Source organism: Rhinoderma darwinii, unplaced genomic scaffold, assembly GCF_050947455.1.
Source record: "Rhinoderma darwinii isolate aRhiDar2 unplaced genomic scaffold, aRhiDar2.hap1 Scaffold_561, whole genome shotgun sequence".
In the NCBI taxonomy this organism is placed as follows: Eukaryota; Metazoa; Chordata; class Amphibia; order Anura; family Rhinodermatidae; genus Rhinoderma; species Rhinoderma darwinii.
In genome coordinates this window covers 218,586-286,226 of record NW_027464113.1, presented here as the reverse complement: position 1 = coordinate 286,226, position 67,641 = coordinate 218,586, and the positions used below count along the sequence as shown (strand labels likewise).

Genomic DNA, 67,641 nt, shown 5'->3' with positions numbered 1-67,641 from the left:
ATGGATGAGTGTAATATAGTGAGTGCAGGTAGGTATATAATGTATGAGTGTAATATAGTGAGTGCAGGTAGGTATATAATGGATGAGTGTAATATAGTGAGTGCAGGTATGTATATAATGTATGAGTGTAATATAATGAGTGCAGGTAGGTATATAATGTATGAGTGTAATATAGTGAGTGCAGGTAGGTATATAATGTATGAGTGTAATATAGTGAGTGCAGGTAGGTATATAATGGATGAGTGTAATATAATGAGTGCAGGTAGGTATATAATGAATGAGTGTAATATAATGAGTGCAGGTAGGTATATAATGGATGATTGTAATATAATGAGTGCAGGTAGGTATATAATGTATGAGTGTAATATAATGAGTGCAGGTAGGTATATAATGTATGAGTGTAATATAGTGAGTGCAGGTAGGTATATAATGTATGAGTGTAATATAGTGAGTGCAGGTAGGTATATAATGGATGAGTGTAATATAATGAGTGCAGGTAGGTATATAATGGATGAGTGTAATATAATGAGTGCAGGTAGGTATATAATGGATGATTGTAATATAATGAGTGCAGGTAGGTATATAATGTATGAGTGTAATATAGTGAGTGCAGGTAGGTATATAATGTATGAGTGTAATATAATGAGTGCAGGTAGGTATATAATGTATGAGTGTAATATAATGAGTGCAGGTAGGTATATAATGTATGAGTGTAATATAGTGAGTGCAGATAGGTAGGTATATAATGGATGAGTGTAATATAGTGAGTGCAGATAGGTAGGTATATAATGGATGAGTGTAATATAGTGAGTGCAGGTAGGTAGGTATATATTGGATGAGTGTAATATAGTGAGTGCAGGTAGGTATATAATGGATGAGTGTAATATAATGAGTGCAGGTAGGTATATAATGTATGAGTGTAATATAATGAGTGCAGGTAGGTATATAATGGATGAGTGTAATATAATGAGTGCAGGTATGTATATAATGAATGAGTGTAATATAGTGAGTGCAGGTATGTATATAATGTATGAGTGTAATATAATGAGTGCAGGTAGGTATATAATGGATGAGTGTAATATAATGAGTGCAGGTAGGTATGTAATGGATGCGTGTAATATAATGAGTGCAGGTAGGTATATAATGTATGAGTGTAATATAGTGAGTGCAGGTAGGTATATAATGGATGAGTGTAATATAGTGAGTGCAGGTATGTATATAATGGATGAGTGTAATATAATGAGTGCAGGTAGGTATATAATGGATGAGTGTAATATAATGAGTGCAGGTAGGTATATAATGTATGAGTGTAATATAATGAGTGCAGGTAGGTATATAATGGATGAGTGTAATATAATGAGTGCAGGTATGTATATAATGAATGAGTGTAATATAGTGAGTGCAGGTATGTATATAATGTATGAGTGTAATATAGTGAGTGCAGGTAGGTATATAATTGATGAGTGTAATATAGTGAGTGCAGGTAGGTATATAATGGATGAGTGTAATATAGTGAAATGCAGGTAGGTATATAATTGATGAGTGTAATATAATGAGTGCAGGTAGGTATATAATGGATGAGTGCAATATAATGAGTGCAGATAGGTAGGCATATAATGGATGAGTGTAATATAATGAGTGCAGGTAGGTATATAATGGATGATTGTAATATAATGAGTGCAGGTAGGTATATAATGTATGAGTGTAATATAGTGAGTGCAGGTAGGTATATAATGTATGAGTGTAATATAATGAGTGCAGGTAGGTATATAATGTATGAGTGTAATATAATGAGTGCAGGTAGGTATATAATGTATGAGTGTAATATAGTGAGTGCAGGTATGTATATATTGGATGAGTGTAATATAATGAGTGCAGATAGGTAGGTATATAATGGATGAGTGTAATATAATGAGTGCAGGTAAGTATATAATGTATGAGTGTAATATAGTGAGTGCAGGTAGGTGTATAATGGATGAGTGTAATATAATGAGTGCAGATAGGTAGGTATATAATGGATGAGTGTAATATAGTGAGTGCAGGTAGGTATATGATGTATGAGTGTAATATAGTGAGTGCAGGTAGGTGTATAATGGATGAGTGTAATATAATGAGTGCAGGTAGGTATATAATGGATGAGTGTAATATAATGAGTGCAGGTAGGTATATAATGTATGAGTGTAATATAATGAGTGCAGGTAGGTATATAATGGATTAGTGTAATATAGTGAGTGCAGGTAGGTCTATAATGGATGAGTGTAATATAATGAGTGCAGGTAGGTATATAATGTATGAGTGTAATATAGTGAGTGCAGGTAGGTATATAATGTATGAGTGTAATATAATGAGTGCAGGTAGGTATATAATGTATGAGTGTAATATAATGAGTGCAGGTAGGTATATAATGTATGAGTGTAATATAATGAGTGCAGGTAGGTATATAATGGATGAGTGTAATATAATGAGTGCAGGTAGGTATATAATGGATGAGTGTAATATAATGAGTGCAGGTAGGTATATAATGTATGAGTGTAATATAATGAGTGCAGGTAGGTATATAATGGATGAGTGTAATATAATGAGTGCAGGTAGGTATATAATGGATGAGTGTAATATAATGAGTGCAGGTAGGTATATAATGGATGAGTGTAATATAGTGAGTGCAGGTATGTATATAATGGATGAGTGTAATATAGTGAGTGCAGGTAGGTATATAATGTATGAGTGTAATATAATGAGTGCAGGTAAGTATATAATGGATGAGTGTAATATAATGAGTGCAGGTAGGTATATAATGGATGAGTGTAATATACATGAGTGCAGGTAGGTTAATAATGTATGAGTGTAATATAATGAGTGCAGGTAGGTATATAATGTATGAGTGTAATATAATGAGTGCAGGTAGGTATATAATGGATAAGTGTAATATAATGAGTGCAGGTAGGTATATAATGGATGAGTGTAATATAATGAGTGCAGGTAGGTATATAATGGATGAGTGTAATATAGTGAGTGCAGGTAGGTATATAATGTATTAGTGTAATATAATGAGTGCAGGTAGGTATATAATGTATGAGTGTAATATAATGAGTACAGGTAGGTATATAATGGGTGAGTGTAATATAATGAGTGCAGGTAGGTATATAATGTATGAGTGTAATATAGTGAGTGCAGGTAGGTATATAATGTATTAGTGTAATATAATGAGTGCAGGTAGGTATATAATGTATGAGTGTAATATAATGAGTGCAGGTATGTATATAATGGATGAGTGTAATATAATGAGTGCAGGTAGGTATATAATGGATGAGTGTAATATAATGAGTGCAGGTAGGTATATAATGGATGAGTGTAATATAAAGTGTGCAGGTAGGTATATAATGTATGAGTGTAATATAATGAGTGCAGGTAGGTATATAATGGATGAGTGTAATATAAAGTGTGCAGGTAGGTATATAATGTATGAGTGTAATATAATGAGTGCAGGTAGGTATATAATGGATGAGTGTAATATATTGAGTGCAGGTAGGTATATAATGTATGAGTGTAATATAGTGAGTGCAGGTAGGTATATAATGTATGAGTGTAATATAATGAGTGCAGGTAGGTATATAATGGATGAGTGTAATATAATGAGTGCAGGTAGGTATATAATGTATGAGTGTAATATAGTGAGTGCAGGTAGGTATATAATGGATGAGTGTAATATAGTGAGTGTAGGTAGGTATATAATGTATGAGTGTAATATAATGAGTGCAGGTAGGTATATAATGGATGAGTGTAATATAGTGAGTGCAGGTAGGTATATAATGTATGAGTGTAATATAGTGAGTGCAGGTAGGTATATAATGTATGAGTGTAATATAGTGAGTGCAGGTAGGTATATAATGGATGAGTGTAATATAGTTAGTGCAGGTAGGTATATAATGTATGAGTGTATATAGTGAGTGCAGGTAGGTATATAATGGATGAGTGCAATATAATGAGTGCAGGTAAGTATATAATGTATGAGTGTAATATAATGAGTGCAGGTAGGTGTATAATGTATGAGTGTAATATAATGAGTGCAGATAGGTGTATAATGGATGAGTGTAATATAATGAGTGCAGGTAGGTATATAATGTATGAGTGTAATATAGTGAGTGCAGGTAGGTATATAATGTATGAGTGTAATATAGTGAGTGCAGGTAGGTATATAATGGATGAGTGCAATATAATGAGTGCAGGTAAGTATATAATGTATGAGTGTAATATAATGAGTGCAGGTAGGTATGTAATGTATGAGTGCAATATAATGAGTGCAGGTAAGTATATAATGGATGAGTGTAATATAGTGAGTGCAGGTAGGTATATAATGGATGAGTGTAATATAGTGAGTGCAGGTAGGTATATAATGGATGAGTGTAATATAATGAGTGCAGGTAGGTATATAATGTATTAGTGTAATATAATGAGTGCAGGTAAGTATATAATGTATGAGTGTAATATAGTGAGTGCAGGTAGGTGTATAATGGATGAGTGTAATATAGTGAGTGCAGATAGGTGTATAATGGATGAGTGTAATATTATGAGTGCAGGTAGGTGTATAATGTATGAGTGTAATATAATGAGTGCAGGTAGGTATATAATGCATGAGTGCAATATAATGAGTGCAGGTAAGTATATAATGGATGAGTGTAATATAGTGAGTGCAGGTAGGTATATAATGGATGAGTGTAATATAATGAGTGCAGGTAGGTATATAATGTATGAGTGCAATATAATGAGTGCAGGTAAGTATATAATGGATGAGTGTAATATAATGAGTGCAGGTAGGTATATAATGTATGAGTGTAATATAATGAGTGCAGGTAGGTATATAATGTATGAGTGTAATATAATGAGTGCAGGTAGGTATATAATGGATGAGTGTAATATAATGAGTGCAGGTATGTATATAATGTATGAGTGTAATATAATGAGTGCAGGTAGGTATATAATGGATGAGTGTAATATAATGAGTGCAGGTAGGTATATAATGGATGAGTGTAATATAGTGAGTGCAGGTAGGTATATAATGTATGAGTGTAATATAATGAGTGCAGGTAGGTATATAATGTATGAGTGTAATATAGTGAGTGCAGGTAGGTATATAATGGATGAGTGTAATATAGTGAGTGCAGGTAGGTATATAATGGATGAGTGTAATATAATGAGTGCAGGTAGGTATATAATGTATGAGTGTAATATAATGAGTGCAGGTATGTATATAATGGATGAGTGTAATATAGTGAGTACAGGTAGGTATATAATGGATGAGTGTAATATAATGAGTGCAGGTAGGTATATAATGGATGAGTGTAATATAAAGAGTGCAGGTAGGTATATAATGTATGAGTGTAATATAGTGAGTACAGGTAGGTATATATGTATGAGTGTAATATAATGAGTGCAGGTAGGTATATAATGGATGAGTGTAATATAATGAGTGCAGGTAGGTATATAATGGATGAGTGTAATATAATGAGTGCAGGTATGTATATAATGTATGAGTGTAATATAATGAGTGCAGGTAGGTATATAATGTATGAGTGTAATATAATGAGGGCAGGTAGGTATATAATGTATGAGTGTAATATAAAGTGTGCAGGTAGGTATATAATGTATGAGTGTAATATAGTGAGTACAGGTAGGTATATAATGGATGAGTGTAATATAATGAGTGCAGGTAGGTATATAATGTATGAGTGTAATATAATGAGTGCAGGTAGGTATATAATGTATGAGTGTAATATAATGAGTGCAGGTAGGTATATAATGGATGAGTGTAATATAGTGAGTGCAGGTAGGTATATAATGTATGAGTGTAATATAATGAGTGCAGGTTGGTATATAATGTATGAGTGTAATATAGTGAGGGCAGGTAGGTATATAATGGATGAGTGTAATATAGTGAGTGCAGGTAGGTATATAATGTATGAGTGTAATATAATGAGTGCAGGTAGGTATATAATGGATGAGTGTAATATAATGAGTGCAGGTAGGTATATAATGGATGAGTGTAATATAATGAGTGCAGGTAGGTATATAATGTATGAGTGTAATATAATGAGTGCAGGTAAGTATATAATGTATGAGTGTAATATAGTGAGTGCAGGTAGGTATATAAGGATGAGTGTAATATAGTGAGTGCAGATAGGTGTATAATGTATGAGTGTAATATAATGAGTGCAGGTAGGTATATAATGTATGAGTGTAATATAATGAGTGCAGGTAGGTATATAATGGATGAGTGTAATATAATGAGTGCAGGTAGGTATATAATGGATGAGTGTAATATAGTGAGTGCAGGTAGGTATATAATGTATGAGTGCAATATAATGAGTGCAGGTAAGTATATAATGGATGAGTGCAATATAATGACTGCAGGTAGGTATATAATGGATGAGTGTAATATAATGAGTGCAGGTATGTATATAATGTATGAGTGTAATATAGTGAGTGCAGGTAGGTATATAATGTATGAGTGTAATATAGTGAGTGCAGGTAGGTATATAATGTATGAGTGCAATATAATGAGTGCAGGTAGGTATATAATGTATGAGTGTAGTATAGTGAGTGCAGGTAGGTATATAATGGATGAGTGTAATATAGTGAGTGCAGGTAGGTATATAATGTATGAGTGTAATATAGTGAGTGCAGGTAGGTATATAATGGATGAGTGTAATATAGTGAGTGCAGGTAGGTATATAATGGATGAGTGTAATATAGTGAGTGCAGGTAGGTATATAATGGATGAGTGTAATATAGTGAGTGCAGGTAGGTATATAATGGATGAGTGTAATATAGTGAGTGCAGGTAGGTATATAATGGATGAGTGTAATATAATGAGTGCAGGTAGGTATATAATGTATGAGTGTAATATAATGAGTGCAGGTAGGTATATAATGGATGAGTGTAATATAATGAGTGCAGGTAGGTATATAATGGATGAGTGTAATATAATGAGTGCAGGTAGGTATATTATGGATGAGTGTAATATAATGAGTGCAGGTAGGTATATAATGGATGAGTGTAATATAATGAGTGCAGGTAGGTATATAATGGATGAGTGTAATATAATGAGTGCAGGTAGGTATATAATGTATGAGTGTAATATAGTGAGTGCAGGTAGGTATATAATGGATGAGTGTAATATAATGAGTGCAGGTAGGTATATAATGGATGAGTGTAATATAATGAGTGCAGGTAGGTATATAATGGATGAGTGTAATATAATGAGTGCAGATAGGTGTATAATGGATGAGTGTAATATAATGAGTGCAGGTAGGTATATAATGGATGAGTGTAGTATAATGAGTGCAGGTAGGTATATAATGTATGAGTGTAATATAATGAGTGCAGGTAGGTATATAATGGATGAGTGTAATATAGTGAGTGCAGGTAGGTATATAATGTATGAGTGTATATAGTGAGTGCAGGTAGGTATATAATGGATGAGTGTAATATAGTGAGTGCAGGTATGTATATAATGGATGAGTGTAATATAATGAGTGCAGGTAGGTATATAATGGATGAGTGTAATATAATGAGTGCAGGTATGTATATAATGAATGAGTGTAATATAGTGAGTGCAGGTATGTATATAATGTATGAGTGTAATATAATGAGTGCAGGTAGGTATATAATGGATGAGTGTAATATAATGAGTGCAGGTAGGTATGTAATGGATGCGTGTAATATAATGAGTGCAGGTAGGTATATAATGTATGAGTGTAATATAGTGAGTGCAGGTAGGTATATAATGGATGAGTGTAATATAGTGAGTGCAGGTATGTATATAATGGATGAGTGTAATATAATGAGTGCAGGTAGGTATATAATGGATGAGTGTAATATAATGAGTGCAGGTAGGTATATAATGGATGAGTGTAATATAATGAGTGCAGGTATGTATATAATGAATGAGTGTAATATAGTGAGTGCAGGTATGTATATAATGTATGAGTGTAATATAGTGAGTGCAGGTAGGTATATAATTGATGAGTGTAATATAGTGAGTGCAGGTAGGTATATAATGGATGAGTGTAATATAGTGAAATGCAGGTAGGTATATAATTGATGAGTGTAATATAATGAGTGCAGGTAGGTATATAATGGATGAGTGCAATATAATGAGTGCAGATAGGTAGGTATATAATGGATGAGTGTAATATAATGAGTGCAGGTAGGTATATAATGTATGAGTGTAATATAATGAGTGCAGGTAGGTATATAATGTATGAGTGTAATATAGTGAGTGCAGGTATGTATATATTGGATGAGTGTAATATAATGAGTGCAGATAGGTATATATTGGATGAGTGTAATATAATGAGTGCAGGTAGGTATATAATGGATGAGTGTAATATAATGAGTGCAGGTAAGTATATAATGTATGAGTGTAATATAGTGAGTGCAGGTAGGTGTATAATGGATGAGTGTAATATAATGAGTGCAGATAGGTAGGTATATAATGGATGAGTGTAATATAGTGAGTGCAGGTAGGTATATGATGTATGAGTGTAATATAGTGAGTGCAGGTAGGTGTATAATGGATGAGTGTAATATAATGAGTGCAGATAGGTATACAATGTATGAGTGTAATATAATGAGTGCAGGTAGGTATATAATGGATGAGTGTAATATAATGAGTGCAGGTAAGTATATAATGGATGAGTGTAATATAATGAGTGCAGGTAGGTATATAATGTATGAGTGTAATATAATGAGTGCAGGTAAGTATATAATGGATGAGTGTAATATAATGAGTGCAGGTAGGTATATAATGGATGAGTGTAATATAATGAGTGCAGGTAGGTATATAATGGATTAGTGTAATATAGTGAGTGCAGGTAGGTATATAATGGATGAGTGTAATATAATGAGTGCAGGTAGGTATATAATGTATGAGTGTAATATAATGAGTGCAGGTAGGTATATAATGGATGAGTGTAATATCATGAGTGCAGGTAGGTATATAATGGATGAGTGTAATATAGTGAGTGCAGGTAGGTATATAATGCATGAGTGTAATATGAGTGCAGGTAGGTATATAATGTATGAGTGTAATATAATGAGTGCAGGTAGGTATATAATGTATGAGTGTAATATAATGAGTGCAGGTAGGTATATAATATATGAGTGTAATATAATGAGTGCAGGTAGGTATATAAGGGATGAGTGTAATATAGTGAGTTCAGATAGGTAGGTATATAATGGATGAGTGTAATATAGTGAGTGCAGGTAGGTATATAATGGATGAGTGTAATATAATGAGTGCAGGTAGGTATATAATGTATGAGTGTAATAAAATGAGTGCAGGTAGGTATATAATGTATGAGTGTAATATAATGAGTGCAGGTAGGTATATAATGGATGAGTGTAATATAATGAGTGCAGGTAGGTATATAATGGATGAGTGTAATATAGTAAGTGCAGGTAGGTATATAAGGGATGAGTGTAATATAGTGAGTGCAGGTAGGTATATAATGGATGAGTGTAATATAATGAGTGCAGGTAGGTATATAATGGATGAGTGTAATATAGTGAGTGCAGGTAGGTATATAATGTATGAGTGTAATATTGTGAGTGCAGGTAGGTATATAATGGATGAGTGTAATATAATGAGTGCAGGTAGGTATATAATGGATGAGTGTAATATAATGAGTGCAGGTAGGTATATAATGGATGAGTGTAATATAATGAGTGCAGGTAGGTATATAATGGATGAGTGTAATATAATGAGTGCAGGTAGGTATATAATGGATGAGTGTAATATAGTGAGTGCAGGTAGGTATATAATGTATGAGTGTAATATAATGAGTGCAGGTAGGTATATAATGGATGAGTGTAATATAATGAGTGCAGGTAGGTATATAATGGATGAGTGTAATATAATGAGTGCAGGTAGGTATATAATGGATGTGTAATATAATGAGTGCAGGTAGGTATATAATGGATGAGTGTAATATAGTGAGTGCAGGTAGGTATATAATGGATGAGTGTAATATAATGAGTGCAGGTAGGTATATAATGGATGAGTGTAATATAATGAGTGCAGGTAGGTATATAATGGATGAGTGTAATATAATGAGTGCAGGTAGGTATATAATGGATGAGTGTAATAAAATGAGTGCAGGTAGGTATATAATGGATGAGTGTAATATAGTGAGTACAGGTAGGTATATAATGTATGAGTGTAATATAATGAGTGCAGGTAGGTATATAATGTATGAGTGTAATATAGTGAGTGCAGGTAGGTATATAATGGGTGAGTGCAGGTAGGTATATAATGGATGAGTGTAATATAGTGAGTGCAGGTAAGTATATAATGTATGTGTGTAATATAGTGAGTGCAGGTAGGTATATAATGGATGAGTGTAATATAATGAGTGCAGGTAGGTATATAATGGATGAGTGTAATATAGTGAGTGCAGGTAGGTATATAATGTATGAGTGTAATATAGTGAGTGCAGGTAGGTATATAATGGATGAGTGTAATATAATGAGTGTAGGTAGGTATATAATGGATGAGTGTAATATAGTGAGTGCAGGTAGGTATATAATGTATGAGTGTAATATAATGAGTGCAGGTAGGTAGGTAGGTATATAATGTATGAGTGTAATATAGTGAGTGCAGGTAGGTATATAATGGATGAGTGTAATATAATGAGTGCAGGTAGGTATATAATGTATGAGTGTAATATAGTGAGTGCAGGTAGGTATATAATGGATGAGTGTAATATAATGAGTGCAGGTAGGTATATAATGGATGAGTGTAATATAATGAGTGCAGGTAGGTATATAATGTATGAGTGTAATATAATGAGTGCAGGTAGGTATATAATGGATAAGTGTAATATAGTGAGTGCAGGTAGGTAATAATGGATGAGTGTAATATAATGAGTGCAGTATGTATATAATGTATGAGTGTAATATAGTGAGTGCAGGTAGGTATATAATGTATGAGTGTAATATAGTGAGTGCAGGTAGGTATATAATGGATGAGTGTAATATAATGAGTGCAGGTATGTATATAATGTATGAGTGTAATATAGTGAGTGCAGGTAGGTATATAATGTATGAGTGTAATATAGTGAGTGCAGGTAGGTATATAATGTATGAGTGTAATATAGTGAGTGCAGGTAGGTATATAATGTATGAGTGTAATATAATGACTGCAGGTAGGTATATAATGGATGAGTGTAATATAGTGAGTGCAGGTATGTATATAATGTATGAGTGTAATATAGTGAGTGCAGGTAGGTATATAATGTATGAGTGCAATATAATGAGTGCAGGTAGGTATATAATGTATGAGTGTAGTATAGTGAGTGCAGGTAGGTATATAATGGATGAGTGTAATATAGTGAGTGCAGGTAGGTATATAATGGATGAGTGTAATATAGTGAGTGCAGGTAGGTATATAATGTATGAGTGTAATATAATGAGTGCAGGTAGGTATATAATGGATGAGTGTAATATAATGAGTGCAGGTATGTATATAATGTATGAGTGTAATATAGTGAGTGCAGGTAGGTATATAATGTATGAGTGTAATATAGTGAGTGCAGGTAGGTATATAATGTATGAGTGCAATATAATGAGTGCAGGTAGGTATATAATGTATGAGTGTAGTATAGTGAGTGCAGGTAGGTATATAATGGATGAGTGTAATATAGTGAGTGCAGGTAGGTATATAATGGATGAGTGTAATATAGTGAGTGCAGGTAGGTATATAATGGATGAGTGTAATATAGTGAGTGCAGGTAGGTATATAATGGATGAGTGTAATATAGTGAGTGCAGGTAGGTATATAATGGATGAGTGTAATATAGTGAGTGCAGGTAGGTATATAATGGATGAGTGTAATATAATGAGTGCAGGTAGGTATATAATGTATGAGTGTAATATAATGAGTGCAGGTAGGTATATAATGGATGAGTGTAATATAGTGAGTGCAGGTAGGTATATAATGGATGAGTGTAATATAGTGAGTGCAGGTATGTATATAATGGATGAGTGTAATATAATGAGTGCAGGTAGGTATATAATGGATGAGTGTAATATAATGAGTGCAGGTAGGTATATAATGGATGAGTGTAATATAATGAGTGCAGGTATGTATATAATGAATGAGTGTAATATAGTGAGTGCAGGTATGTATATAATGTATGAGTGTAATATAGTGAGTGCAGGTAGGTATATAATTGATGAGTGTAATATAGTGAGTGCAGGTAGGTATATAATGGATGAGTGTAATATAGTGAAATGCAGGTAGGTATATAATTGATGAGTGTAATATAATGAGTGCAGGTAGGTATATAATGGATGAGTGCAATATAATGAGTGCAGATAGGTAGGTATATAATGGATGAGTGTAATATAATGAGTGCAGGTAGGTATATAATGTATGAGTGTAATATAATGAGTGCAGGTAGGTATATAATGTATGAGTGTAATATAGTGAGTGCAGGTATGTATATATTGGATGAGTGTAATATAATGAGTGCAGATAGGTATATATTGGATGAGTGTAATATAATGAGTGCAGGTAGGTATATAATGGATGAGTGTAATATAATGAGTGCAGGTAAGTATATAATGTATGAGTGTAATATAGTGAGTGCAGGTAGGTGTATAATGGATGAGTGTAATATAATGAGTGCAGATAGGTAGGTATATAATGGATGAGTGTAATATAGTGAGTGCAGGTAGGTATATGATGTATGAGTGTAATATTGTGAGTGCAGGTAGGTGTATAATGGATGAGTGTAATATAATGAGTGCAGATAGGTATACAATGTATGAGTGTAATATAATGAGTGCAGGTAGGTATATAATGGATGAGTGTAATATAATGAGTGCAGGTAAGTATATAATGGATGAGTGTAATATAATGAGTGCAGGTAGGTATATAATGTATGAGTGTAATATAATGAGTGCAGGTAAGTATATAATGGATGAGTGTAATATAATGAGTGCAGGCAGGTATATAATGGATGAGTGTAATATAATGAGTGCAGGTAGGTATATAATGGATTAGTGTAATATAGTGAGTGCAGGTAGGTATATAATGGATGAGTGTAATATAATGAGTGCAGGTAGGTATATAATGTATGAGTGTAATATAATGAGTGCAGGTAGGTATATAATGGATGAGTGTAATATCATGAGTGCAGGTAGGTATATAATGGATGAGTGTAATATAGTGAGTGCAGGTAGGTATATAATGCATGAGTGTAATATGAGTGCAGGTAGGTATATAATGTATGAGTGTAATATAATGAGTGCAGGTAGGTATATAATGTATGAGTGTAATATAATGAGTGCAGGTAGGTATATAATATATGAGTGTAATATAATGAGTGCAGGTAGGTATATAAGGGATGAGTGTAATATAGTGAGTTCAGATAGGTAGGTATATAATGGATGAGTGTAATATAGTGAGTGCAGGTAGGTATATAATGGATGAGTGTAATATAATGAGTGCAGGTAGGTATATAATGTATGAGTGTAATAAAATGAGTGCAGGTAGGTATATAATGTATGAGTGTAATATAATGAGTGCAGGTAGGTATATAATGGATGAGTGTAATATAATGAGTGCAGGTAGGTATATAATGGATGAGTGTAATATAGTAAGTGCAGGTAGGTATATAATGGATGAGTGTAATATAGTGAGTGCAGGTAGGTATATAATGGATGAGTGTAATATAATGAGTGCAGGTAGGTATATAATGGATGAGTGTAATATAGTGAGTGCAGGTAGGTATATAATGTATGAGTGTAATATTGTGAGTGCAGGTAGGTATATAATGGATGAGTGTAATATAATGAGTGCAGGTAGGTATATAATGGATGAGTGTAATATAATGAGTGCAGGTAGGTATATAATGGATGAGTGTAATATAATGAGTGCAGGTAGGTATATAATGGATGAGTGTAATATAATGAGTGCAGGTAGGTATATAATGGATGAGTGTAATATAGTGAGTGCAGGTAGGTATATAATGTATGAGTGTAATATAATGAGTGCAGGTAGGTATATAATGGATGAGTGTAATATAATGAGTGCAGGTAGGTATATAATGGATGAGTGTAATATAATGAGTGCAGGTAGGTATATAATGGATGTGTAATATAATGAGTGCAGGTAGGTATATAATGGATGAGTGTAATATAGTGAGTGCAGGTAGGTATATAATGGATGAGTGTAATATAATGAGTGCAGGTAGGTATATAATGGATGAGTGTAATATAATGAGTGCAGGTAGGTATATAATGGATGAGTGTAATATAATGAGTGCAGGTAGGTATATAATGGATGAGTGTAATAAAATGAGTGCAGGTAGGTATATAATGGATGAGTGTAATATAGTGAGTACAGGTAGGTATATAATGTATGAGTGTAATATAATGAGTGCAGGTAGGTATATAATGTATGAGTGTAATATAGTGAGTGCAGGTAGGTATATAATGGGTGAGTGCAGGTAGGTATATAATGGATGAGTGTAATATAGTGAGTGCAGGTAAGTATATAATGTATGTGTGTAATATAGTGAGTGCAGGTAGGTATATAATGGATGAGTGTAATATAATGAGTGCAGGTAGGTATATAATGGATGAGTGTAATATAGTGAGTGCAGGTAGGTATATAATGTATGAGTGTAATATAGTGAGTGCAGGTAGGTATATAATGGATGAGTGTAATATAATGAGTGTAGGTAGGTATATAATGGATGAGTGTAATATAGTGAGTGCAGGTAGGTATATAATGTATGAGTGTAATATAATGAGTGCAGGTAGGTAGGTAGGTATATAATGTATGAGTGTAATATAGTGAGTGCAGGTAGGTATATAATGGATGAGTGTAATATAATGAGTGCAGGTAGGTATATAATGTATGAGTGTAATATAGTGAGTGCAGGTAGGTATATAATGGATGAGTGTAATATAATGAGTGCAGGTAGGTATATAATGGATGAGTGTAATATAATGAGTGCAGGTAGGTATATAATGTATGAGTGTAATATAATGAGTGCAGGTAGGTATATAATGGATAAGTGTAATATAGTGAGTGCAGGTAGGTATATAATGGATGAGTGTAATATAATGAGTGCAGGTATGTATATAATGTATGAGTGTAATATAGTGAGTGCAGGTAGGTATATAATGTATGAGTGTAATATAGTGAGTGCAGGTAGGTATATAATGGATGAGTGTAATATAATGAGTGCAGGTATGTATATAATGTATGAGTGTAATATAGTGAGTGCAGGTAGGTATATAATGTATGAGTGTAATATAGTGAGTGCAGGTAGGTATATAATGTATGAGTGTAATATAGTGAGTGCAGGTAGGTATATAATGTATGAGTGTAATATAATGACTGCAGGTAGGTATATAATGGATGAGTGTAATATAGTGAGTGCAGGTATGTATATAATGTATGAGTGTAATATAGTGAGTGCAGGTAGGTATATAATGTATGAGTGCAATATAATGAGTGCAGGTAGGTATATAATGTATGAGTGTAGTATAGTGAGTGCAGGTAGGTATATAATGGATGAGTGTAATATAGTGAGTGCAGGTAGGTATATAATGTATGAGTGTAATATAGTGAGTGCAGGTAGGTATATAATGTATGAGTGTAATATAATGAGTGCAGGTAGGTATATAATGGATGAGTGTAATATAATGAGTGCAGGTATGTATATAATGTATGAGTGTAATATAGTGAGTGCAGGTAGGTATATAATGTATGAGTGTAATATAGTGAGTGCAGGTAGGTATATAATGTATGAGTGCAATATAATGAGTGCAGGTAGGTATATAATGTATGAGTGTAGTATAGTGAGTGCAGGTAGGTATATAATGGATGAGTGTAATATAGTGAGTGCAGGTAGGTATATAATGTATGAGTGTAATATAGTGAGTGCAGGTAGGTATATAATGGATGAGTGTAATATAGTGAGTGCAGGTAGGTATATAATGGATGAGTGTAATATAGTGAGTGCAGGTAGGTATATAATGGATGAGTGTAATATAGTGAGTGCAGGTAGGTATATAATGGATGAGTGTAATATAGTGAGTGCAGGTAGGTATATAATGGATGAGTGTAATATAATGAGTGCAGGTAGGTATATAATGTATGAGTGTAATATAATGAGTGCAGGTAGGTATATAATGGATGAGTGTAATATAATGAGTGCAGGTAGGTATATAATGGATGAGTGTAATATAATGAGTGCAGGTAGGTATATTATGGATGAGTGTAATATAATGAGTGCAGGTAGGTATATAATGGATGAGTGTAATATAATGAGTGCAGGTAGGTATATAATGGATGAGTGTAATATAATGAGTGCAGGTAGGTATATAATGTATGAGTGTAATATAGTGAGTGCAGGTAGGTATATAATGGATGAGTGTAATATAATGAGTGCAGGTAGGTATATAATGGATGAGTGTAATATAATGAGTGCAGGTAGGTATATAATGGATGAGTGTAATATAATGAGTGCAGATAGGTGTATAATGGATGAGTGTAATATAATGAGTGCAGGTAGGTATATAATGGATGAGTGTAGTATAATGAGTGCAGGTAGGTATATAATGTATGAGTGTAATATAATGAGTGCAGGTAGGTATATAATGGATGAGTGTAATATAATGACTGCAGGTATGTATATAATGAATGAGTGTAATATAGTGAGTGCAGGTATGTATATAATGTATGAGTGTAATATAATGAGTGCAGGTAGGTATATAATGGATGAGTGTAATATAATGAGTGCAGGTAGGTATATAATGGATGAGTGTAATATAATGAGTGCAGGTAGGTATATAATGTATGAGTGTAATATAATGAGTGCAGGTAGGTATATAATGGATGAGTGTAATATAATGAGTGCAGGTATGTATATAATGAATGAGTGTAATATAGTGAGTGCAGGTATGTATATAATGTATGAGTGTAATATAGTGAGTGCAGGTAGGTATATAATTGATGAGTGTAATATAGTGAGTGCAGGTAGGTATATAATGGATGAGTGTAATATAGTGAAATGCAGGTAGGTATATAATTGATGAGTGTAATATAATGAGTGCAGGTAGGTATATAATGGATGAGTGCAATATAATGAGTGCAGATAGGTAGGTATATAATGGATGAGTGTAATATAATGAGTGCAGGTAGGTATATAATGGATGATTGTAATATAATGAGTGCAGGTAGGTATATAATGTATGAGTGTAATATAGTGAGTGCAGGTAGGTATATAATGTATGAGTGTAATATAATGAGTGCAGGTAGGTATATAATGTATGAGTGTAATATAATGAGTGCAGGTAGGTATATAATGTATGAGTGTAATATAGTGAGTGCAGGTATGTATATATTGGATGAGTGTAATATAATGAGTGCAGATAGGTAGGTATATAATGGATGAGTGTAATATAATGAGTGCAGGTAAGTATATAATGTATGAGTGTAATATAGTGAGTGCAGGTAGGTGTATAATGGATGAGTGTAATATAATGAGTGCAGATAGGTAGGTATATAATGGATGAGTGTAATATAGTGAGTGCAGGTAGGTATATAATGTATGTGTGTAATATAGTGAGTGCAGGTAGGTATATAATGTATGAGTGTAATATAATGAGTGCAGGTAGGTATATAATGTATGAGTGTAATATAGTGAGTGCAGGTAGGTATATAATGTATGAGTGTAATATAATGAGTGCAGGTAGGTATATAATGGATGAGTAATATAGTGAGTGCAGGTAGGTATATAATGGATGAGTGTAATATAGTGAGTGCAGGTAGGTATATAATGTATGAGTGTAATATAATGAGTGCAGGTAGGTATATAACGGATGAGTGTAATATAGTGAGTGCAGGTAGGTATATAATGGCTGAGTGTAATATAGTGAGTGCAGGTAGGTATATAATGTATGAGTGTAATATAGTGAGTGCAGGTAGGTATATAATGGATGAGTGTAATATAATGAGTGCAGGTAGGTATATAATGGATGAGTGTAATATAATGAGTGTAGGTAGGTATATAATGGATGAGTGTAATATAGTGAGTGCAGGTAGGTATATAATGTATGAGTGTAATATAATGAGTGCAGGTAGGTAGGTAGGTATATAATGTATGAGTGTAATATAGTGAGTGCAGGTAGGTATATAATGGATGAGTGTAATATAATGAGTGCAGGTAGGTATATAATGTATGAGTGTAATATAGTGAGTGCAGGTAGGTATATAATGGATGAGTGTAATATAATGAGTGCAGGTAGGTATATAATGGATGAGTGTAATATAATGAGTGCAGGTAGGTATATAATGTATGAGTGTAATATAATGAGTGCAGGTAGGTATATAATGGATAAGTGTAATATAGTGAGTGCAGGTAGGTATATAATGGATGAGTGTAATATAATGAGTGCAGGTAGGTATATAATGTATGAGTGTAATATAATGAGTGCAGGTAGGTATATAATGTATGAGTGTAATATAATGAGTGCAGGTAGGTAGGTATGTCAGTAATACACTGCAGAATTAAGGCAGGATGACAGGGTTTCCCGGCCGGGTGCCGGCCGTTCATATATCGGCCAGCACCCGGCTGCATTAGGAATAATAGACCCCTAATTCCTCCCGGTGATCATGTGGCTGGTCACATGATCGCCGGGTGCCGTTATTGGCAGACTGCTGCTGGGTCTTACTAGACCTAGCACAGTCCTATTAGTGACAATCGTCACTGTAAGGGTATGTTCACACGGCGGGGGTCCGTAACGGCTGAAATTACGGGGATGTTTCAGCCTGAAAACATCCCCGTAATTTCAGCCGTACCGGCATGTGCAGGCGCTTGAACGCCGCGTCAATTACGGCCGTAATTAGCGCTGCTATTCATTGGAGTCAATGAATAGCGGCTCCAATTACGGCCAAAGAAGTGACAGGTCACTTCTTCTACGCGGGCGTCTATTTACGCGCCGTCATTTGACAGCGGCGCGTAAATATACGCCTCGTGTGAACAGACAAACGTCTGCCCATTGCTTTCAATGGGCAGATGTTTGTCAGCGCTATTGAGGCGCTATTTTCAGACGTAATTCGGGGCAAAAACGCCCGAATTACGTCCGTAAATAGGCCGTGTGAACATACCCTAAGAGGGCTGATTTCCCCTGTAACTGGGGCTGCTGTGCAGCTCCAGTTACAGGGAAAAACATGGTGTAAAAGAAAGAAAAAAAATATTAAAAGTTCCAAAAAGGTCTTTTTTGACCTTTGAGGGACAGACCATAGTAATAAAAAAATAAGTAAAGTGCAAAAAATGAATCCGATTAAAAAACGGTCAGGGAAAAAACCGGATGCAAATCGGGCGGTAAAAACGGCAACACGGCCCGGAACGGATGCAAACCGGCCGGGAAAATTTTCCCGCCCGACACTCGGACCCTGTCGTGTGAATGAGGACTAAGGCGGGATTCACACGACCGGGTCGCGCCCAAGCCCGAGTGCCGGCCGGTAAAATCGGCCATTCTGCCCGGCCGGTTTGCATAAAGTTTTGCATCCGTGCCGGGCCGGGCAGATTTGGACAGTGACATCAGCGGCAACTCCTGAAGGGGAATCCCCATGTGTTCGGGGATTCCGCTTCAGGAGTTTCCCCTGATGTCACTGCCCAGATATGGACAGAGACATCAAGCGCTCTGTCCAGGAGCGGAATCCCCGAAAACACGGGGATTCCGCTCCTTCAAGGAGCTAAAGTGGGGCTAGCACATAGCAGAGCGGGGAGATACCTCCCTGCTCTGCTATAGTGGCGTCGCTGCAGTAGAAGCAGCCGCAGCAGCTGCTCGCGGCGCCACAGGGGAAGGGAGCCAGCGCAGCGCTCCCTTCCACCTGCTGTACACCCCGGCCCTGCCACACAGTGTACAGCGATGCCATTCGTCAGAATGGCATCAACTCCTCCTCCTCACATGCACTCTGCGCTGTGAGGAGGAGGAGATAGAGCGCAAGCGCCGGAAAACCCGGCCATCACTCAGGACACATCCCGGTGATGGCCGGGTATTACCCGGCCCCATAGACTTCTATGGGAGCCGGGCGGCCGGGTACCCGGCCGAAGATAGAGCATGTCCTATTTTTTGACGGCCGGTTTCCCCGGACGTCAAAAAATCGGTCGTGTGAATAGCCCCATTAGGGGTCTATTATTCCTAATGCAGCCGGGTGCTGGCCGATTTATGAACGGCCGGCACCCGGCTGGGAAACCCTGCCGTGGGAATGAGGCCTAACGCAGCATGTGATTACGATTTTTATAAATATTATTCACTTGTATTAAATAGATTTCTACCACATGTAAACATAAAGGTTTTCTATATTTTCTTTGCTATCTTTTCTCTACCCCACATGGCCACTCTATGGTGATGCAGGTGGGGGCGCTATTTCACTGTTTACCTCCGGCAGCAGAAGGGCGAGGTGCAGCCCTGCCACACAACAACAATCCTGGTTCCGCAGTAGAATTTTCTGTTTTTTTGGTGTAAACTTTTTGCATAGATTTTCATTGTAGGATCTGTAGAAAGTGGAGCTGCCAGGAGATCGGGGACTTGATGAGATGGACGCATGCAGCTCCCGTCAGGTACATACTGGTTAGGTGAGTCGTCCCACCTCATAATATCCATGAAAAATGGAACTAAATAGGTATTGGACAAATATCAAACTATCACTGCCAGGCAAAAAACTTTAAAACCTCATTTTTAATAAATATTAACTGTAAAAAAAATAATCAAATACCAATTTAATTTTACTACAAAACACATGGCACCTGGATCAGTGGTACAAGCATCTTTGGGGTACTCCAGCGGGTAAAGTTCATAGAACAGGGTATAATACTAGTAATACCAGTTCAGTATCCGGGCATAATAAACAATGAGTAGTCCCACCTCCCCTTTCTCATCCATATTAGGCTCTGTTCACATCTGCGTTGGGGTCCCGTTCTGACGTTCCGTCGGAGGTTTCCGTCAGAACGGGACCCTGAGCAGACACCGATGAAAACCAGGGGATTCCGTTTCCATCACCATCGATTTCAATGGTGACGGAGCCGGTGCCCGTGGTTTCCGTTTGTCTCTTTTGTGCTCCGGACCCGTAGTTTTGCCGGAAGCAATAGCGTAGTCGACTACTGAAATCAATGGTGATGGAAACGGAAACCCCTGGTTTCCGTCGGTGTCAGTTTGTGTCTGCTCAGGGTCCTGTTCTGACGGAAACTTCTGACGGGAACGTCAGAACGGGACCCCAATGCAGATGTGAACAGAGCCTTAGGGCATGACCAGACGTGGCGGAATTGCTCTGAAATTCCGCTGCGGATAGTCCGCAGCAGAAATCCGCAGCGTACACGTTTCTCCATTGCTTTCCACAGCTTTTTAGTTGGGTTCGTTTACACGTTGCGGACAATTCCGCTGCGGAGCATAGGCTGCGGTGCGGAATTTGGTGTCCGCAGCATACACTGGCTGTTGTGGACGTGTAGCGGACTTGTTGCAGACTCATTGCGGAATTTCTCCATTGACTTCAATGGAGAGTGAAAATTCCGCAATGAAGTCCGCAGATGTTATGTGTGCTGCGGAGCGTACTGGTTTTACTAACATGATAGTTCTTCATTCTGGCTGGACCTATATATCTCTAGGTCTACAGCCAGACTGAGGAAGTCAATGGGGCTCCCGTAATTACGGGTGACTACGTGTGTGCACCCGTAATTACGGGAGCGTTGCTAGGAGACGTCTGTAAATAGTCACTGTCCAGGGTGCTGAAAGAGTTAAGCGATCGGCAGTAACTGTTTCTGCACCCTGGACAGTGACTACCGATCTCAATATACAGCAACCTGTAAAAAAAATAGAAGTTCATACTTACCGAGAACTCCCTGCTTCTGTCTCCAGTCCGGCTTCCCAGGATGACGTTTCAGTCTACGTGACGGCTGCAGCCAATCACAGGCCAAGCACAGGCTGCAGCGGTCACATGGACTGCCGCGTCATCCAGGGAGGTCGGGCTGGATGTCGAAAGAGGAACGCGTCACCAAGACAACGGCCGGTAAGTATGAATTTATTTTTCTTTTACTAGGGAAAGGGCTGTCCCTTCTCTGTATCCTGCACTGATAGAGAGAAGGGAAGCACTTTCCCCCTCAATACGCAACGGCCAGTCCGCATCAATTTAATGCCCATTTTAGGCAAAGCCGCGACAGAATCTGCAACGCAGATTATGTGCGCCATTGATGCGGACAGTGTGTGCAGAACTCCGCCACGTCTGGTCATGCCCTTAGACTGTCACACAGAAACCTCTGCATGTTCTTTATAGCCACAATTTCTAGTTATAATCCCTCCTCATCGGGCTGCAGCGGCCAAACCGCAGGAGAAGTGGGGGGTGTGAACATCATCTTAGGCAGCCTTGGCTGGAATTACAGCTGGGATTGGATAGAGTAGGTCACATGTGGACACGAAGTCCCTGTTTACACACCATGTTTTTTGCAGGTGGAAAAATCTGCCTCAAAATTCCTTCTGCCGCTTTTTTGACGCCTTTTTCGACCACGGCCATTGAGCACCGCATGCAAAAATGCTGCGAAAACCGTTTTCTTTGCCTCCCATTGATGTCAATGGGAGGTCAGAGACGGAAACGCTTGAAGAAAGGGCTTGACGCTGCTTTTTCCTGTGAGTGTTTTTTTCTCGTGGGAAAAACGCCTCTGCATCCCATTGAAATCAATAAGATTTGTTTTCGGACGTTTTTTGATGCGGTTTTCGTTGCGGTTTCCACGTCAAAAACGCTCTGTGTGAACTAGGCCTAATATTTCTCCATATATTACATGTGGATTTTGCAGCATATTTGGCTGTGCTTCCTTTGCATTACATCTACTGCAGATTGTTACTGCTGCAAGTTTATGCAGTTTTCTAGAACCCTATTCACATTCATACTTCATGTGTCAATTTGACCATGGAAATCTGCAATAAATATGTAACATGTGAACATAGACTTAGGAGCTACACGTGATGTTTCAGGCTACATTTACACACTGCAACCAGGTTACATCACACTTGTCTTCTCTCCCAGATTGTCCTGGAGACTTCCAAACTAGGGAAGATCTTACATGATGTAGCTGCATAAAGGAAGGCACTCTGCTGGGACTATTTGTGAGGGGGAACTCTGCTTGTAGAGGTTATTGGGGGCCGTCTGCTGGGACTATTTGTGAGGGGGAACTCTGTTTGTAGTGGTTATTGGGGGCCGTCTGCTGGGACTATTTGTGAGGGGGAACTCTGCTTGTAGAGGTTATTGGGGGCAGTCTGCTGGGACTATTTGTGAGGGGGAACTCTGCTTGTAGAGGTTATTGGGGGCACTCTGCTGGGACTATTTGTGAGGGGGAACTCTGCTTGTAGAGGTTATTGGGGGCAGTCTGCTGGCACTAATTATTGGAGGCACTTTGCTGGCAATATGGGTTATTGAGGGGTCTCTGCTGGTAGTGTTGTTTATGAGGGGGCAGTATACTGGCCCTGTTTAACCCCTTCCCGACATTTGCCGTACATGTACGTCATGGAAAGCATTGACTTCCCGCATCTTGCCGTACATGTACGCCGAATGTTTGGGACGGCTCAGAAGCTGAGTCGGTGCCATCATCACCGGATCTCAGCTGTATCTTACAGCTGACATCCGGCTGTAACGGCGGGGACCGAAATTAGCTTCGATCCCCGCCATTAACCCCTTAAGTGCAGCGCTCAAACGCGATCGCTGCACTTAAGGTGTTTGCAGCTCATCGGAACCCCAGTAATGAAATTGCCGGGGTTCCGGTGGCTGCAATGGCAACCGGAGGCCTAATACTGGCCTCCCGGTTTGCCTAGCACCGAAGCCGGTCAAGATCCGCCCGGCGGCGGAGCCTGATCGGCTTCCGTAGCTGCCGGCAAGATGGCGCCGGGTCAGGAGCTGATCCGGCGTCATCAGCGGTGGAAGTCAGCTGTACTGTACAGCTGACATCCACCTGTAACGGCAGGAACCGGAGCTAGCTCCGATCCCTGCCATTAACCCCTTCGATGCAGCAATCGAAAGCGATTGCTGCATCGTAGCGGTTACTAGCAGATCGCCAGCCCTGACAGGCAATCAGGACTGGCGACTGCTGTTATGGCAACAGGAGACACAATGGTCTCCTGCTCTGCCATTACGGAAGCCGATTTAGGCCCCGCCGGGAGGCGAAGCCTAATCGGCTTGCTGTCAGTGAATGACTGACAGATCTAATACATTGCACTACATAGGTAGTGCAATGTATTAGAAAAAAAAAAATCTGACCGTTGGACCTTCAAGTCCCCTAGTGGGACTTGAGAAAAAGTGTAAAAAAGTGTAAAAAAAAGTGCAAAAAATAAAAGTTTGAAAACAATAAAAGTTTCAAGTAATCAAATAAAACACAATCGCCCTTTTACTCTTATCAAGTCCTTTATTATTGAAAAAAAATAATAAACCATATGTATTTGGTATCGCCGCGACCGTAACGACCTGAGGTATCAAAATATTATATTATTTATTGCACGCGGTGAACAGCGTAAAAAAAACCGTAAAAAACGTTACCAGAGTTTCTGTTTTTTAGTCACTTTGCCCTACAAATATTGGAATAAAAAGTGATCAAAAAGTCGCACGTATCAAAAAATGGTACCTATAAAAACTATAGCTCGTCTCGCAAAAAACAAGCCCTCATACACCTCCGTCGACGTAAAAAGTTATGGTTCTCACAACTTGGCGACAGAAAAAATACATTATTTTTACAAAAGTAATTTTATTGTGCAAAAAGTTGTAAAACATAAAAAAGTTCTATAAATTAGGTATCGCCGGAATCGTACTGACCCGCAAAATGAAGGTAACATGTAGTTTATAACGCATGGTGAACACTGTATAAAAAAAAGCTATGCCAGAATTGCGTTTTTTTGTTTACCTGGCCTTCCAAAAAATAGGATAAAAGGTGATCAAAAAGTCACATGTACCCCAAAATGGTACCAATAATCGCTACAGCTCGTCCCGCAACAAACCAGCCCTCATACCACTACATCTGTGAAAAATAAAATGAGTTATGGCTCCAATAAGTCAGGAAATAAAAAAATATGCAGTTGTGCCCGAGGGGAACATTTCTTCTCTTTGAAGAGGCGATTTATCAAGGACCTAAAATTAGGGAACCAGGAAAGGGAGGGCCCAAACATATCTGCTGGAAGCGAGGGTGCCCGTATTATACCAGGACAACACTTCCTAGCAAAATTCCCCAAACTACAAAGGCGCGGAGTGTGGACCAAAAGGGGGATAAGAAAGGACGCCATATATCAGTGCGACACCGGCCTGTGTAGAAATGATTGCTTCACAGCGTAACACACATCTATGGATCATTTTATTGTTTTTTTTTACCCCATTATTATACCACCTGACTATGCCCCTTATATACTCCGCCCGGCTTACATGTACCCCCACATTATAAACGGAAACACCAGTGAGACTCCAAACAAAAATATTACCAAGCAAATTCTGCGCTCCAAAAGCCAAATGGCATTTCCTCCCATCTGAACCCTACAGTGTGCCCAAACAGCAGTTTACTTCCACATATATGGCACCGTCATACCCGGGAGAACCCTTTTAGCAATTTTTGGGGTGTGTGTCTCCAGTGGCATAAGCTTGGCACGACATATTTGCCACTGAATGGCATATCTAGGGAAAAATATAAATTTTTAATTTGCACCATCCACAGCGCATTCATTTATGGAAAAGACACGTGGGGTGAAAATGCTCACTACACCCCTTAATAAATGCCTTGAGGGGTGCAGTTTCCATAGTGGGGTCACTTCCCAGGGGTTTATTTTTATTATTTCACATCTGAGCCTCTGCAGTTGTGAACCAATACTTTGTAAATCGCCAAATTAGGCCTCAATTTTACATGGTACGCTTTCACTCCTGAGCCTGGTCGACTGTCCAGGCAAGAGATTAGGGCCACATGTAGGATGTTTCTAAAACCAGGAAACCCAGCATAATAATTAGCGGGCTGTCTTGTTATGGTGGCACAAGCCGGGCACCACATATTGTCCACATATCTGTGGAAAACATCCCATTTTCACTCTGCAACATAGAGTTCATACTAATTTCTACAAAACACCTGCAGGGTTAAAATGCTCACTACACCCCTAGGTAAATGCATTGAGGGGTGTAGTTTCCAAAATTGGGTCACTTCTGGGGGGTTTCCACTGTTTTGGGCCCACAGGCGCCCAAAAACCAATCCAGCAACATCTGCACTCCAAATGGCGGTCCTTCCCTTCTGAGCCCTGCCGTTTGCCCAAACAGCAGTTTATGACCACATATGGGGTATTGCCGTACTCGGGAGAAATTGCTTTACAAATGTTGGGTTCTTTTTTTTCCTTTATTTGTTGCAAAAATGAAAAAATGTGCGCTAAAGCTACGTCTTATTGAAGAAAAAGGATTGTTTTTATTTTCACTGCCCAATTCTAATCAATTCTATGAAACATCTGTGGGGTCAAAATCCTCACTACGCCCCTAGATGAATTCCTCAAGAGGTGTAGTTTCCTAAATGGAGTCACTTTTTGGGCGTTTTCATTGTTTTTTCCCCTCAGGGGCTTTGCAAATGTGACATGGCCGCCGCAAACCATTCCTGCTAAATGTGATCTCCAAAAGCCAAATAGCGCTCTTTCCCTTCTAAGCCACGCCGTGTCTCCAAACAGCTGTTTATTACCACATGTGGGGTATTGTTTTACTCGGGAGAAATTGCTTTACAAATTTTGTGGTGCTTTTTCTCCTTCAGTCCTTGTGGAAATGAGTAAAAATAAGCTAAACCTACATTTTCTTTGAAAAAATGTAGATTTTTATTTTCAGGGCCTACTTCCAATAATTTCTGCAAAAAACCTGTGGGGTCAAATCGCTTACTATACCCCTAGATAATTTCCTCAATGGGTGTAGTCTCCAAAATGGGGTCACTTGTGGGGGGTTTCCACTGTTTTGTCTCCTCAGGGACTTCGTAAATGTGACATGGCCTCCGCAAACCATTCCTGCTAAACTTGAGCTCCAAAAGCCAAATAGCGCTCTTTCCCTTCTCAGCCCTGCCGTGTGTCCAAACAACCGTTTATTACCACATGTGGGGTATTGTTTTACTCGGGAGAGATTGGTTTACAAATTTTACGGTGCTTTTTCTCCTTCAGAAAAAAAATCGCTAAACCTACATTTTCTTTGAAGAAATGTTGATTTTAATTTTCACGGTCTACTTCCAATAATTTCTGTAAAAAAACTGTGCGGTCAAAATGCTCACTACACCCCTAGATAATTTCCTTGGGGTTTGTAGTTTCCCAGATGGGGTCACTTTTGGGGGATTTTGACTGTTTTGGCACTGCAAGAGCCCTTCAAACCTGACATGGTGCCTAAAATTTATTCTAACAAAAATAAGGCCCCAAAATCCACTAGGTATTCCTTTGCTTCTGAGGCCGGTGTTTCAGTCCAGTAGCAAACTAGGGCCACATGTGGGATATTTCCTAAAACTGCAGAAACTGGGCAACAAATATTGAGTTGCATTTCTCTGGTAAAACCTTCTGTGTTATAAAAAAAATTGTACTAAAAATTTATTTCTGCAAAAAAATATGAAATTTGTAAATTTCACCTCTACTTTGCTTTAATTCCTGTGAAATGTATAAAGGGTTAAGACATTTTCTAAATGCTGTTTTGAATACTTTGAGGGGTGAAGTTTTTAAAATGGGGTTACTTTTTGGGGGTTTCTAATATATAAGGCCCTCAAAACCACTTCACAAGTGAACTGGCCCCTGTAAAAATGGCCTTTTGAAATTTTCTTGAAAATGTGAGAAATTGCTGCTAAAGTTCTAAGCCTTGTAACGTCCTAGAAAAATAAAAGGATGTTCAAAAAACGATGCCAATCTAAAGTAGACATATGGGGGATGTTAATTAGCAACAATTTTGTGTGGTATAACTGCCTGTCTTACAAGCAGATACATTTAAATTGGGAAAAATTCTAATTTTTGCAATTTTTCGCTAAATTTTGGTGTTTTTCACAATTAAATACTGAACATATCGAGCAAATTTTGCCAGTAACTTAAAGTCCAATGTGTCAAGAGAAAACAATCTCAGAATCGCTTGGATAGGTAAAAGCATTCCGGAGTTATTACCACATAAAGTGAAACATGTCAGATTTGAAAAATGAGGCCCTGTCAGGAAGGTCAAAAGTGGCTAAAGAGGGAAGGGGTTAAGGGACAATACTCTGCTGGCACTGTATGGGGGCACTCTGCTTACTCTAATGATGGGGTCGCTCGCTGATAACTGAGGCTTCTTAGCTGTCCTTATGGGTGGCATTTACATAGGAAAGAAATTCTCAAACCACATCTCAAATCTCCCTGTAGTTGATTCTAAAAACAGACAAGTACGGCTCAGAAAAACGGCTGCAAACAAATAACCATTGATGTGAATGGAAATGAACAAAATGTTGTTCGCTTTCTGCGATTATTATTGACATGTTTTATAAGACATGTTACATCTCGTGTTATACACAGCAGGAGGTAACAGCACACGTCTTATCACACAGGAAGAGGAAATACATCAGAGAGGGAAACGGGAAGAGGAAGAGCAGCCATGTCATACAGGAAATACAGGAAGTGACATCATCACAGGAGGTAACAGCACACGTCTTATCACACAGGAAGAGGAAATACATCAGAAAGGGAAACAGGAAGAGGAAGAGCAGCCATGTCATACAGGAAATACAGGGAAGTGACATCATCACAGGAGGCAACAGCACACGTCTTATCACACAGGAAGAGGAAATACATCAGAAAGGAAACAGGAAGAGGAAGAGCAGCCATGTCATACAGGAAATACAGGAAGTGACATCATCACAGGAGGTAACGTATATCCTGTGTGCGGGGACCCCAGAAATATGATGAGACTGACGTATCAGGGCTGATACATAGTAATGTTATGTTCCTGTTATGTTATTATATATCATTACGTGTGTGTTTAGGCTGTGCTTATATATGTGAGTAGGTCGGACCAGAAGGATCGCGTGTTCTGTATACAAGCTCCAGATAAGAAGAACATGGATCAGCACAACAACACCAGCGCTCCTGGGACTACGCTCCAACCACACAGCATTTCATCCGGAGGATCGACTGTTCCATAGTCCAAAACGTGGCTTCTCGGGTTCTATTCCTACAATGGAGGAAAAAGTCAATGACATATTTTCAGTAATTATTGTTACAAAATCTCCATTAAGGAAATCTCATGTATGGAATATTTTTTTGTATCACCTTAACTTCTGGTTACACCTGAAATGCCCTATAAGGGTATTTAGATATCATAGAGGGGGTATCACGCTGCAGACCCTCTCTATGACCCAAATGGAAGCTCTGCGCCACCTCTGTCCAGAGGCTGTGTGTGGTATTGCAGCTTTTCTGTATTGAAATGTATAGGGCTAAGCTGTCCACACACCGCACATCACCTGTGGACAGGTGTGGCTCTGTTTTTGGAAGACAGCAGCTCTATTTTTATAATTATGTACAACCCCTTTAATGAAATAATCTCTTTAGAGGGTTTTCTCCATCTCAGACGTTTATGTGATATCCACCTATGCGCATGCACACAGCTCTCTCCGTTCTGTACTATGGGAGTTACGCAAACAGTTCAACAGCGCTCAGCTGTTTCCGAAACTTCCATAGAACAGAATAGAGAGAGGGACGTGCGAGGCCTTTCCCAAGTCATTCTCCACCTGGAATCAGCAGCCATTAGACGGGACAGGGATCTGGGAACAAAGCAGGAGAGGGTCAGGGAGAGACCTCCGTTTTCCACATAGGTGTGAGTCCCAGAGAAATAGTAAGATGGGAGTACCCCTTTAAATAAAACTTCTTGGTGATGATCCATTTTCTTAAGGTGTTAATTAAACTATGGACAGTGAGGGCGAAGAACCCGCACCCAAAATATCTATACTGGAGTGACATGCCTGTTACTAACGCTGTATACAAGCTCCCCCCGTATAACAGACAGGCCCCTCACTGAGACTTTGTAGGGGCTCCTAGAGACAAATATATATTGATGTACAGACATTTTCCCCTCCGTTATTGTGCAGCGAGACCTCCCCCCATATAACAGGCAGGATCCTCACTGAGACTTTGTAGGGGCTCCTAGAGACAAATATATATTGATGTACAGACATTTTCCCCTCCGTTATTGTGCAGCGAGACCTCCCCCCATATAACAGGCAGGACCCTCACTGACCCCCTGGACAGACACATAGGCCTGAATATATTTATATCTTTATATTTTCCATTATTCACCTGCAGGAAATGTTATTATTAGAAATGGGGAGAAATACTTTGTGTTTTTTAGTTTCTGATGTTATTTTTGTTACTTCTCAGGTATAAGGAGAAAAGTATCCGGCACAGACAAGATGAGACGTGGATGAAGATGTGCGGAGGACTGTACCCCCCCGGGAAAGAGCGGGCTGTCACTGGTATTACCATGGGGCACATTTACTAAGGCCTCATGCACACGACCGTAGTGAGGTGCATTGACCGTGACTTGCGGCTCGTACGTCCGCGGAGTGTCACCCACGGCCGCCCTCAAATCGCGGGCCGTGCATATGACCGCGTGCATTATTTTCTATGAGCCTGTACCGCAAAACACGACCGTAATAAGACATGTCCGTTGTTTTTGCGGTCCCGGTTCCTGGGCAATGCACGGACCGTGGAAACCAAGGTCGTGTGCCCATATGGGCCCATTGAAATGAATGGGGCCGCAATTCACCTGCAGATTTGCGGGTGAATTGCGACCGCAAAAATAAGTTAGTGTGCATGGGGCCTAAAACTATCTGAGTTTTACACAGTGTAAACTGATACAAGGAAGTCAGAAACTGCGCCAAATTGATCACAGTGGTGCACGATGTATGATAGATTTTACTAGACATGTTAGACACTTTTCTCTTCCTTATACCACCTCTTGGTTGGCTTATTTTAAGACACGCCCTTTATTCTAGGCCACACCCCTTGTCAAGCACGCCGCAAAATGTGTCTAAAACAATTAATAAATATGGCGCACAACATGTACGCCATAATTCTGGCTCAATTTGAATAGTAAATCTGCCCTACTATGAATGTAATATAAATTTGGGGTTAGTATTCAGGGCATATTCCCTATTTAAAGAATTGATAAGAGTCGGGAATCCTTCAGCTTAGTCCATTCTCTCTACTATCAGTCAGTACAGGGAGTAGTAGTACATAGAAAACATTACATGGTCACCATGTCAGCTTTGTTCTGCCTGCACTGACAGCACAAAGTCTTCATGGTGACTGCAGGACTGGAAGTCAAGGACCACCTCTATGATGTCCGCGGGACCTAATAGGGATATGGCGCTTTTTCCATTTAAGAATTTGTCAATGAGCTGATAATCCCGGTGCCAATTCTGGCTGCAAGTAATATATAAAGGGGCACACCTACCTCAAGTACTGGCACAGTATAAGGTCATCAGGGTGACTGCAGGACTGGAATTAACGCTCTTTTATGAAAAGGGTGTGTTGCAATGTTCGGCACATGGCAGCTTTGTGTATATAGTAGTATATAGACCCTACTGCACTGATTCTTCATACTATACCCTAATATAGCATAGTTGACAATATTTGGCATTTCTTTCTAGGGACACTTTGGTTTCAGATGGATTGAGACAGGACTTGACAGGGCCTACCTTTGACAGAACGTGGTTCATTGGGCATGGCTTGTCATGGGGTTAGTGAGAATACACTTTGTGTACCAGATATTCCCTGTATTCTGTCCTCACTATAAAAACCTTGCAGTAGGGACAGTATAGAGGGAGGGTATCGCCTGCTGAAGTGATCTAAGTAAGTATGGCACGTGACCACTGTGGCCAGTGATTGACTAGTGCGATCATGTGCCGATACGGGACATCACTGGTCCAGCCTATGTAAACAGGCCGGCAGGGGATTGTGAACCGCCGGCACTGGAGCCGCAGAGAATTAGAAGGTGGGTATTTGCTAAATGGTGCAATTTTCAGTTTGAATTACAATTTTTATAAAGCCTGGAAAACCCCTTTAATACCAAACCCTAAAATGTATTCAGACCCCGGACAAATCCCCTTTATGTGCTTCCCGCTCCTTCAGCAGCTCTGGGTCCCATTCGGCTCCGGACCCCACCTCTGCTGGCTGAGCCAGGAGCTGTTAGTGATATTGTTCTTTACATATTGGAGTAATCCAATAGATAACAACCAATTTTTTAATAAAATCCTGCGATGTAGTTTGGGTGGGCACTGCGCCTTTGATTGCATGACAAATTTTTCTTGGAGTTCCCCTTTAAAAATTGGTAAGCGGCGGGTAACACAAATACTTCACACGTGGACGGTAAAGTAAAACCCATTTTATTTTGACTGTGTTTCTGGACTGGACTGGTCCGGGACTAAACTTGACTGGTCCCTTCGTCAGGTTAAGATCAGATAAAGGGACAAGTCGTGCCAGAAACGCGTATTTAAATAAAATTCTACCATCGCTTGGTGCCCTATCTGTCCCCGTTTTGAAACCATTGTGTTAACCGCAACTTAAAGTTGAGCAGATTTACTTGTGAATTTTGTATCTTAGTTGAACATAGAACGCACTATCTACCTACCTGGCAGACAAAGGGTCTTGGTGTGGGTCACGGGGAATATCTTCAAGAGAGCAACTCTTCACTAGGACATTTTATTTATTCTTGTTTCAGAACTGAAGGGAATGTACCGTACAACATCAGCAGGAGGAAGCCCTGGTGTCGAGAACATCAGCCATGGAAAGGGATGTGCCAGATCAAGGTCTGAAAGCTAAAGAGGCAGCAGATATGAACCACTAATGTCCATCTAAGAATGCCGGAACGTCATCCGTCCACACCTCCTCCTTCCCATCCCCCACTGTCCAGAAGGGGTTTTTAAGATCCATCCAATTAAAAGACAACTGTCCAGAAGTCTTTGAAAATGAAGCCTTGTCCATGATTCGCAGGGCTGCGGTGAAGTACAATGGTTTTGGGTGTTTAATGGCAAGTCTCTTCAGATGCCCGGCAATGGACTGCCTCCCCTCGTCCTGTTTGGTAGGGTCTCTGCACTCCCTTTCCTGTAGAACAGCTGCCCCTACAGATTCCCAAGGCCATCCATATTTTTTTCCTGTCTGGCTGATAGCAACACATGTCAATAAAAACATACCTCAATGTATTTATTGTATTTCTAATAAAAATGGATAGACAAATACATAAAAGTAATTTGTTTTAATTCCAAAGAACTATCATGAAATCTATATTATACCTGTGTAATCAATTGTGGACATGGTCACTGATTCATTGAAGAATGAGTAGGCTGGGTAACCCGTGGAGTAACATCCAAACAAGAAAGACATCTTCCTGCTACAAAAACAGAGGTCATAATCAGGACGAACGTACACCACCATACAACAAAGTCCAGCAAAGAAATCCCCCAGCCTGAGACATACTGTACTCCGTGTCAGAAGAACAAGAAGCTACAAAAAGAGAGACAACTGCATCCAGTCGATGTTCTTATCAACCAAGAGGTTTAAAAGGTGAGAAGACACATTTACATTTTTTTTCACGGTATTACTCTAGGGAGCGCTCCTGTTATCATCTTTTTCTCACACTGTATTTTCCTAAGGTACTGTATACATTTCACTCATTAATGCTGACCTAGCCAAGTGAGCACACAACAAAGTAAGCCTGCGCACCCAAATAGAGTACCAACCATCTACACATCATGCCAATAAAGGAGTTTTGCCTTTGCACAGTGCTCCAAGGGGAGCACAATACAACTTCAATACTGCAAATACCTAACCTGAACGTCACATCTGCACCTTCCTCTTCTCTTTTGAAGATGTTAGTGTACAGAGTAGTAGGGGAATTGACCAGACATGATGTGCTGCCTCGTGGATATGTCCTATATGGTCAGCCGCCATTCCGAACGAAGCGCCAACTACTGGATGTACCAGCAACCAGAACGGCACAGTGCCTGATGAAGGTCATGTAATGACCGAAGTGTCGCACTAAGCCTCTGTCATCTACAACCACTTGAAAAAAATCAAGATTTCTTCTTTAAACTTCAGCTTTGTGTGCCAAATACTTATTTTGACTACGATTGGGTTGGGAGCCTATTCGTGCACCTACATCGTCCAGTGCGTTCTGAACAACTACTTATCTGACACAGACCATCCTGGAGCTGAATATCTCTGAGGCTGCTCTTTCAAAGTTGCTAATGTAACTCATCTGGGCTCCATAGACCCAACCTTTATATATGACTCCTAGAGAAATGGGTTAGTGAAAGAAAAAGGTATAATTCAGATCCTGGAGGCCATTGAGTATGTCAACCTTTGGACCTTGATTGGCATCTACACCATATTTTCAGAGTAATCCATCAGATGTCTCAAGAAGAACATTTTATGAGGAAAGGACAATGTTGATGAGATTGCAGGTCCGCCTGTTTCTAACTCAGATAATTATTACCCAGCATCCAGGTAAATAGTGCATACAAAGTCCAGAAAAATAACCAGACGACTGTCCAGATAAACATTGGATACCGCGCCCAGAAATGGTGCATTGTGCCCCGATAAATATTTCCTTAAAAGGAATGTCCGAGAAATGAAACTAGTTGCATGGAATGTTTTGAAATGAAAAAACAGCCATTACTCTCCTGTTAAATCCCCTGCACCCATGATCTGGTGGTCAACCCGATGGGTTGATTGAAGAGACTACCCTACGTGGATCGACACCCGCTACAAAATTCTCACCCAAAAATTAAGATATGGAATAGGTTACCCCCTTCTATGTCATATCGAATAGCCGTAATTAAAATGATAGTATTACCCCAGTTGTTGTATCCACTGATTAACAGTCCCATATGGATAGGAGAAAAGACGTTTAAATGCATAGAAAGCTTAACCCCTTCCCGACATTTGTCGTAAGTATACGACATGGAAAGCCAGTGCTTTCCGCAAAATGTCATATACTTACGCCAAATGTTTGGTACCGGCTCTGAAGCTGAGTCGGTGCCATCATCGCCGGATCTCAGCTGTATCTGACAGCTCACATCCAGCTGTAATGGCGGGGACCAAAATTAGCTTCGATCCCCACCATTAACCCCTTCAATGCAGCGTTCAAACCTGATTGCTACATTTAAGCTGTTTGCAGCTCATCGGAACCACAGCAATGAAATTGCCGGGGTTCCGGTGGCTGCAATGGCAACCGGAGGCCTAATACTGGCCTCCCAGTCTGCCTAGCACGGAAGCCGGTCAAGATCCGCCCAGCGGCGGAGCCTGATCGGCTTCCGTAGCCGCCGGCAAGATGGCGCCGACTCAGGAGCTGATCCAGCGTCATCAGCGGTGGAGGTCAGCTATATATTACAGCTGACATCCACATGAAATGGTAGGATCCGATCCCTGCCATTAACCCCTTTGATGCAGCAATCGAAAGCGATTTCTGCATCTTAGCGGTTGCTAGCAGATCGCCAGCCCTGACAGCCAATCAGGACTTGCGATTGCTGCTATGGCAACAGGAGACACAATGGCCTCCTGCTAGCCATTACGGAAGCTGATTAGGCTTGCTGTCAGTGAATAACTGACAGATCTAATACATTGCAATGTATTAGAAAAAAACTAAAGCTGACAGTTGGACCGTCAAGTCCCCTAGTGGGACTTGAGAAAAAGTGTATAAAAAAGTGTAAAAAAAAAGTGAAAAAAATAAAAGTATGAAAACAATAAAAGTTTCAAGTAATAAAATAAAACACAATCGCCCTTTTTCACTTATCAAGTCCTTTTTTATTGAAAAATAATAATAAACCATATGTATTTGGTATCGCCGGGACTGTAACGACCTCAGGTATCAAAATATTATATTATTTATTGCACACGATGAACAACGTAAAAAAAAAACGTAAAAAACTTTACCCGAGTTTCTGTTTTTTGGTCACTTTGACCTACATATATTGGAATAAAAAGTGATCAAAAATTTGCACGTATCCAAAAAGGGTGCCTATAAAAACTATAGCTCGTCTCGCAAAAAACAAGCCCTCATACAGCTCCGTCGACAAAAAAAGTAAAAAAGTTATGGTTCTCACAACCTGGCGACAGAAAAAATACATTATTTTTACAAAAGTAATTTTATTGTGCAAAAAGTTGTAAAACATAAAAAAGTGCTATAAATTAGGTATCGCCGGAATCGTACGAATAAAGGTAACATGTAATTTATAATGCTTGGTGAACACTGTATAAAAAAAACAAAAAAAAATCTATGCCAGAATTGTATTTTTTTGTTTACCTGGCCTTCCAAAAACTAGGATAAGAGGTGATCAAAAAGTTGCATGTACCCCAAAATGGTACCAATAACAACTACAGCTCGTCCAGAAAAAAACCAGCCCTCATACCGCTACGTCTATGAAAAAATAAAATTAGTTATGGCTCCAATAAGTCAGGAAATAAAAAATATGCAGTTGTGCTGGCCCGAGGGGAACATTTCTTCTGTTTCAAGAGGCGATTTACCAAGGACCTAAAATTAGGGAACCAGGAAGGGGAGGGCCCAAACATATCTGCTGGAAGCGAGGGTGCCCGTATTATACCAGGATAACACTTCCCAGCAATATTCCTCAAACTGCAAATATGCAGAGTGTGGACCAAAAGGGGCATAAGAAAGGACGCCATATATCAGTGCGACACCGGCCTGTGCAGAAAGGATTGCTTCACAGCGTAACACACATAAATGGATCATTTTATTGCTTTTTTACCCCATTATTATGCCACCTGACTATGTCCCTGATGTACTCTGCCCAGCTCACATATGCCCCACATTATAAATGGAAACACCAGCAATAATCAAACAAATCTACTACCAAGCAAAATCCGCTCTCAAAAAGCCAAATGGCGCTCCCTGCACTCTGAACCCTACAATGTGCCCAAACAGCAGTTTAATTCCACATATATGGCATCTTCATACCCGGGAGAACCCTTTTAACAATTTTTCGGGTGTGTGTCTCCAGTGGCATAAGCTGGGCATGACATATTTGTCACTGAAATGGCATATCTAGGGAAAAATATAAATTTTTAATTTGCACCATCCGCAGTGCATTCATTTATGGAAAAGACCTGTGGGATGAAAATGCTCACTGCACCCCTTAATAAATGCCTTGAGGGGTGTAGTTTCCAAATGGGGTCATTTCTCAGGGGTTTCTTTTTATTATTCCACATCTGAGCCTCTGCAGTTGTGAACCAATACTTTGTAAATCGACAAATTAGGCCTCAATTTTACATGGTACTCTTTCACTCCTGAGTCTGGTCGAATGTCAGGGCAAAAGATTAGGGCCCCATGTAGGGTGTTTCTAAAACCGGGAAACACTGCATAATAATTAGAGAGCTGTCTTGTTATGGTTGCACAAGCTGGGCACCACATATTGGCATATCTATGGAAAAACTCCCATTTTCACTCTGCAACATCGAGTGCACACTAAATTCTACAAAACACCTGCAGGGTTAAAATGCTTACTACAGGTAAATGCATTGAGGGGTGTAGTTTCCAAAATTGGGTCACTTCCGGGGGGTTTCCGCTGTTTTGGGCCCACAGGCACCCAGAAACCAATCCAGCAACATTTACACTCCAAATGGCGCTCCTTCCCTTCTGAGCCCTGCCGTGTGCCCAAACAGCAGTTTATGACCACATATGGGGTATTGCCGTACTCGGGAGAAATTTCTTTACAAATGTTGTGTTCTTTTTTTCCTTTATTTGTTGGGAAAATTAAAAATTTTCGCTAAAGCTACGTCTTATTGAAGAAAAAGGATTGTTTTTATTTTCACTGCCCAATTCTAATAAATTCTATGAAACATCTGTGGGGTCAAAATGCTCACTACACCCCTAGATGAATTCCTCAAGAGGTGTAGTTTCCTAAATGGAGTCACTTTTTGGGCGTTTTCATTGTTTTGTCCCCTCAGGAGCTTTGCAAATGTGACATGGCCTCTGCAAACCATTCCTGCTAAATGTGATCTCCAAAAGCCAAATAGCGCTCTTTCCCTTCTAAGCCCTGCCGTGTGTCCAAACAGCCGGTTATTACCACATGTGGGGTATTTTTTTACTCGGGAGAAATTGCCTTACAAATTTTGTGGTGCTTCTTCTCCTTCAGAAACAAGTGCAGGTAAAAAAGTGGATCTTTTCAAAGGCGCTGCTGTGTGGTGAGAATGATGTGAAACGAAGTCCCGAGGTATTATTGATAAATTCAATTTATTGTGAGTGGCTACGCGTTTCGACGATGAACAATCGTCTTCATCAGGCCATGTACATATCAGAAAGGACACAACTTATATAGCATATAGGTTCAAATTAACATAAGTGAAAAAAAAACGCCAAATCTGACGGGGTCAAGGTGCAATCGTGACGTCACTCCCGGCTTTTTTACACACTGTTCCCATCGCAGGGCTATGAATGCGTAATGTATTTTAACAAACAAGCCAAATATTTACTAGTAGACTGAGATACAATTGAAAGAATGAAAAGAAAAAATGAAGAATAAAATAAAAGAAAAAATGAAGAATGTAGCTGGGTTGGAATGAACGAAGCCGGGACGCGGCTTCGTTACCAGGACAACCAAGCGGGGATCAGAGCGAGGGAGGGAATGGATAGATCTATGCTTGCCGTAGGTAAGATATTGAACAAATTAAAAACTGCTTAAAAAACATGTATTATTTAAATACGAGATGCACATAGATACAGTATCAGACATAGATATTCTTTTGTGACAGCACGGATAAAACATTAGATAACTAAATTTAGCGTGGTTCGCAACTTGGTTCGGTCCTGATTTTGATTGGAATATGTAGCATATTTTAAAACTGGAATGTAATTTAATATGAAGATCTTATTCTTTACAATAGTGTACATTAAAAGAAATGAATAGAAATGCAATTATATTACTAGGTCAATAGTGCGGAACCACGGCACCGTAGGATCCGAAGACATATATATATTGTAAATCAGAGGTGTTACATAGGACTGCAGGTAACATCTACTACATTATCTGTACTCAGAGAGTTATCACTGTGTTATCTGTGGTGTTACATAGGACTGCAGGTAACACTACTACATTATCTGTACTCCGTTATTACTGTGTTATCTGTGGTGTTACATAGGACTACAGGTAACATCTACTACATTATCTGTACTCAGAGAGTTATCACTGTGTTATCTGTGGTGTTACATAGGACTGCAGGTAACACTACTACATTATCTGTACTCCGTTATTACTGTGTTATCTGTGGTGTTACATAGGACTACAGGTAACATCTACTGCATTATCTGTACTCAGAGAGCTATCACTGTATTATCAGAGGTGTTACATAGGGCTGCACGTGAAATCTACAACAATATCTGTACTGGGTATATATGGGTCTGGAAAAAAGGGGACAAAAGTAGATGGTCCAGCGCAGTCAAGTTTAAAACAGAACGTAGTTCCAATTTTATTTGGATGGTCAAAACAAGATCATTCCCGAATGCAAGGGTGAAAATGTAGGTAAGGTGCCTACGCGTTTCAGACGTATACCACGTCCTTCCTCATGGCTTTAATGCTAACAACTAAATGTCAGAACGAGGTTTATATCCGGTTGCCAACAGGTGAAAATTAGTGATGTCACAGAAAAGTGGTGCTGTCCAGCATAGTAGTGCTGAACTAGGGAGACGCCTATAGGGCATCAGCATTCTGTGAATAAAAGCTATCCAGCACGGTGGAGCTGTCCAGCAGAAGTGGGTGGAGCTGTCCAGCAGAAGTGGGTGGAGCTGTCCAGCAGAAGTGGTGCTGAAACAGAGAGCCGGTGATAGAACATCACTGCTCCACTAGTAAGTTGTGTGCTTACAGCATTGGTTGATGGCTAGTAATAAATAATAAGATGAGGGATAATAATGACCCAAATCTATCCTAGAGTAGTGGATAGAATATTAATGCTAATTTCTGTTTATTAGGCTGTCGGATATAAACCTCTGAAATACTCACATCGAAAAATTAAAACATAATTAGACGCTAAAAAATACATGATATTAAACAGTTTAAGACAATACATGGACTGGAAAGAAGGGGAATTATGTATTGGTCTTCAAGGATAATTAGTATTGGAAAATTTGTTTTCCTTTGTATACTAGACCGTCAATTGGTTAACGGGAAATCTGGTGGGGGAAGGACCCGTTAATATGGATAATTAGGTGTCATCTGTAAAAGCCATGAACATTAACAGGTATTATTAATTATTAGGCCATATTAAATTCTGCCGATCATTTCATAGATTCTTTTGCTAATAGTGGAACATTAATTCTTTTTTTAGGTTCAGACATATAGACATTCCAGGTGTTGATATGTGTCCCCAACATAGGCATACTCAGTGAGGACGTGCCCGTCCCACAGTGAGTGAGTATGTACGTGTAGGCGGGCATATATTTACAGCCTGTAGTCACCCCATTTACATGTGGACCTTTCTCGTGTTTATGGAGGAGTAGTGTGAGATGCTGTTTGAGCATGAATCTCTATATGTACATATACCTATGGTTTGGGGGGGAATATTTTTGTATGTTTGGTTATTTTTCACTTTGTTTGTGTGATTGGGTAGTGTGTAGGAACCCTTAGGGACAGGTAAGGTACACACAAACCCTTGTAGGTATTTGCCACCTCAACCTGAGAATTGGTATGGTCAATATGATGATGGATTGAATGTTAGAGGGGAAATGGAAGGCAATACTCCACCCCACAGTAGAATCCTTGGTACCAAGACCTCACCTCCTCCTCGGGGATGATAACCTGCCATGATAAAGACCTGGATATCGGCCCACAAAGATTGTTTCGTCTTCAATCAAGATGCTGGGAAAAGTTGGAAAAGTAATGGATCACGTACAAAAGGTTGTTGAAAGGCGGGCTAAGCCATTCCAAGGCTGACCATATGAGGGCACAAGTAGCCTTACACGGGTCGGCATGTTAAAATTGGATCGGCCACAGGAAAAACCTGCTTACGCCACTCAAGAGGAAGAAACTCCAAGCAAGAAAGAACAAGAAATCTGCGGTTCATGGACTTTGAGGTTTTCATATGAGCTTTGTTCGTTTGATGAGCTTTGAGGCTTCATTCTATGGACTGTGAGTTTATTTCAACCCCGTTCTATGGACTATGAAGGTTTCTTCGTTCTATGGACTATGAAGGTTTAATTTCAACTTCGTCTGATGAGCTTCGAGGCTTCGTTCTATGGACTGTGAGTTTTATCTCAACTTCGTTCTATGGACTAGGAGATTTAATTTCATCTTCATTCTGTGAACTTTGAGGTTTCGTTTCTTTGGACACTAGACTCCAGAGTCAGAGGACTGGCGGGAAGGTGTCCTTGAGGAGATAGCTGATGTCGAGTATCTAGGTCCAATAGTATACTTCCTTCCATCTCAGACCATTACCAGTAACCAGGGAGGTTGAGGGGGTAAATAGAACCCCACAAACACTTCCCCAAATTGCATTGTCGAGTCCCCGACAACAGGGGGATTGTAAAGGGAAGTGTCCCTATATATATATATATATATATATATATATATATATATATATATAGTGTGTATGTATATGTGTGTATATATACAGTGTATATGTATATATATATATATAGAGATCCAAAAAATAGGCAGCACACCGTAGAAATTTAGTGAAAAAGAGGGTACTTTATTAACCCAAAGTGCGACGTTTTAGCTCTATCCACTAGAGCCTTTCTCAAGCCTTGACAAAGGCTCTAGTGGATAGAGCTGAAACGTGGCACTTCGGGTTAATAAAGTACCCTCTTTTTCACTAAATTTCTACGGTGTGCTGCCTATTTTTTGGATCTCTGTTGATATTGAGAGCTTGATCTGCTCCCTGGGGCCTGCACCCACATCCTTCAACCGGTGCTGCTGGATCTTTTTTGTTTTTCTGTATATATATATATATATATATATATATATATAATGTGTGTATAAAACATATAACATATAATGTATCATGAGCCAGGGCTGTAACAACAACAGCCCTGGTCATGGATGCGGTTCTAAGCAAAGCAGGACAATTAGCATGGCCCTGCTTTGTTTGGAAACCATGGAGACAAGGGATAGTTATCCCCTGTCTCCATTTCAAGTCTCCCGCACGCACGGACTGTCTCGTGCGGGCGCTCATGAGTCGGCTGGTGATACATTATCACCATGCCGACCCATGCTAGCCAGGGGCAAGCGCCACATCCCCCGCTACGAGCGTACCGACAGGGTTAAATAGCCCTGCGTCGGTACGCTCAGGAGCCAAAGCTAGCTGGAGCTAGCTGAAGATGACCTCACCACCCGCTGGGACCTGCATGCCTGCCTCCCACACAACCAGGAACTGGCTCACCTCCCCTGTCCTGTCTCTCTAACGACCTGCTATGGCTCCTGCTTCTGCCACCAACGCTAAGTATGTCTGAATAGAGTCAGTTTCAGCTCCTCGGAACCTGATTCAATTGAAGGATTTAATGAAGCCTCAGATAGTGATAACTCTAGGAACCTATACTCCGAAAGATACCAACCAGTCAGCAAACCAAGGAAGTAAAAAAATGGGAAAGGAGGGGCGGTAGGAAACATCACCCAAACAGACCAGGAACAAAACCGCAGGAATCCACACTCAGCATTAATGTGATCAACCTTTACTCATCCGAACTGACTCCAGCACAAGTCAAAGTTCTGTCGTTGGGCCTCAATTTTGCCCCTAATCGCATGTTCGATACTTTCAACACACTACTGGACATTAATCGATTTGTAAGGAATTTAACAGTAAAGAGGCATTTTTATAATACGCTCTCAATGACAACAGACTCCGAAGATTTTTATCTCAGAGAATCCAATACAAACATCCATGACCATAGATCACTATCGTTTGAGGAACATAGGGCAATCCAATGCTTAGAGAGTCTGAACTCAGAACTTCCTATAAGAAATATTCATTGTTCTGCGGACTTTGTTACGAAAAATCCAGGCTTCTATCCTCTGGCATCCAGGACAGACTCTATGGACAGATTTCAATGGGCAATTGAAAAGGATCTCCAGCCACTATCTGAAAATTCGAAGTGTTGCAATAAGAACTTTAATATCTCTAAAGAGCTGAAAATGGCAAAAAAATCGTTAAAAAATAACAAGGGCATTATTATTAAGATGTCGGATAAAGGGGGCAGTATCACTGTGCTAGATAGGGAAATGTACAAAACCCAAATTTTGAAACTTCTAGCAGACACAGACACATATAAAAACTAACGTGTAATCCAACATCCATGCTCCAAAAAAAGCTCAACAAACTAATGAAAGATGGTTTAGGTAGTGGCGTATTAACAAGTAAGCAAGCAGAATATATTATGGTGCAATGTCCCTCAACTCCAATCATGCACGCATTGCCCAAGACTCATAAAGGCATAAACCCCCCACCTATGCGCCCCATAGTGTCAGGGATAGGATCACTAACAGAAAAACTCTCTGAATGGCTAGACTCCTTGTTACAACCCCTTGCACTAAGAACCCCAGGCCATTTACGTGACACCAGAGATGTGTTATGCTAATTTCACAAAAAAAGATGGGAAAATAAATTTACATGGCTGAGCTGTGATGTGACCTCACTCTATACTAATATCCCACATGAAATAGCCCATAGGGCACTAGAATATCATCTTTTTAAACACAGCAACTACAGCTTTGAGCTACAATCATATACACTAGAGGTCCTTGTCTTCCTGATGACACACAATTTCTTCCAGTCCGATGGGTTGTTTTACCTACAACTACAGGGAGTATCAATGGGAGCTAAATTCTCCCCTTCTTTGGCTAATCTTATGATGGCTTGGTGGGAGGAACTTTTCATTTTTTCTAGTGATAACCCTTTTGGCAGATCTATTAACTGGTATGCAAGGTATATAGACGACCTGCTATTTATATGGGAAGGCAATATGTCAGATATCCCAAATGTCATCAATTATCTTAATGACAACCAATTCAACTTGAAATTTACCTATTCTTCACAAAAAGATGCTATCCAGTTTCTGGACCTAGAACTCACAGGTCATGCAGGGGAAATAATCAACACTAAAACATACCGTAAGCCGATTTCAGGGAACACTATCCTGCATGCTACAAGCGGTCACCCCAGACAAACCATCTCATCAATCCCAGTGGGAGAAATGTACAGTGCAAAAATAAATTGTAGTAACGACCCCAATTACCGGGTGGAACAACAGAAAATTAGTAGGAGACTATGCAAAAGAGGGTATGCAGAACCCTCAAAAGAGCAGCCTCCATTGTAGAAACAAAGCCCCGAGATCTACTTCTAGAGCCAAAACCTAATAATAAAGATACCGGTCTAAACGTACCTACTTTGGTGTTACAACACAGTAGTCAGTTTAATGAAATCAAGAAAATCGTCCATAAAAATGTAGCCATTCTAATGTAAGACGAGGCTCTGTCAGATATTTTGAAGGATGGTTGTCGTGTGGTGTCCAGAAAAGCTCCTTCCCTAGGTGACCTGTTGTCTCCTTCTATATTTTCCTCAAACACTCCCAAACTGACATGGCTTCAATATACGGGTTTCTTTAAATGCGGATTGCATCCATGTAAAATCTGTTCATATGCCAAGCCTACTAAGAACTTCAGAGATTCAGATAACAATACAAATTTTTCAATTCAAACTTACATTAATTGCAACAGTGAGGCAGTGATATATATTGTGGAGTGTTTGGAATGCAACCTAATGTATGTGGGTTTCACCAGCCGCAAATGTAAAACTAGGATACTAGAACATTTGGGCTATATAAGAAATCCTAACCTCACCAATATCTCCAATGTTGTAAAACATTTCATAACCTTCCATAATAGATCAATTATAAGTCTGAGATGTTATGCCAGAAAAAAAGTCAAAACTCCAACCAGAGGGGGGAACATTAAACATACAATCTTATCACGTGAAGCATACTGGATATTTACACTAAAAACCAGGTTTCCTAAAGGTTTGAACCTAAAAAAAGAATTAATGTTCCACTAATAGTAAAAGAATCTATGAAATGATCGGCAGAATCTAATATTGCCTAATAATCAATAATACCTGTTAATGTTCATGGCTTTTACAGATGACACCTAATTATCCATATCAACGGGTCCTTCCCCCACCAGATTTCCCGTTTGACGGTCTAGTATACAAAGGAAAACACATTTTCCAATACTAATTATCCTTGAAGACCAATACATAATTCCCCTTCTTTCCAGTCCATGTATTGTCTTAAACTGTTTAATATCATGTATTTTTTAGCGTCTAATTATGTTTTAATTTTTCGATGTGAGTATTTCAGAGGTTTATATCCGACAGCCTAATAAACAGAAATTAGCATTAATATTCTATCCACTACTCTAGGATAGATTTGGATCATTATTATCCCTCATCTTATTATTTATTACTAGCCATCAACCAATGCTGTAAGCACACAACTTACTAGTGGAGCAGTGATGTTCTATCACCGGCTCTCTGTTTCAGCACCACTTCTGCTGGACAGCTCCACCCACTTCTGCTGGACAGCTCCACCCACTTCTGCTGGACAGCTCCACCGTGCTGGATAGCTTTTATTCACAGAATGCTGATGCCCTATAGGCGTCTCCCTAGTTCAGCACTACTATGCTGGACAGCACCACTTTTCTGTGACATCACTAATTTTCACCTGTTGGCAACCGGATATAAACCTCGTTCTGACATTTAGTTGTTAGCATTAAAGCCATGAGCAAGGACGTGGTATACGTCTGAAACGCGTAGGCACCTTACCTACATTTTCACCCTTGCATTCGGGAATGATCTTGTTTTAACTATCCACATAAAATTGGAACTACGTTCTGTTTTAAACTTGACTGCGCTGGACCATCTACTTTTGTCTACTTAGGTCTGCTTAGATACAACGGCTTAGCAGACAGTATCACACATGCTAGGCCCAATTAGAAGGTTAATTGTAAAAAAATTATTATGGTGTTTTTCGATAAAGGTCACTTGAACTGGTATCATTTAAACAGTTAACAGATGAATGGCACTGTTTATGTGGAATTTACCCTGCGGCCTAATGTACCATATAATATATTTTAAAAACCTGTAATTCCGCCATTTCTGTTTTGATTTTACAGTGTTCATCGGGCGGCATGAATTGCATGATATCTTGATTCTGTGGGTCGTTACGATTACGGCGATACCAAATTTATATAGTTTTATTTTTTACAAAATAATTTGTTTTTGTGACGCTGCATTCGAAGATGAACTGCATCGTTTTTCAAAGCAACAGCACTTCATAGGGCAGGAAGGGGTTAAAACCCACTCTCAGAAGCCCCCCTTCAAGATACATTTCAACTAATCTGGTCCCCAGGGCAGAAATCTGTCTTTCCATCTGGCACCTCCAGCAGACTCCTTTCAGTCTAGTTTGATTTCTTTTACCTCAGAGTTCCTCTTTTTACCTTTTTTTAATTTCTTTTCTCCCCACTTTTTTTGAACTATTTCTTACAGGAGCTGTGCAGGATTAGAAAAATATGGCTGCTTTCTTCCAAAAACAGCACCACACCTATCCACAGGTTGTATCTGGTATTGCAGGTTTGCTCCATTGAAGTGAATGGTAATGAGCTGTAATACCACACACAACCTATGGACAGGTGTGGTGCTGGTGTTTGGAGAAAGCAGACAAGTTATCTTATCCTGGACAACTCTTTGTCATGGATTGTTCTTGTGCGGAGATGCTCCCTGCATTATCCCTTTTCCTTTATGGCCGCTGATATGTTCTATTCAGCTTTATGGCCTCTGTGGTAAGTACACCTCCAGTCAGTAAAGGGTTAACACTTCAGACCACTGTGGGTGACGTCACAATGTATGAGTTGTGCAGTGGTAATAAACTCCTGTAGTAATGATGATGAAGGTGCTGATGTCATAAATACAAATGTTTATGACATAAAGAAGATTCCATATTAGAAGGTTTTACTGCCACATTCAGCGCCATATTGGATGGGACTGAGGACCTTGAGCTTGACTTCCCCACCAATACCGACCTGATGTAATTTGGAGGTTCTAGCAGGGAAACCCTTCACCCCAGACCACTTCTTCATCACAGTGATGCCATCCTCTTCATACGGGTTGTCTGTAATAGAGGGGGGTTTCCAGCAGGAGATCCCCCTCTATTAGCCAGAGCGGAGACAGGTGCTACAAGGAGGCATCTGGAGGACCCGTCTCATCCGTGGATCGCCCATTCATTTTAATGGGTACCCAGGAAGAGAGACATCCGCCTAGCCAACCAGATCAGCCGATTTATGTGTTTTATGTTGTTCGTTCATTGTATTGTCTTTCCTTGAAAATCTGAGAAAACGTACAAATTCTGTTACAAATGATATTTTGGCACCTTCTAAGCCCAGAGGAAGGGCAATCCTGCAGCCATGGTTTCCCTAGAGGTTTCCCCCACAGGGGTTTTTTCCTTTCCTGCGTGCTGGAGGGTGACTCTTCGTGAGTCGGAGGTTTGCCATTTTGGGTTTGGTCATATAATATAATAAAAGTTTTGACCATTTAACACCCAATTATAATGTTTTGTGTCTTTATTTTGCATTCTTTGGTTTGGTGATTGGGATTCTGGGTTTATCACATATCACAAAATCATAAGGCCGGACATCTACTTCCCACACTGACATAGAATGGAGACAACAAGCGTTGCTGCACAATTGAGTGTACACATCCTTACATTAACCCCTTCCCGACATTTGCCATATGGGTACGCCATGGAAAGCTATGACATCCCGCAAATTGCCGTATCCATACGCCAAATGTTTGGCAACAGCCCAGAAGCTGAGTCGGTGCCATCATCCCCGGATCTCAGCTGTATCTTACAGCTGAGATCCGGATGTAATGGCGGGGACCGAAATTAGCTTTGATCCCCACCATTAACCCCTTAAGGTGTTTGCAGCTCATCGGAACCCCAGCAATGAAATTGCCGGGGATCCGGTGGCTGCAATGGTAACCAGAGGCCTAATACTGGCCTCCCAGTCTGCCTAATACAGAAGACGGTCAAGATCCGCCCGGCGGCGGAGCCTGATCCGCTTCCATAGCCGCCGGAAAGATGGCATCCACCTGTAATGTCAGGAACCGGAGCTAGCTCCGATCCCTGCCATTAACCCCCTCGATGCAGCAATCGAAAGCGATTACTGCATCATAGTGGTTACTAGCAGATCACCAGCCCTGACAGGCAATCAGGACTGGTGACTGCTGCTATGGCAACAGGAGACACAATGGCCTCCTGCTATGTCATTACGGAAGCCGATTAGGCCCTGCCGGGAGGCGAAGCCTAATCGGCTTGCTGTCAGTGAATAACTGACAGATCTAATACATTGCACTACGTAGGTAGTGCAAAGTATTAGAAAAAAAACATTAGACAGTTGGAACTTCAAGTCCCCTAGTGGGACTTGAAAGAAAGTGTAAAAGAAAGTATAAAAAAGTGTAAAAAAAAAATGAAAAAAATAGAAGTTTGAAAACAATAAAAGTTTCAAGTAATAAAATAAAACACAATCGCCCTTTTTCTCTTATCAAGTCCTTTATTATTGAAAAAAAATTATAAACCATACGTATTTGGTATTGCCGCGACCGTAACGACCTGAGGTATCAAAATATTATATTATTTATTGCACACGGTGAACAGCGTAAAAAAAAACGTAAAAAACTATACCCGAGTTTCTGTTTTTTGGTCACTTTGCCCTACAAATATTGGAATAAAAAGTGATCAAAAAGTCGCACATATCCAAAAATGGTACCTATAAAAACTATAGCTCGTCCCGCAAAAAACAAGCCCTCATACAGCTCCGTCGACAAAAAAATTGGAGAGTTATGGTTCTCACAACTTGGCGACAGAAAAAATACATTATTTTTACAAAAGCAATTTTATTGTGCAAAAAGTTGTAAAACATAAAAAAGTTCTATAAATTAGGTATTGCCGGAATCGTACGGACCCGCAGAATAAAGCTAACAGGTAATTTATAACGCATGGTGAACACTGTATAAAAAAAAACGAAAAAAGCTGTGCCAGAATTGCGTTTTTTTGTTTACCTGGCCCTCCAAAAAATAGGATAAAAGGTGATCAAAAAGTCGCATGTACCCGAAAATGGTACCAATAATCGTTACAGCTCGTCCTGCAAAAAAAACATCCCTCATACCACTACGTCTATGAAAAAATAAAATTAGTTATGGCTTCAATAAGTAAGGAAATAAAAAATATGCAGTTGTGCCCGAGGGGAACATTTCTTCTGTTTCAAGACACGATTTATCAAGGCCCTAAAATTAGGGAACCAGGAAGGGGAGGGCCCAAACATATCTGCTGGAAGCGAGGGTGCCCGTATTATACCAGGACAACACTTCACAGCAAAATTCCCCAAACTGCAAAGGTCCGGAGTGTGGACCAAAAGGGGCATAAGAAAGGATGCCATATATCAGTGCGACACCGGCCTGTGCAGGAAGGATTGCTTCACAGCGTAACACATATCTATGGATTATTTTATTGTTTTTTTACCCCATTATTATACCCCCTGACTATGCCCCTGATGTACTCTGCCCAGCTCACATATGCCCCACATTATAAACGGAAACACTCCAAACAATTACCAAGCAAATTCCACGCTCCAAAAGCCAAATGGCGCTCCCACCCATCTGAACCCTACAGTGTGCCCAAACAGCAGTTTCCTTCCACATATATGGCATCGTCATACCCGGGAGAACCCTTTTAACAATTTTTGGGGTGTGTGTCTCCAGTGACATAAGCTGGGCATGACATATTTGTCACTGAAATGGCATATCTAGGGAAAAATATCAATTTTTACTTTGCACCATCCGCAGCGCAATCATTTATGGAAAAGACCTGTGGGGTGAAAATGCTCACTACACCCCTTAATAGATGCCTTGAGGGGTGCAGTTTCCAAATGGGGTCACTTCTCAGGGCTTTCTTTTTATTATTTCACATCTGAGCCTCTGCAATTGTGATACAATACTTTATAAATCGCCAAATTAGGCCTCGATTTCGCATGGTACGCTTTCACTCCTGAGCCTGGTCGAATGTTCGGCAAAAGATTAGGGCCACATGAAGGGTGTTTCTAAAACCAGGAAACCCAGCATAATAATTAGAGAGCTGTCTTGTTATGGTGGCACAATCTGGGCACCACATATTGGCATATATATGGAAAAAAAAATCCCATTTTCACTCTGCAACATCGAGTGCACACTAATTTCTACAAAACACCTGCAGGGTTAACATGCTTACTACACCCCTAGGTAAATGCATTGAGGGGTGTAGTTTCCAAAATGTGGTCACTTCTGCGGGGTATCCACAGTTTTGGTCCCACAGGTGCCCAGAAACCAATCCAGCAAAATCTGCACTCCAAATGGTGCTCCTTCCTTTCTGAGCCTTGCCATGTGCCCAAACAGCAGTTTATGACCATATATGGGGTATTGCCGTACTCGGGAGAAATTGCTTTACAAATGTTTTGTTCTTTTTTTCCATTATTTGTTGAGAAAACAAAAAAAATGTGCGGAAAAGCTACGTCTTATTGAAGAAAAAGGATTGTTTTTATTTTCACTGCCCAATTCAAATAAATTCTATGAAACATCTATGGGGTCAAAATGTTCACAATAATCCTAGATGGATTCCTCAAGGGGTGTTGTTTCCTAAATGGAGTCACTTTTTGGGCATTTTCATTGTTTTGCCCCTCAGGGGCTTTGCAAATGCGACATTGCCTCCGCAAACCATTCCTGCTAAATGTGATCTCCAAAAGCCAAATAGCGCTCTTTCCATTCTAAGCCCTGCCGTGTGTCCAAACAGCCGTTTATTACCACATGTGTGGTACTGTTTTACTCGGGAGAAATTGCTTTACAAATTTTGCGGTGCTTTTTCTCCTTCAGTCTTTCTGTAAATGAGAAAAAATGTGCTAAAACTACATTTTCTTTGAAAAAATGTAGATTTTTATTTTCAGGGCCTACTTCCAATAATTTCTGCAAAAAACCTGTGAGGTCAAAACGCTCAGTATACCCCTAGATAATTTCCTCAATGGGTGTAGTTTCCAAAATGAGGTCACTTGTGGGGGGTTTACACTGTTTTATCCCCTATGGGGCTTTGTAAATGTGACATGGCCTCCGCAAACCATTCCTGCTAAATGTGAACTCCAAAAGCCAAATGGTGCTCCATCCGTTCTAAGCCCTGCCATGTGTCCAAACAGTCGTTTATTACCACATGTGGGGTATTGTTTTACTCGGGAGAAATTGCTTTACAAATTTTGCGGTGCTTTTTCTCCTTCAGTCTTTGCGAAAATTTTCAGGGCCTACTTCCAATAATTTCTGCAAAAAACCTGGGGGGTCAAAACACTCAGTATACCCCTAGATAATTTCCTTGAGGTGTGTAGTTTCCCAGATGGGGTCACTTTTGGGGGATTTCCACTGTTTTGGCACCGCAAGAGCCCTTGAAACCTGACATGGTGCCTAAAATATATTCAAATAAAAATAAGGCCCCAAAATCCACTAGGTGCTCCTTTGCTTCTGAGGCCGGTGCTTCAGTCCAGTAGCACGCTATGGCCACATGTGGGATATTTCCTAAAACTGCAGAATCTGGGCAATAAATATTGAATTGCATTTCTGTTGTAAAACTTTCTGTGTTATAAAGAAAATTGGATTAAAAATTAATTTCTTCAAAAAAATATGACATTTGTAAATTTCACCCCTACTTTGCTTTAATTCCTGTGAAAAGTTTAAAGGGTTAAGAAATTTTCTAAATGCTGTTTTGAATACTTTGAGGGGTGAAAGTTTCAAAATGGGGTGACTTTTTTTGGGTTTCTAAAATATAAGGCCCTCAAAGCCACTTCACAAGTGAACTGGCCCCTGTAAAAATAGCCTTTTGAAATTTTCTTGAAAAAGTGAGAAATTGCTGCTAAAGTTCTAAGCCTTGTAACGTCCTAGAAAAATAAAAGGATGTTCAAAAAACGATGCCAATCTAAAGTAGACATATGGGGGATGTTAGTTATCAACAATTGTGTGTGTTATAACTGCCTGCCTTACAAGCAGATACATTTAAGTTGAGAAAAATGGATAGCTAAAAGCATTCCGACGTTATTACCACATAAAGTGACACATGTCAGATTTGAAAAATGAGGCTCTATCAGGAAGGTCAAAAGTGGCTAAAGAGGGAAGGGGTTAAGATATTGTATTACGGTCTGTAGCCTTTGGGGGGAATATATTAACCTTTCTACAACAGTTTACTAAAATACACAAATGTTGACATTTTTGGGGTGCAAAAATGGCCCAGCAGAAATGGCCAACAATTTTACTATGATTTACGCCAGTAACTGATATAAATTATAGCAGAAATCTATATGTATAATGTGGTCCAGATTTATCTCTGGGGGGCGTAACAAGGCAAAGGTCCGTGCCAGACCCATACCTCCCCCCAATCAGACTGTATGCCCCCCCCAATCAGACAATAAAATACATTTTAAAAATGTACTTACCTCACCACTCCGATTCTCCCTCCCGGATTCCCTCAGGCTCTTACAGCAGGCCGAAGCACGTAGAAAGTACTGATGACAGGCCGCGTTGCAGATAAAAGATGCGACACATTTATTAAGAGTCGTTCGCCTGTTAATAAATGTGTTGCATCTTACTCCAGCAAACTGTTTAATAGGACTGGTGTATGAAGCGCCAGTATTAAAGGGAATGTGTCGCTAGAAATTTAATTTAATTTTTTTCAGTTAAACAGTTAGTACATAAGTGATTACACATTGTTTTAATTTTTACATTTTTTCACAAGTCAGGAAATATTATAAATGAGATTCTAATTTATAACATTTCCATGTGCTGGTCACTAGAGTAAGCAAATCCCATAATTACCGCATTGGCATGTGGTAAAGCAACCTCATTGCCTTATGCTGCAAATTTGTAGTAGACACACTCGCTCTAGTGTCCTCACAGAATCTCCCCTCCTTTATCCTGGCTAGTGCCAGGAGAAAGGAGGGGGTTGAATGTTCAAACCTCCTACACTGTGTGCCGCCATTTTCTGAGCGAATGCACAGTGTAGGAGGAATAGATACAGTGCTCAGCAGACAGTATAACACTAACATAAACACACACACATCACATACACAAACATAACTTACCTGCTCCTGCCGCCGCCTCCGCCCTGCCGCTCCTAGTCCTTGCGTCTGCGCTGCCTTCAACATATGGCCGGAAGCCGCGACCGAAAGTCCTTATCTTACTGTTCGGCCGTGGCTTCCGGTCCACATGAAAATGGCGCTGGATGTCGCTCTACTAAAGACCTTCCTTTTGATCTGTGTGGGAGTGGCGCATGCGCCGTTCCCACACAGACGGCGTGCGCTATAGTGAATGGAACGGCTCCCGTTCGCATTCTCTATGGGAATGTATGTGCCGTATTCCATCTCTGTATGTGTCGTTAATGGACAGATACAGAGAGATGAAAAAAAAAATGGCAGCCCCCATAGAGAAGTAAAAGAAGGAAAAAAGTAAAAAGTACAACAAAAAAACACAAATAAATACAATTTATTTTAATGACATACTAAAAGCAATATTATAAATATATATATAGAAAAAAAAAATTTCCGTGACACCTTCCCTTTAAAAGGGTTTTCCACGTTCTGACAACTGATGACCTATCCACTGGATAGGTCATCAGTATTTGATCGGTGCGTATCCGACACCTGGACCCCGCACCGATCCGCCACTCCAGCTGCCTCTGGGCACCGGACAACACTTCCGGAAGTAGATGGCTCCGGTCAAAGAGTAGAGGCCGAGCTGCAGTTCTGCCGAACGGCCGCTATGCAGTGATCGGAGCCTTCTGCTTCTGGCAGTGTTGTCCAGTGCCCGGAGGCAGCTAGACTTGCAGATCGGTGCGGGGTCTGGTGTAGTAACGATTGTTTGCCCCCATACATTAACGATGATTGCTCCTTGTGACACGCTGTATCGTCGATTGGTGCTGGTTTTCATGGTCAGTATCGGGATGTCTAAAAGGACCTTTATTTCCTCAGACACCACCATAACTAGGCATTGGAACTAACCCTTCCACCTTAGCGGGTAAAGATTAACCTTCTAAAAGGTTCACTATGTACACATAAGGGCTAACGGTGAAAACACAGAGGGGCTCACCATATATCCAGCGTATAACTGTGTCCTCCAAATCTTACGGAGCAGGAGTTGTTCTAGATTCCTGTTTATATCCCAGACACGTTCATACCATTTTAGACAATGAATCGACATATCGCAAACTTGTGGCGAAACCAAGCACCGCATGTAAAGAATCTTTAAAAAATCTGCTAGAAGAAGGAATTGGATTAGGAGTATTAGCCAAGAAAAAGGCAGAATACTTACTGATAGAATTCCCTATTGTTCCCATATTCCATGGGATGCCAAAAATCCATAACTTTGCATGGTCTTGAAACTTGGGTTATCTGTGACGTAGTTGGCTAGTACTCCTGCAAACAGGCCTGCCATCAGGGTAGTACCGCTGGTACTACTGTCAGGGGCCTGGCCACAAAAGTAAAATAATGTGGGCAGCTGCCGCTCATCAAGGTTATGATTAGTGGTAATTGGTTTGTAGAAAGGAATGGGACCCATGCAGGGACCAGCTCCGCAACTTGGTGAGTGACTGTTTTAAAGCAGTAGATTCAGTTTAATTATTTTTTTCACGTTGCCCCTCTGCTCCCACCTTCCCACATGTCTCTCTCCCCTTCCCCTCCCCAGACCCCAGTCAAGTGTCATATCCACTTTGGCCCAACTCCCGCCTCAGCCACTTTCCGTTCTCTTAGCCTACTCCTCCGCCTACATCCTGGTATAATAGCTAAAGAAAATTACCCTATGAGGTTTAGTGTCAGTTAGTTATATGTCAAAATTTTGATCTAAGGTCTGCACACCATGACAGTCGGTAGTCATGTAGACCGGACACTTCCACAATTTGAATGCGCTGTGACGTGGCACATTAGGTCACGGGAACGTGGTGTAAAGGATCTGCCAGACACAGCTTCTGTGTCGACGCCCGTGGTTAATCAGTCTGCACCTGCTCCTAGGTCTGATAGAGTGACTCGATCTGCTACCACTCAGGCTGGTAGGCTCAGGAGTGGGAGAACCTATTACAGCCTGGCCAGACGGTTCTAGCTCCCGGCCTCGATCTATTTATACCTTCATTTCCTGCTTGTCTTTGCCTGTGATTCTTTCCTGTTTTCTGGCTCTGCTGCTCCTGCTATTATTATTGACCTTGCTTCATTTTGACCCTGGCTTTACTGACTACGCTACTGCTCTGCGTTTGGTACACTGGTTTGACTCGACTCGTTCACTACGCCTGTTGCTCACTGTGTTGCCATGGGCAACTGCCCCATTTCCCTTAGCTTCTGTGTACCCTTGTCTGTTTGTCTGCCGTGCACATATTGAGCGTAGGGACCGTCGCCCAGTTGTACGCCGTCGCCTAGGACGGGCCGTGCAAGTAGGCAGGGACTGAGAGGCGGGTATATTAGGGCTCACCCGTCTATCTCCCTACCCCGTCATTACACGTGGTATCTAGGTTACATCAACACTTTCATGACGTAACTTGTGGTTCGCGTTTGGGCATTGGAGATGAAGAAGACTGGAAGAAGTCATCATGGCGTTCTGGGCCGGATGAAGAAGAAAAGAGAACGTGAACAACTCCAATCTAAGAAGATGTCACATGTGAGTCACTGAATTTCACTGCACTGTATTCACTTATATGTTCTGCAGAATGCCTGTGTAGGACTGATATCTGTCACAATATGGTGGAAATATTGGTTTTTGTTTTACAACACACGTTTTTAGTACACATTTAAGAGTGTTTAAATTATTTCTATATAGTTGAAGGGTAGACCCCCAAGAATTATTTCCTTTGGTGGGTCCAAGGTATCTCAGTATTCCCAAATTGCGGGAAAGTTTTTGGGCAGTTTATGCTGCCTTTGGCACTTTTTTGAAAAGTGTGTGGCGCTTTGCGGAAAGGGCCGACAATTTTACTATAATTTACGCCAGTAACGGGCGTAATGTAAAGCAGAAATCAACGCCAGCTCCGAGCTAGTGTACAATTTTACATTGATTGTGCAACAAAAGGCCTAAGCCAGACCCCGTATCTACCCCACTAATAAGACTGTCTTGTGACACAAGACATGGTTTGCCCACACCACTAAAAAAAAAAAAAAAGATATATATATCTGAGACAGCGTATCTATAAAGGTATATTCACACGCTGTGTTTTCAGGCGTATTTCGGGGTGTAAACGCCTTCGAATACGCCTGAAAAATTGTTAGCCCAATGCCTACAAACATCTGCCTATTGTATTTTAAAACGGCACGTAAAAAGAAGGAGCATGTCACTTCTTGAGCCGTTTTTGGAGATGTTTTTCATTGTGTCAATGGAAAATCAGCACCAAAAACATCTAGAACTAAACACCTCAAAAAAACGTTTCCAGCTTCAAATCAAAGGCGTGTGAACCCTTAGGGTATGTGCACACACACTAATTACGTGCGTAATTGACGGACGTATTTCGGCCGCAAGTCCCGGACCGAACACAGTGCAGGGAGCCGGGCTCCTAGCATCATACTTATGTACGATGCTAGGAGTCCCTGCTACTCCGTGGAACTACTGTCCCGTACTGAAAACATGATTACAGTACGGGACAGTTGTCCTGCAGCGAGGCAGGGACTCCTAGCATCGTACATAAGTATGATGCTAGGAGCCCAGCTCCCTGCACTGTGTTCGGTCTGGGACTTGCGGACGAAATACGTCCGTCAATTACGGACGTAATTAGTGTGTGTGCACATACCCTAAGACTATGTCACCTGATAGCTCTGCTACTTGATAGGAGACAGCGGCTCAGCAGACGGTATCACATATAATATGCTTAGATACAACGGCTTAGCAGACAGTATCACATATAATATGCTTAGATACAACGGCTTAGCAGACAGTATCACACATGCTAGGCCCAATTAGAAGGTTAATTGTGAAAACATTTCTTATGGTGTTTTTCGATAAAGGTCACTTGAACTCGTATCATTTAAACAGTTAACCGATGAATGGCGCTGTTTATGTGGAATTTACCCTGCGGCGTAATGTACCATATAATGTATTAAAAAAACAATGTAAAAAAAAACTACATTTTGTGGGGTGAATTGAATTATTTTTTTTAATTCCGCCATTTCTGTTTTGATTTTACAGTGTTTATCGGGCGGCATGAATTGCATGATAACTTGATTCTGCGGGTCGTTACGATTATTGCAATACCAAATTTATATAGTTTTATATTTTACTTCATAATTTATTTTTGTGACGCTGCATTCGAAGATGAACTGCATAGTTTTTCAATGCAACAGCACTTCATAGGGGGGGGGGAGGGGTTAAAACCCACTCTCTGAAGCCCCCCTTCAAGATACATTTCAACTAATCTGGTCCCCAGGGCAGAAATCTGTCTTTCCATCTGGCACCTCCAGCAGACTCCTTTCAGTCTAGTTTGATTTCTTTTACCTCAGAGTTCCTCTTTTCCCCTTTTTTTAATTTCTTCTTTCCCTCTCCCCTTCTTCTCCTTCTCCCCCATTTTTTTGAACTATTTCTAACAGGGGCTGTGCAGAATTACAAAAATATGGCTGCTTTCTTCCAAAAACAGCACCACACCTATCCACAGGTTGTATCTGGTATTGCAGTTTAGCTCCATTGAAGTGAATGGTAATGAGCTGTAGTACCACACACAACCTATGGACAGGTGTGGTGCTGGTTTTTGGAGAAAGCAGACAAGTTATCTCATACTGGAGAACTCTTTGTCATGGATAGTTCTTGTGCGGAGATGCTCCCTGCATTATCCCTTTTCCTTTATGGCCGCTGATATGTTCTATTCAGCTTTATGGCCTCTGTGGTAAGTACACTGCCAGTCAGTAAAGGGTTAACACTTCAGACCACTGTGGGTGACGTCACAATGTATGAGTTGTGCAGTGGTAATAAACTCCTGTAGTAATGATGATGAAGGTGCTGATGTCATAAATACAAATGTTTATGACATAAAGAAGATTCCATATTAGAAGGTTTTACTGCCACATTCAGCGCCATATTGGATGGGACTGAGGACCTTGAGCTTGACTTCCCCACCAATACCGACCTGATGTAATTTGGAGGTTCTAGCAGGGAAACCCTTCACCCCAGACCACTTCTTCATCACAGTGATGCCATCCTCTTCATACGGGTTGTCTGTAATAGAGGGGGGTTTCCAGCAGGAGATCCCCCTCTATTAGCCAGAGCGGAGACAGGTGCTACAAGGAGGCATCTGGAGGACCCGTCTCATCCGTGGATCGCCCATTCATTTTAATGGGTGCCCAGGTAGAGAGACATCCGCCTAGCCAACCAGATCAGCCGATTTATGTGTTTTATGTCGTTCGTTCATTGTATTGTCTTTCCTTGAAAATCTGAGAAAACGTACAAATTCTGTTACAAATGATATTTTGGCACCTTCTAAGCCCAGAGGAAGGGCAATCCTCCAGCCATGGTTTCCCTAGAGGTTTCCCCCACAGGGGTTTTTCCTTTCCTGCGTGCTGGAGGGTGACTCTTCGTGAGTCGGAGGTTTGCCATTTTGGGTTTGGTCATATAATATAATAAAAGTTTTGACCATTTAACACCCAATTATAATGTTTTGTGTCTTTATTTTGCATTCTTTGGTTTGGTGATTGGGATTCTGGGTCTATCACATATCACAAAATCATAAGGCCGGACATCTACTTCCCACACTGACATAGAATGGAGAGAACAAGCGTTGCTGCACAATTAAATGTACACATCCTTACATTAAGATATTGTATTACGGTCTGTAGCCTTTGGGGGGAATATATTAACCTTTCTACAACAGTTTACTAGCGTCGAAAATTCACAAAATGCGCAAATGTCAGAATTGTTGGGGGCAAAAAATGGGCGGGGCTTAGCAGAAATGGCCAACAATTTTACTATAATTTACGCCAGTAACTGATGTAAATTATAGCAGAAATCTATATGTATGATGCTGCCCAGATTTATCTCTGAGGGGCGTAACAAGGCAAAGGTCCATGCCAGACTCATACCTCCCCCCCAATCAGACTGTTTGCCCCCCCAATAAGACAATAAAATACATTTTAAAAATGTACTTTAAATGTACAGCAGGCCGCAGCACGTAGAAAGTACTGATGACAGGCCGCAGCACGTAGAAAGTACTGATGACAGGTCGCAGCACGTAGAAAGTACTAATGACAGGCCGCAGCACGTAGAAAGTACTAATGACAGGTCGCAGCACGTAGAAAGTACTGATGACAGGTCGCAGCACGTAGAAAGTACTGATGACAGGCCGCAGCACGTAGAAAGTACTAATGACAGGCCGCAGCACGTAGAAAGTACTGATGACAGGCCGCAGCACGTAGAAAGTACTGATGACAGGCCGCAGCACGTAGAAAGTACTAATGACAGGTCGCAGCACGTAGAAAGTACTGATGACAGGTCGCAGCACGTAGAAAGTACTAATGACAGGCCGCAGCACGTAGAAAGTACTGATGACAGGCCGCAGCACGTAGAAAGTACTAATTACAGGCCGCAGCACGTAGAAAGTACTAATGACAGGTCGCAGCACGTAGAAAGTACTGATGACAGGCCGCAGCACGTAGAAAGTACTGATGACAGGCCGCAGCACGTAGAAAGTACTAATGACAGGTCGCAGCACGTAGAAAGTACTGATGACAGGCCGCGATGCAGCTAAAAGATGCGACACATTTATTAAGAGTCGTTCGCCTGTTAATAAATGTGCTGCATCTTACTCCAGCAAACTGTTTAATAGGACTGGTGTATGAAACGCCAGTATTAAAGGGAATGTGTCGCTAGGAATTTTATTTATTTTTTTCAGTTAAACAGTTAGTATATAAATGATTAAACATTGTTTTAATATTTTAATTTTTTCACAAGTCAGGAAATATTATAAATCAGATTCTAATTTATAACATTTCCATGTGCTGGTCACTAGAGGGAGCAATTCCCAAAATTGCCGCATTGGCATGTGGTAAAGCAACCTCATATCCTTGTGCTGCAAATTTGGAGCAGGCACACTCGCTCTGCCCCAGCACACACCAGTAAACATACCTACCAACTTTCAAGAACCTAATCTAAGTAATCTCCGCCCACACATACCCAGTTCAGCCCACTCATTATTATGTTCCCATAGGACCCCCACACAGTATAATGACAAAAAGCTGCCCCCATACAGTTTAATGCCCCCTTAGCTACCCCTAGTACCAGTGCGCACATATAAAGCGCCAGTGCCCATATAGATAGTGTCACACACAGTGCCCATATAGATGGTGCCACCCCCCCCAGGGATTCCACTCCAGGAGGGGCCCCTGCCGTCACTGTCCATATATGGACAGTGACGTAAGGCATTCCCTATAGGAGCAGAATCTCTGTCCAGAGCGTCGGCCACGCTGTGGCCAAGGATTGCTCTCCAGGAGGAGCCCTTGATGTGATTGTACATATATGGACAGTGACATCAGGGGTTCCGCCTAGGAGCGGAATCCCCGGCCAGACCATCGGCAATGCAAAGGCAGTGGATTCCGTTCCAGGAGTAGTCCCCGACGTCAATGTTCATATATGGATAGTGAGACAAGGGGCTCCGCGCTTAAAGTAGCGCTGTGCCCGGGAATTCCTCGGCGAGTGGTACTAATACAGAAGCAGGGAGCTGACAATCCCTTTCATTAGTATTGGATTAAACTGTATCTGCATCCTGAGGACGCAGATACAGTTGACACCAAGACATACCACCGGCCGCTTGGGACAGCGTAACAGCGCCCGGAATCCTGGACTGCCCCCCTATATCCGGGACGGTTAGGAGGTATGCAGTAATTAGGACCATGCACATGCGCAGATTCCACAGTAAATGCTTGTTCATGAGCCTGCAAAGGAGGAGCTGCTCAGTTTGCCATTAGGGTGATGACTGACGGATAAGTCCTCGTTCACATCTGCACTATTGTCTCTGGTAAAATCACGGCCCCCCGCCTGACGGAAAGCCAATGAAACCCACTAAAGTCAATGGGTTCTGTCAGCAGGTGGCGGTGTCCGTTGTGCGACGGAACAGTTGCTTCCGTTATTCCTTTGTTCTGCACCACTGATGGAGCAGAACAACAAAACACACCAACGCAGGTGTGAACAGGGCCTTAGAGAGATAACTAAATACAGCAGCTGGCCATGAACTGAAATACACTGCAGGTACAGAAGACATATGGTAGACCAATTAGAAATTTGATTTATTTTACAAAATACATACAAGCCAATTAAAAAAAAAACAGTGCAAAGGTGTACATAGCCTTTAAGGGTATGTGCACACGATAGCAGGCTTTTACGTCTGAAAAGACAGACTGTTTTCAGAAGAAAACAGCTGCCTCGTTTCAGACGTAAATGCTCCTCCTCGCATTTTGCGAGGCTTCTCTGACAGCCGTAAATTTTGAGCTGTGCTTCATTGAGTTCAATGAAGAACGGCTCAAATTACGTCAAAAGAATTGCCCTGCACTTCTTTTGACGAGGCATAAATGACAGGTTGTCTGCACAGTACGTCGGGAAACCCATTCAAATGAATGGGCAGATGTTTGCCGACGTATTGTAGCCTTATTTTCAGACGTAAAACGAGGCATAATACGCCTCGTTTACGTCTGAAAATAGGTCGTGTGAACCCAGCCTAAGCAATCAGGAGGAATATTTTCAGATTCTGCTGGACTTCTCCCATATACCGGCATTTCAGGCATCCTATTGGTCCACGGTGTCCTCAATGCCCACCCCATTTACTTCTTCTTTAGCCACAATGCCTGCAAGCCACAGCAAGCTGACAGTGCCCGCCCTAATGGTATATACAGGGGTGATGGAGATTTTATACTGAGATAATGGTGGGCTGGTACATACACGGATAATGGTGGTTATATATGGGGATGATGGCTGGTATATACAGGGATGATGGGAGTCCTTTATATAACCCCCATATTCCCTGTATATTACCCCCAAAAGGGGAGATCAGCAGCACATCGCAGTCCAAAACTCATGGAAAACTATTTTATGTTTCACCCATCCCACCCATCGCTGGATGTTGGTATACTAGCACACATGACTAATATGATAATATTTAAATATAGAATTGTACATCCTAGTATAATAGCTAAAGAAAATTAGCTTATGAGGTTTAGAGTTAGTTATATGTCGAAATTTTAATCTAAGGTATGCGCACCGTGACGGGTGGTAGTCATGTAGACTGAACGCTTCCATGATTTGAATAAGCTGTGACGTGGCACATTGGGTCACGTGAACGTGGTATACAGGTTACATCAACACTTTCATGACATATCTTGTGGTTCGCGCTTGGGCATTGGAGATGAAGAAGACTGGAAGTCAACATGGTGTTCTGGGCCGGATGAAGAAGACAAGAGAACATGAACAACTCTATTCTGAGAAGATGTCACCTGTGAGTCACTGAATTTCACTGCACTGTATTCACTTACACTACCGTTCAAAAGTTTGGGGTCACCCAGACAATTTTGTGTTTTCCATGAAAACTCACACTTATATTTATCAAATGAGTTGCAAAATGACTAGAAAATATAGTCAAGACATTGACAAGGTTAGAAATAATATTTTTTATTTGAAATAATAATTTTCTCCTTCAAACTTTGCTTTCGTCGAAGAATGCTCCATTTGCAGAAATTACAGCATTGCAGACCTTTGGCATTCTAGCTGTTCATTTGCTGAGGTAATCGGGAGAAATTTCACCCCATGCTTCCAGAAGTCCCTCCCACAAGTTGGATTGGCTTGATGGGCACTTCTTGCGTACCATACGGTCAAGCTGCTCCCACAACAGCTCTATGGTGTTGAGATCTGGTGACTGCGCTGGCCACTCCATTACAGATAGAATACCAGCTGCCTGCTTCTTCCCTAAATAGTTCTTGCATAATTTGGAGGTGTGCTTTGGGTCATTGTCCTGTTGTAGGATGAAATTGGCTCCAATCAAGAGCTGTCCACAGGGTATGGCATGGCATTGCAAAATGGAGTGATAGCCTTCCTTATTCAAAATCCCTATTACCTTGTACAAATCTCCCACTTTACCAGCACCAAAGCAACCCCAGACCATCACATTACCTCCACCATGCTTGACAGATGGCGTCAGGCACTCTTCCAGCATCTTTTCAGTTGTTCTGCGTCTCACAAATGTTCTTCTGTGTGATCCAAACACCTCAAACTTCGATTCGTCTGTCCATAACACTTTTTTCCAATCTTCCTCTGTCCAATATCTGTGTGCTTTTGCCCATATTAATCTTTTCCTTTTATTAGCCAGTCTCAGATATGGCTTTTTCTTTGCCACTCTGCCCTGAAGACGAGCATCCTGGAGTCGCCTCTTCACTGTAGACGTTGACACTGGCGTTTTGCGGGTACTATTTAATGAAGCTGCCAGTTGAGGACCTGTGAGGCATCTATTTCTCAAAGTAGAGACTCTAATGTACTTGTCTTGTTGCTCAGTTGTGCAGCGGGGCCTCCCACTTCTCTTTCTACTCTGGTTAGAGCCTGTTTGTGCTGTCCTCTGAAGGGAGTAATACACACCGTTGTAGGAAATCTTCAGTTTCTTGGCAATTTCTCGCATGGAATAGCCTTCATTTCTAAGAACAAGAATAGACTGTCGAGTTTCACATAAAAGCTCTCTTTTTCTAGCCATTTGGAGAGTTTAATCGAACCCACAAATGTAATGCTCCAGATTCTCAACTAGCTCAACGGAAGGTCAGTTTTATAGCTCCTCTAAACAGCAAAACTGTTTACAGCGGTGCTAACATAATTGCTGAAGGGTTTTCAAGTGTTTTATAATCATCCATTAGCCTTCTAACACAGTTAGCAAACAGAATGTACCATTAGAACACTGGAGTGATGGTTGCTGGAAATGGGCCTCTATACACCTATGTAGATATTGCATTAAAAACCAGACGTTTGCAGCTAGAATAGTCATTTACCACATTAACAATGTATAGAGTGTATTTCTAATTAATTTAATGTTATCTTCATTGAAAAAAACTGTGCTTTTCTTTCAAAAATAAGGAAATTTCTTAGTGACCCTAAACTTTTCAACGGTAGTGTATATGGTCTGCAGAATGCCTGTGTAGGACTGATATCTGTTCTCTGAAAACAGCTCTGTAATTTTCAGCCATTTTTGAATTTGCGTGTGAAACCTAAGACTATGTGTAAAGGGTTTGCCAGACATAGGTTCAGTGCCGACACCCGGGGTTAACCAGCCTTCATCAGCTCCAAGGTCTGCTAGAGTGACGTGGTCTCTTACCACTCAGTCTGGCAGGCTAAGGAGAGGGAGAACCTATCAGAGCCTGGCCTGACGGTTCTAGCTCCCGCCCTTGGTCTATTTTTACCCTCGCTTGGGCGCACAGGTATTTCCCGCAAACATGAAGCCTAATAAAATCTTGCTTCCCTTTCAGGTCTCTATTGATGGAAGGTCTGCCACCGACAGTGCCTTTGTGGATTCAGGGTCTGCTACTAATATTATGTCTGTGGAATTTGCTATGTCTCTAGCTATGCCATTAATTGATTTGCCTAAACCTGTCGCGGTAGTGGGTATTGATTCCACTCCGCTTGCTAATGGTTATTTTACGCAGCATACCCCTGTTTTTGAACTCAATGTTGGCTCCATTCATTTGGAGCAGTGTTCTGTGTTAGTGATGCAGGGGTTATCGTCCGATTTGATTTTAGGCCTTCCTTGGTTGCAGACGCATAATCCCACTTTTAACTGGAATACTGGTGATCTTACTAAATGGGGTAATGAATGCATGACGTCATGTTTTTCTAATAATTTGGTTTCTCTCGTTGAGGAGGTGAACACGCTACCTGAGTTTATTCAGGACTTCGCTGATGTCTTTTCTAAAAGGGCCTCCGAACAGTTACCTCCTCATAGAGAGTATGATTGCGCAATCGATTTGGTACCAGGAGCTAAGCTCTCTAAAGGTAGGATATTTAATCTCTCTTGTCCTGAACATCAAGCCATGAGAGAATATATCCAAGAAAGCCTGGCCAAGGGTTACATTCGCCCCTCTACTTCTCCGGTAGGTGCTGGCTTCTTCTTCGTGGGGAACAAGGATGGTGGTCTTAGGCCGTGCATTGATTACCGAAATTTAAATAAAATCACTGTAAGGAACCAATATCCCCTTCCTTTGATTCCTGATCTCTTCAATCAGATTCAGGGGGCCCAATGGTTCTCTAAGTTCGATCTTCGGGGGGCTTATAACCTTATCTGGATCAGAGAGGGGGATGAGTGGAAGACTACGTTTAATACACCCGAACGTCATTTCGAATATCTCGTTATGCCCTTTGGGTTGTGTAATGCTCCCGCGGTCTTACAGAATTTCATAAATGAGATTTTAGGAAACTATCTGGGGGTATTTCTTGTAGTGTACCATGATGATATACTTGTGTTTTCTAAGTACTGGTCCTCCCAAATTGAGCATGTCAGGATGGTGTTCCAGGCCCTTTGGAAAAACAAACTCTTTGCAAAAAACGAAAAATGTGTGTTTGGTGTGCAGGAGATACCATTTTTGGGTCAAATCCTCACTCCTAATGAATTTCGCATGGACCCTGCCAAGGTTCAGGCCGTGGCAGAATGGGTCCGCCCTGCCTCCCTGAAGGCCTTACAGTGTTTCCTGGGGTTTGCTAATTATTACAGGAGATTTATTGCTAACTTCTTGGTCATCGCTAAGCCTCTTACGGACCTTACTCGTAAAGGTGCTGATCTCCTCCACTGGCCTCCGGAGGCGGTCCAGGCCTTTGAGGTCCTTAAGAGGTGCTTTGTCTCTGTCCCAGTGCTGATTCAGCCTAACCAAATGGAGCCATTTATCATGGAGGTTGACGCCTCCGAGGTGGGAGTGGGTGTTGTCTTGTCCCAGGGTACTAGGTCTCTCACCCATCTCCGTCCCTGTGCCTACTTCTCCAGGAAGTTCTCCTCCACTGAGAGAAACTATGACGTTGGCAACCGCAAACTCTTAGTGTAATGCCAGGGTAGGGAGACAGACAGGTGAGCCCTAATCTACCCGCAACTCAGTCCCTGCCTACTTGCACGGCCCATTCTAGGTGACGGCGTACAATTGGGCGACGGTCCCTACTCTCAATATGTGCACGACAGAAAAAACTTACAAGGGTACACAGAAGCTAAGGGAAATACGGCAGTTGCAACAAGAGTAGTGAACGAGTCGAGTCAAACCGGGAGTGTACGTGGTGCCAAACGCAGAGCAGGAGAGTAGTCAGTAAAGCCAGGGTCAATATGAAGCAGAGGTCAATAGGAAAAGCAGGAACAGCAGAGCCAGGAAGCAAGAGAATCACGGGCAAAGGACAAGCAGGAAATGAAGGTATAAGTAGACAAAGGGCGGGAGCTAGGACCGTCTGGCCAGGCTGTGATAGGTTCTCCCACTCCTCAGCCTACCAGCCTGAGTGGTAGAATAACGAGTCACTCTAGCAGACCTAGGCACAGATGCAGGCTGATTAACCACGGGTGTTGACACAGACGCTGTGTCTGGCAAATTCTTTGCAGTACCCCCTCTTTTATGAGAGGCCACTGGACCCTTAATAGGTGGACCTGGCTTGTTGGGGAACCGAAGATGGAACTTCCTAAGCAATAACCCGGCGTAAACATCCGGGGGGGACCCAAGTCCTCTCCTCAGGCCCGTATCCTCTCCAATGGACCAGGTACTGCAGGGAGCCTTGGACCATTCTGCTGTCCACAATCTTGGCCACCTCGAATTCTACCCCTTCAGGGGTCAGAACAGGGACCGGAGGTTTCCTTGAGGTAGCCAAGGACGTGGAGCAGCGTTTCAGGAGGGAGGCATGGAACACGTTTTGTATTTTAAAAGATGGGGGTAACCTCAGCCGGAAGGAGACAGGGTTAAGAACCTCACTGACCTTGTACGGCCCTATATACAGGGGAGCAAATTTTTTGGACGGAACTTTAAGGCGCACATTTTTTGAAGACAACCACACCAGATCCCCGACTACAAACAAGGGTTTAGTAGAATGTCTTTTATCTGCCTGATTCTTTTGTGTGCTGGGACGCCTGAAGGTTCTTCTGAACCTGGGCCCAGACTGTGCACAGTTCCCGATGAATGACATCTACCTCGGGATGGTTGGACCCACCAGGAGAAACGGAGGAGAACCGTGGGTTAAACCCAAAATTACAGAAAAAGGGGGAGACCCCTGACGAGTTACTGACCCGGTTATTAAGGGAAAATTCGGTGAGGGGAATGAAGGAGACCCAATCATCTTGACAGTCAGAGATAAAACACCTTAAATATTGTTCTAGAGACTGATTAGTCCTCTCAGTTTGGCCATTAGTTTCAGGATGGAAGGCCGAGGAGAAGGACAGATCAATCTCCAGACTCTTACAGAAGGCTCTCCAAAACAATGAAACAAATTGTACCCCTCTGTCAGAAACAATATTGACAGGAACCCCATGGAGACGCAGAATGTGTTTGACAA

At 40.7% G+C, this 67,641-nt stretch overlaps 1 long non-coding RNA gene across 1 annotated transcript; it reads left to right on the top strand.

The window, feature by feature from the left end:
- Positions 1–28,260: 28,260 nt before the first annotated feature.
- LOC142723855 (uncharacterized) lies at positions 28,261–33,280 on the top strand. Its single transcript, XR_012875716.1, has 4 exons — positions 28,261–28,807; positions 29,060–29,262; positions 30,430–30,524; positions 32,774–33,280. It is a non-coding gene; the product is annotated as an uncharacterized LOC142723855 (long non-coding RNA).
- Positions 33,281–67,641: the final 34,361 nt, after the last annotated feature.